Source organism: Ambystoma mexicanum, chromosome 5q, assembly GCF_040938575.1.
Source record: "Ambystoma mexicanum isolate Mex_15411 chromosome 5q, UKY_AmexF1_1, whole genome shotgun sequence".
Taxonomy (NCBI): Eukaryota; Metazoa; Chordata; class Amphibia; order Caudata; family Ambystomatidae; genus Ambystoma; species Ambystoma mexicanum.
In genome coordinates, this window is record NC_090933.1 from 13,626,426 (window position 1) to 13,698,514 (window position 72,089).

Here is a 72,089-nt window from a genome sequence, read left to right on the forward strand (position 1 = left end):
CTAAGTGTTTAATGGCGCCGCAGCCTTTTACGGCGCGGTTAAACACTTAGCGCCGGGGTCCTAATGAGGGCCATTGAAAAAGAACGGTAAGTATACAAATATGGTCCTACTAGGCTTAGTGGCATTCGGATGTGCAAGTGCAGTGAAGATAAGTGCAGGAGGTAAGGAAGGGAGGGGGAGGAGGGAATAAGGGATGGACAAGTGCTGGTGAACCCGGAAGGGAAGTGCAAGGGGTGCCAGGGAGGAGTACACTGGCTAAGTGCTGGGCGGAAGGATCCCAAGGAGTGGGATGCACAGCCACCATGCAGTGGGCCAACAGGGAGCCCACAGGGGCAGTGCTGAGATGGGAGGGTACTGATGTCGACTGTGCAGTGGGCCTGGTAACCTATGAGATTCATGAAGGTGCCAGGCCGCTAGTCTCAGTGGCAGAGAGGTGGTTAGCATGGAAGGTAAAGAGAGAAAGAGGTAGACAAAAGCATAGTTTTGAGAAGTTTCCGGAAATTAAGGAGGTCCAGCTCAAGTGTGAGAGGGGCAGGGAGGGGCCCCTGAATCATTGGCAGCATAATAGTGAAAACGGCAGCCAAGGATCACCCTCCCCTATAGAGCTGCACCTGAGACTGTGTCAGTGCAGTCTTCACTGAACCTAGCAAAATGAGGGACACAAAATATGTGAGATGACCTCCTTGTGGCAGAGCAAAGAAAGGAGGTATGTTATGGGTGAGGTGAAGTGATCCTTCCAATCCACTTGCGTCTGTGGGAGGAGAAGGTAACCTTAATCCTTGGCTGCGGTGGATGAGAGGGTTTTGGAAGCCAAGCAGTGTGAACTGGTCACTCAGCATCTGGATGTGAGTGAAATAGTGGAACATACCAATTTATAATTTAATTTAAATGTAACCAAAAGTTTTTTTTTTTTTTAAATGTGCACATGCCAAGGGAAGTATTTAAAGATACATAACGCCCAAATAGGCACACCCTTACTTAACATGTTCACGTGCCAGACAGATACATACACAAACCCCATTAGCAGTAGCCAATGTCCTAGAAAGACTCACACCCTCTTCCATGCAATGCATGTATGTCATCCTGCTACCTGACCCACTCACTGCAGCCATTTCAATGCATTTGGTGGAATGTCAATTTCACCACATTTAGTGCTGCATTATTTATGGGGGGGGGGTGATTTAAGGGCAGTGACCGAAGTGTAAAAGAAAGGTAGTGGAACTATGTTCCCCTGGCCGCCCCCTTCTACTCCCGCACCAGCCCCCCACCCACTCCCAAGCGATCCAATACTCAACCCCCCACAATCCAAACACCATACCTTCCTTTTCTCCAATGCACCCCACACTGCTGTGTCTACAGTATTATTAAGACAGACGAGAACAAAATAGTTGGTCATTGTCCCCCAAGCATACAGCTTTAAGCAGACTCACCCATCCAATCACCCATCACTCCCACCTCTTAAAGGACAAGCCTAGGGCTATAGGAACACACCCCCGCCCATTACCTGTACAAAACTGTGTCTGCACCAATCCATGATTAATTGCAGAAGGCACATATCACTGCCAACAATGGGGCCTTGTGACTGCTCGACAATGAGCGTTATGTCCCAGGCAGTCTATGCAAAGGAACAACAATAACCCAGCACGTGGAAGATAGGTCAGCATGGTGTGCCACTGGAGTGTTACCCACATAACCCAGGTTCAAATACCCAGTAGGGAAGAAGTTACTAAATACACAAATAAAGGTGCCCATCACTGTTGTCCTGGAACGGTACTCGGGCTAAGTAAAGTAAGGGAGCATCACTGATTTCCCCCAAAAAGTAAGGGAACTTAGTACCCTTTAATTCCCGCCCACTTTGACCTCTATGTAAGGGTATAATTTAGTTATTAGTTTAATGTAGTGTGAAGGTGGGGGCACAGTACGGTGGTATTGTGGGCTCTCATATAAAATGCTGCAAAAAAAGGGTGGCGAAACGGCCGTCTCAGTGAGTTGTCTCTGATCCGTCATCCAGCCCTTGGATTCCCTTGACATATTGTCCTGTAACCAAAATGTGAAAATCGAAATTAACACCTAGGGCAGTGGTGTCAGTCAATCATTGCCCTGAAATGCCAGTATGAAACCCCCTGTCTAAGCCTGCATTGCAGGTCATCTGATCGCAGCTTCCCATGTGCCCGGGTACTGCTCGCCCCTCCAATTCCCCCACTGGCCAGCCCTGCACCCTCCTCCCCTTTCATTTCCCAACGCCCAACTTCTTCACTTGAAGTTTATTTCATCTGTTGAAAGTAAGGTGATGCAGTGATCGTTTCTGCTGTAAAGTTGTCCTACTTATCTATTGAAATGAATGTTTTTGTTTTTGGTGTCCTTATCTGTAGTGTTCTCCTTTAAGAAAACATCAATAAATAATAGGTTAAAATGTACACATACTGATTGTATACTCACTGTCTCGGCAACAGATGCTGCAACATCAGATGATCACAATGGTGTGAACAGTCAAGAATCCCAGCAAAATGTTGATAAATTTTCAAGCGCCCCCTGTGGTATAGTAGCCAACACAACCTCTGCTGCCACCATCAATACCTCTGCTACAGCCAACCTCATTGCTATTTCCACTGAATCCACCACCACTCCCTCTGCAATCATCTCTGCCATAGCTCCTACTACCACCACCACTACAGTGGGAATGATCTCTGCATCAGTCAATACCACATATGCTGCTTTAGAGGTAAGGCAAGGATACTGCTGCTAACTAGTTACTAATGGAGAGTAGTACAAGCTGCCATCATGTCGTGAAACCTCCAATCAGCTTGCACACACCATACCACAGTCTTATACCACAATGAGGCAGTGTGCTGATGGAGCTGGACAACAGTTATCATGAGACTACATGGGTGATCACATAATGTTGGGGCTTACATCTAGTGATTATGCACAGGACATTCATAGTCCTCACACATCCACTAGCAATTAAGCTGCACTAGAGGGGCCCTTTGCAATACATGGTGTGGTGTAACAAGACATTGCCTGTCAGGTGGTGGCGCCATATGATGGGTAGCAACCATGCGTGGCTGGATGGAGAGGGTTAAGGAAGGCACTTAATTCCTCTTTATTACAACATGAATAACATTGCAAAGGTAATTACCACCCACAGGTGCATGACCTGTGAAGTGACAGAGGATATTGAGCTGGCATTGGTTTGGAATTCATAGACATTAGAACAGATCTCCATCACCTCTCCATCACCACATCCCACTATGCCTTTTTATTGTCATGTTCACGAGGAGAGGAAATCACTGACGGGCCCATAGGTCAGTGCTCACCCTCTAGAACTTGTAAGACAAGATAGCTGCACCATGTGAGGACAGGGGGTGCAGGATTCACTTACTCCGACACGACTCAATAACGAGGACTCAGTAGTTTGGCAAAGGGAAGTCCGTTTAATTATACATACATCAAACAGGGAAACAAATGGGAATCAGCTGTAGTGCGATCACCGGTCTCGCTCCGACTTCCACAAACTTTGGTAGAACAGCAATTCTTATAGGCAAAAATCGGCATCCCTGACGTCTAATTTCTATAAAAAATCATCATGCAGGTAGGTGCTATATCTGTATATAGAAATAAAGTATGTGGATTGGATAACTCTTATCGGGTGGGCGTCTACGCCCATCCCTCTACAAAACACGTGATTGACGTCACTACAAGTACAACATCTCATTGTTTACAGTGTCTATAGGAACCTAGATTACATGGTCCTTTGTGATTGGGCAAGTTACACCCCTAAACATAACTCTCCACTTTAATTAGGAACATGCAGAATAGACACCCAGGTGCCTAGTGCCCCAAGATTCACCCTTCCTCCTTTCCATCAATCAGTGTTTTAGGGCTATGTGTCAATTAGTTGGCTGGGTATGGCCTCGGAACTGTAGTCTCTTATCAGGAAAAGTGATGGCATACTCGGGTTCTGGATGACATCAGGCGGTGGTACTTCTTCGCGCCTGGCTGGTCATGTGTTGGTTCACCGTGAATCTGCTTCAGTTTCTAGCCTTTTGTGCATATAATTCTGTGTCAGCCTAGCCACTACCATGATTTTTCTCGACCACGAACAACGGTAGCTAAAACTCGTGTCAGCCATGTTTTTCAATATGGTGCCCAAGACCTATCTGTAAAAACAGACTCCGGTCAACTTTTCTCACCATTTCTTTTAGGAAAAGTCCTTCTTGTGTTTGTCTCTGCGCACCAAGCCAGGTTTGGTCCCTTTGTTTGTTGGCCTTTGGCGGGCTTCAGTGCTGAAGCCCTCCTCTGGCGCCTGAGTCTCTGGGGTGGACAGGATGTGAGGGAGGTGCCTGAAATTCCCTGTGCTTAGTCTCCTAGGAGACCTGAATGCACTCTGGCGTGATAGGTCGGCTGGCTGTCCAGCAAGGACAGCCACCCTGCTGTGTGTGTGACAGCGAGGCTGGAATAAATGGGGGAAAATGGTTTAAAAGCAGGTCTCTGGGACCTGGAAAGCAGAGTCGACCACTGGAATGAAAGAACCGAAGACGAGCTGAAGGAAGAGGACTGCTCCAACCCCTCTATGACCAGTGAAGCCCTGCTGCAGGCCCGAATTGCTGAAACACCATTGATAGAGAAGCTCGTCAAGGTTAACTTCTTATCTTGAGTTTGGTGGAAACAACCAACTCGTAAGCCGCCTGGACACCGTCCCTTTCTGGTCGAATTGTGTGCAGAGTGCTGTGGAAAATGGATAGCCAGTGGGAAAGATACCAGTTTGTGGTCTTTAAGGCACTCACACTTTAAACCAACATTTTGCAAAGCTTGTGGCCTCTTCCCTGGGCAGTGCAGGAACCTTCCAATGTCCTCCTTCTTGTCCCCACGACTGAAGCTCAGGAACAGCGAGATCTGCTCGAACTGCCAGGAACAACTGCCTCAGCTACAGCTCTTCTTCACTTTAAAGGTACTGTGCAAACGCGGTCCAGAAATCTTTTCAGCCACAGTGAAAGTTTGTGAAACTTTCCCAACTTCGAAGGCTTGTCCTTCCGTAAACATTCATCTAACTTTTCGTCTGACCAAATTCTTCTGAGATTTGTGGCAAAGACTTAACCGTTTACTACCAGAACTGTGCTATCCTATACAAAGACTCTGTACCATTGACTTAGGCCCAGGCCTATGAACTGAATTGCTGGTTGTGCTTAACTGAAGCCCTTTGCCCTGCCTGTGAAAGTATTTGTGCTATTGATTCTTATAACCTTGTCCTTTCCCCCTTTTCAAAGTAACAGAAGTGCCATTTTGCTCCCACTTCTGGGGAGCTGAACTTGTTCAGTAACTTATTGCTTGTGTATTTGTGGTATATTGGTATATGATATTGAGCTGCTTTTGCTAGTGTAAAGTTTTCAAACTGACTGTGTAAATAAATGTATATTCTTTTACCAAGAAACCTGGAGTATGTGTTTGTTTGAGTCACTGTATTTTTGGTCCTTTGTGTAACTTGTTCTAATGCTCACTCAACTCTTGAGATAAGTCTGGCTGCTCAGCCACTGCTACCACATAACTGTGTAGTACAGGCTTGTACTAAAGGTGAAATTGTACTGACACTTGTAGTCTTAATTGCATGTAGTGTTCCCAAAGGGTACTGCATGTGATTCTGCCTAACAGCTCCTTGTGTAGTATCGAGAGGATCCCTCTCATCCCGCACAAAACAGTTGTCAAAAAAGGCACATGCTCATCACATGAATTCAAAGGGTGCTGGCCCTTTAAAAGAAAAGTGATATGCTGAAGGTAACTGTGTGTGTCCAGGAAGCTGGACAGAGTGAATACTTGATTGATTAGTATTATGATCGCAAATAGCAGAACATATTAATATCCCTCACCGACGACCTTGCAGACCAAGCAATGTTTAGTGGTGAAGGAGAGCAGGTGGATCATCGAGTCAAGTTTTTTGCAGGCGGGTTCAGCCAAGCTCTCAGATATCGAGGTGTGCACGCCATCATATAGGCCTCCCAAAGGACAATACAAGATGGCTCTTGCAGGCTCTGTACACCACACCTATCCCAGAGTTTCCACATTCCTCCATGTGTTTTAGCTGAACAAACTGCAAGGGTAAACTGCAACCAATTGTGTGTGAATGCAAATAACAAGACTCATGTGCAGAGTAGTTATTTAAGCCCTGGGTTGAGGAAAAGGCTTTGGTGGGAGTTTGGAATACCATATACAGGGAGCAAAAGAGTAGAATAGAGACCAGAGGTAAAGATGCGGCAGGTTTTGCAGTTAGGTTGGAGGAGTGGAAGAGGTGGAAGGAGCATAAAAGGTTAAATCTGCAGAAAGAAGGAGGTGGTAAAGAAGACGCGGTTGGAGAATATATAAGTAAAAGAGCAGGGATGTGTTAATGGAGAAGCAGGAGGTTTGAAAGATAAAGAAAAGAGTGAAACAGAAAGAGCTTTTTTCAGCAGATTAATTAAGATCAGGTTTAAAAGGGGAAGCTGTGGAAAATATGCAGATAGTGGTGGAGTTGGAAACACCATGGTGGTCATTACGACCCGGGCGGTAAGGGATTACAGGTACCGGAAAGGGCACCGGTACCGGTAATCCCTTACCGCCCTATTATGAGGTCCCTTTGCGGGTCCTCCATCAACGCCTGGTTTTACCAGGCGTTAAGGACGGGACCCGCAAAGGGACTTTTATGCTAATAACGGTACCGCAATTTGCGGAACCGTTATTAGTGCGTTCCCCATTCCCATTGAGGTCTATGGGAGCTCGAATGGGAATTGGGAAGGGCCCTGGTGAATGGGGAATTACCGCCCCCGCCACCTTGGAATGGGGCGGTAATACCTCCATTCACCCGGGCGAAGTCGTTAAGGATTTGGAGACAGCCATGGTGCTAATAGCGCCATGGTTACCTCCAAACTCCTAATGAGGCCCCATGTATTGTATAGGCGCCTTACAAAGGCTGAATAAATAGAAAATACATAAAGAAGAGGGAAAGAAACCGAGAATGAGGGGGAAAAGGAGTCCCCACCCAGAGAGTGAGGATAAACAGGGGGATTGAGAAGGGAGACCAAAAGGACACAGTAAGGATACTTTGGGTTCCAGTTGTGGACAATCATGCTGGCCGGGATGCGAACCTGAGGAGAAATGAACAGGTTGGAAACCAACGGCTATATGGGGAAGACATGAGAAGGGGTAAGAGTGCAGTTGGTGAATTATTTGAAAAACATAAGAAGGAGAAGGAGACAGCAAAGAAGGAGTTAAGGAAGAAGCTTGAAAGAGCCACAACTCAAGCAGAGACAGGGAGCAAGATCCAGTTGGAGCAGCAGGGAGAGCTTCAGAAATGATGTCACACAACTTAAACTCACAAGATATAATGGACAAATAGGAGGAAGTACGAGAATGTGCCAGAACATCAACAGCTTAACCTAAAGAAAGTGAGAGAGTCAGGTATCACGATTAGGTGTAGGCCCCCATGAATGAATGAGCATCAGATCTGCAGGGAGGAAAAGAAAATTGGTTGGTGAGTGACAGGGTCAGCACCATAAGATAGTGAAGTTATCACTAGCCCAAAAGACAGCTTGTACACCCTGCAAACTAAGATCACCTGTTGGGAACACTTTGGAGCCTTTTGGCTACAAACGGTCAGAAGGTGATCTATGAAGACCTTCCTTACAACTCTGCATGTTCTCTGACCTAAATGCAGTACCACGTATTCAGGCAACAAATTAAGAGCACGCTTTATGAGAATCTACCAGAGACAATGGCGAGAAACCAGATATGACAGGATGGACTGTGAGTGAAACCAGGGCAATACCTGGACAGATATTTCTGTGTTGAACCCTTCATTAAGAGTATTGGGTTTTTGAAAACGCAGTCAACCCACAAAGGTGTATTCAGAACTTTCATGGTTTTACAAATGTAAGTGTATGAATACCTTCGAAGAGACTAGTCACAGATTCTGCAAACAACCAGAATAAAGGCTTGAACCTTTTGTTAAAGAAGTCTTTTTATTGGAACATTCCTGACGCTACTACTTGTTAAAATTTACAACTGGGGGAGCGAAAAGACTGTACAGTAGATTAAAATGGTGAAACATCGCTATGTTTTACAAAGTCTTATTTTATTTCTTTCCTTCAATGAAATAATAATGTTCTTTCCCTCCCCTTCTAGTATAATTTCCATTTCTCAAAAGACAATGGGCCTCATTCCGAGTATGGCGGTAAGGGATAGCGGCCACCGGTAACGAGACCGGTGGCGGTGATCCCTTACCGCCATACTCCGAGTTCCCTTTGCGCCCTCGCCCTTAACGCCTGCTTTGAGCAGGTGTTAAAGTCGAGGGCGCAAAGGGGCCTCCAAGCCAATAACGGTGACCGTAATGAACGGTCACCGTTATTTGCATCTTCCCCATTCCCATTGAGCCCTATGGGGGCTCATTTGGGAATGGGGAAGAACCTTGGTGAATGGGGAATTACCGCCCCGCCAACCTTGGAATGGGGCGGTAATTCCGCCATCCACCAAGGCGCTGCCGGTCCGGGTACGGCGTCAACCAAGGCGTTAATAGCGCCATTGGTTAGCGCCGTACTCGGAATGAGCCCCAATGTGGTTGAAACTTCAGTTTAGTGTCGAGTTATGTTTTACCATAGCAGGGTTGCAAATTGCCAGGAGCTATTTAGCTCCTGGTTTCAACCAAAGGGAGCCTGGTTATCTTGAAACCGATAGCTACCAGGAGCTACTTTGGACTCCTGTGGAAAGTGGTGCCATACAAACCAAGCTATGAAACTGTCTAGGATTCGGAATGTATATAAACGGAGAATACAGTATACACCTAAGGGACATTTAGAGCATAGTAGTATAAAATGGACAAAAAGTGAGATTTATTTCTGGCACACAGTTAGATTTGCTGCACACTCTGTACTAACTCCTGGTTCCCCAAAGGTAGCTTCTGCCTAACATGTTATGCCTGAAACCTTGGAGCTGCTTTTTGCTCCTAGTTAACAAATCTGTTCATAGTCTTTGTGACAGTAGATGTACAGTGACTCAACATCCAAATCACTGTCTGGGTCAGGATATTCTAGGTCAGGCTTCAGCTCCATGGCTAGATTGACAGGTTATGGATGCATGCATCATAGGATGGTGAATTTTAAAAGCTTCTCAGTTATTTCTGAAATGTTTTCTAAACTTGGTGCGGCTAGCGGAACCTGGCCTCCAGAGGCTTACATGCCCTTTTTGAAGTGGCTCAAGTCATGTTGTGTAGGGTATCAAAATGCACTCATGAATGTTTCTTTGGGTTTGGATAGGCATGAGAAGTCATTGCATGACTGGGTCATGCCTTTCAGAAACGTTGCTCCTGCGACTATTTTGATGACCCTGCTGAACTGGTGGACCCCAGCCCTTTAAGACGAGGTAGAAATGCCCTTGAGATGGATGGGGATGCAGAAGTTACTCAAACAATAATCGAAACGACTCAGGTAGTTGGCAAAAAGGTAACTGTTTTAATATCAATTATCTAAAACAGGGAGTACAAGGGACATCAACAGACGTCTTAGCGTAAGGACTCTCAATGCATCTTAAAAAAAATGATTCTTTTTTAGCAAAAAATGTACATTGATGATGTCAACCTACGTATTTACTAACGTCATTCTATGTGTCAAACTTCAAAAGCTTGGTGGCTATTGTGATAGGTTCTTAAAGAACATCTAATCATACGATCCATACTAGCCTGAGGGAGTGAAGAAAAGTGATAGGTTTCTTAACATCAGGAGGGGCAACTAAGCCCTCCCCTTAAATAGGTCACTATGAACATCACTAAATACACAACGTCCCATTGGCTAAACAAACTATAGGACCCTTAATCACGCGGCCCCCTACAATTGGTTGGCACTCTAACCTCTGTCAGTACTTTTCCACTTACGTTAGCAGCACACAGGCAGGTCTTCCAGGTGCTGGTGAGCTAGTCTTTACCATAGCTTCCCCCCCATTAGCATATTCATCTATTATCACCTCAGTTGTCTGCTGTCAATTAAGGCTTTGAACTTGTCCTTGGGAGTGTTCTTTTGCTATGGAGAATTCAGGGGAGTGAAGGCACGTTCTGCCCTCATGCGTAGGTGTTGTCTTCATGTTCGTCCAACTTCATCCTTCCACGTGACTTAAGACCACAAAATCGAGCTTTAGTGCATTTAAAATACTGTTTTCTAATGGACCTCTGACATCTTCCTTGTTTTTGCTCATGTCTTCTGAACAGGAGTTTCGTTCTTTCACAAGAATTGTATCCAATGTCTGCTCATCCCAGCCTGATAAGACCTTGGCTTCTTGGGGCTCGTCCAGCCTTGCCTTTCTGAGATCTGCTTCTGTAATTCAATTGCTTTTTTAACTGCGACACACTGAAAAAGCGGCCTTCCTTCTCTGGTCCAGCTCCTCTATAATATGTAGTGGAAACATCCATTCTTTACTCACTTCAATATATGCCACAATCTATTCACTATAAAGCGAGCCTCAAGAATACTTCATCTGCTTGTATTTCTTTGCATCTGTACACGTATGAAAAAACTTGATATCTTCATCGTTTCTGTAGCATAAGTTGATCCCAAGATGTCACTTATCTTTGATACTTTCTTGATGCCTTATAGAATATCTGCACTCTCTTGCCCCTGCATCTCTTCCATGTATGTCAGCTTGCTTCGTGTGACAGTGATGTCACCGTTCTTTACTTCCATTCATTGATCCTGCTTCTTCTGTAATTTCATTCAAACGGCCATCATACAGTCTCATATGCAGGTATGGCTTTCTCAATGGGAACCTTGCCTCCAGGACTCTCCTCGATATCAGTATTTTCACTGGTACCGCACGTGCCTCACACTCTGGTTCCCAACATATATGCAATATGGGTAAAGTGATTGAGGTGGGGGTATTTGGATCCTTCTCTACACTCCCCCCTCTGGGCGATTCATCCTTCATATCTAGACATCCTTGTCTGAAGAAATGCTTCTTTGGGATCCATATTGTTATGACTCCCTTCAGGCATCCAGCTGATTTCACATGCTCATCCTTGTTCCAAGTCATAGGCATGCACTGTCCACTTGGGCTGCAATAGATCCACTTTCCCACATACTTCCTATGGTTCTTTGGATACAGGAAGTTTGTTCCCTCAGGTGCATGGATACTGGCCTTCACAAAGTCTCTGACTTCTTGATCTGTCAAGTCTCTGGCCTTCCATCCTGATTCAACATCGATCATGATTTTCATCCCTATGGCTTTCTTTGCTGTCTTCTTGCCTTGTGTGATTATTATCTTGATCACACAAAATCCAAGCAACACCAACACGATCAGGGCTCCAAGGAACTTGAACATGTCTGCCATCCATTGTGGAACCCAAGAAAAGAGCGATCCAAAACAGATGCCATCCGCAATGTCTTCTACTTCGTCTATCATCTGGACGTGTAGTTTCGTCAGCATCTGTATGGCCTCTGTCAAGGTGCCTTTCTCATCATCATGAGAAGGTATGAACGTGCAACATGATTCTCCGATTTTTGCACAAACACCTTCATCCATAGCTGTAATCATGTCCAGAGCGTATCTATTCTGAAGAGTCATCAGATGTATGGCTCTCATCTCTTCTCTGATTGCATTGAATTCCTTTATGGTAGTGTTAATTGTCTGCAGCAATTCCCATCTGGTAATCTGCAGCCATTGGTATTTGCTCCAACCTGGATTCTCGGCAAAAGATCAACGTGAACACAGATGAAGTCTGGCATAACAATCTGTGCTCATACGGAAAGGAGTCAAAAGCTTCTATTGACTTAGCAGAGAAATAGTTCTCCCTCTTCATTCGATTAATCAGTTCCACAGATCTCCACTTCCTCGGGTGAGCATCTGCTTTCGGGAAACTGTCAAGGTTCAAATCACTTTTAGGAATCACCAACGCTGGAACACTAGTATACTCCTTACCAGTCTGTGGGTAACTTCATATACGCTCTAGATCCACAAGCCCAATAGTGATATACACGATCGCTGCTGTCCCAGTTTTCATTCCTTGTGGCTCAAAGATTCGATCACAGTTCTGATTCTCTCCAACTTTTCTTGTGCCATTGTTTCTAAAAGCGCAGCTTTGCACTCTCCAAAGGCACTATCTGCAAGGATCCTCCTCTGTCTTCGACCCAAGTTAGTAGTTTGGCAAGTTTCGACCATAAAGTCTTACGCAGCAATAGTTGACTGGTAGTGACCCATTATTATCCAGTCCCTGCAGATCACTACAACTTCTTCCCAACCATCGGGTGATAGCACTGTTCCCCAAATCTGCACCTGGCCTCTGTTTTTCCATTTACGAATGTCTTCTGCAGATTTTCCTGGACTCTCAAGTCTTTTGTTTACATCCCTTCTGATTTCAGCTTCTTTCACTCCAGGCTTTTCGTATCTGATAATGTGATTCTTAGTATGATCTCTTAGCCTTGACTTTGTATCCTGGTCATAGTCGTCTTCGTTTGGATCTGTCCATTATGTTGCCCATTTGAGATAGGCTGTTCGACCCATAAACTGGCATCTTGTATGACAGAATGCCATGTGTGATATGCAATGTGCAGTCAGGACATCTATTTCAGTAGCTATGAAGATCTTAGACTTCCCCATGCTATAAAGCAAGAGTGCACACACAAAGCATTCCTCCTTTGAAGTCCTCCTTCCCACTTTTTTCATATGTTATTCCCCAAATTGTCAGAAGCTCCCTTCTTTCTCACCTTTTTGTCATTGTTGGAGTTCTTCCGGGACGAGGCTTCTTTCTTTTTCACCGACCGCTACTTGAATAAGCTGGAACGCGAGTCCTTGGGTTCCAGCGTGGAAGCCGGCTGCCAAGCCGGTAGCATTCGAAATATCCAGGAACAATGGCAATTAATCCAGGAAGGAGGAAAGCGAGGGTAAGGAATTAAAGGGGGCGGGGGTTCCAGGAATGAAGGAAGATAGAAGGCACGAACACAGGGAGCGAACTCGAACACGTCTAATAACTTGTAGGGGTAGAGTTGAGACGCACGGAGCCGCGGGGGCGTTCTGGTTTTCTAGGAAGCTGGTGAGTGCACGCAAAGGCTAGACTGCCGCAGTTCTGTGACGGCGCCCATGTTGGATGGGTTGCAGAGTTAATGCCGCGGTGCATCAAGGACCATGAAGTCCAGAAGGGTCGAACCCGGCCATTCATGACAGCATGCCTCCTCCTGAGCCCGGACCCGCCAGGTTTGCCCGGGTGAATTCGATGAAACCTTTGCAGTAGACGAGGAACATTCATGTTAGAAACTGGTTCCCATGTACGCTCACTAGGGGGATATCCTTTCCACTCCACCAAGTATTGTAGTTAACCTCGTCTATACCTGGAATCACATATCCTGGACACCTCAAATTCGACTTGATCATTGAGGAGCACAGCACTAGGTCTAGGAATTGTCTGATTGGATTGTACAAATGGCTTCAATAAGGAGGTGTGAAAAACTGGATGAATTATTTTCCAGGAGTCTGGGAGCTGAAGTCGATATGCCACTGGGTTAATGGTTTCTTTGATGGTAAAGGGTCCGTAATACTTGGGAGCCAGTTTGTTAGGCGTTAGATGTCGAGGAAGGATCTGGGGGATAGCCAGACTTTGTCCCCTATTGCATAAGAAGGGCTCGGTCTTTGCTTAGCATCTGCATATCGTTTAACAGCTATCCTGGCCTTTTCCAAATGTTCTTTAGCATCCTTGTGAACGTTCACCAGCTTTTCAATCCAGGTATCGACTGCTGGTACCGGGGTAGAATGCGGCAAAATTGATGGCAAAACCGAAGGATGGAATCCTTGACTGCAGAAAAAAGGACTCGTCTTGATGGCCGAATGGTCTGAGTTGTTGTAAGCAAATTCAGCTACCGGAATCATTAGTGACCAATCATCCTGCACTTTGCTAGTAAAACAACAGAGGTATTGTTCTAAAGTTTGCTTAGTTCTTTCTGTGATCCTGTTGGTTTGAGGAAGATATTCTGAAGACAATGCTCGCTGAATGCCTAGTATTTGACAGAGGTGTTTCCAGAACTGGAATATGTACTGGGGACCTCTGTCAGAGATGATCTTGGATGGTAATCCATGAAGTCTGAATGTGTGTTCAATAAATATCCCGGCAAGTTCAAGTGAAGAAGGCAATTTGAACAGTGGTGTGAAATGAGCTGTGTGGGTAAACAAGTCTATTGTAACCATTATGGTTGTATATCCTTGGGATGGTGGTAATTCCACAATAAAATTTGTAGCAATTAACTCCCAAGGATGTGTTGGTAATGGAGGTTGATGCAGAAGACCAGCAGGCTTTCTATTATCGTGTTTGTTTTGATTGCACACAGCACCGGATTGGATGTAGTCCTTTATGCCAGTGGTCATTCTCGGCCACCAAAATTGTCTCTGAATGAGCTGAAGGGTAGTAGTTATGCCTCAATGTCCTGAGTGAAAGGTATCATGACAGTGGTTCATGACTTTATTTCTCAGTTCTTCCGTAGGGATGACCAGTCGTTGATCCTTGAAGAGTTAACCATCCTTGGTATTCAAGTTCCAATGATTATTCTGGATGTATTCCTTCCAGAGATCTGAGGAAAGAGTATGGGCATGGATGTCTTCCAGATTCGTAGTGAGGATGTCTGGACAGGACATCAGCCACAATGTTATTGATTTCGGGAAGGAGGTTGATCTGAAACTGGTACTGCGCAGAAAAGAAGGCCCAACAGGCCTGGCGACTGTTTCTGCACTCCAGGGATTGTAATACTTGTAGGTTCCAATGATCTGTTTGTACTTGCACTGGATATTTAGCTCCCAAGAGTAAATGACGCCAATCAGTGAATGCTTGTCGGATGGCCAAAATCTCCTTCTCCAGGACCGAGTAATGGCATTCACTTGGGGTCAAGGTACGGGATAGGTAGGCAATTGGATGTTCCATCTTGTCCTCAAATTCTTGTTTTAGGACTGCCCCAATAGCATAGTCAGAAGCATCGGTTTCCACCAGGAAGATTCAATCTATGTCGGGTTGGGCTAGGATAGGACCTTCAGTGAACTTCCTTTTTAGATGTTGGAAGGCCTTCCCTTGTTCTGTAGACCAAACAAATGGCGTATCCTTCTTTAAAAGAGCCACGATGGGTTGTACAATTGCAGAAAATGTAGGAATTAATTTTCTGTAAAAGTTTGCAAGTCCCAAGAAGGATTGTATTTGCTTCACAGTGGTAGGTGTCGGCCAGGAAAGTATGGCATCTATCTTGCCAGGGTCCACTTCAATTCCTTTAGGACTGAGTACAAATCCCAAATAGTGAACGGTTTGAGTATGGAATAAACATTTTTCAGGTTTGGCCAGGAGTTTGTTTTCTCGTAATCACTGTAGAACTGATTTAACATGCTCTTCATGAATCTGAGGGTCTTTAGAATAAATCAATATGTCATCCAGATATATGATAACAAAAAGGAACAACATATCCAAGAACACTCTGTCCATGAATCGTTGGAATACAGCAGGAGCGTTGGCAAGACCGAAGGGCATGACTAAATACTTGAAGTGGCCAAATGGAGTTCTAAAGGCTGTCTTCCAATCATCGCCCTCCTTTATTCTAATGAGATGGTAAGCACCCCTAAGGTCAAGTTTGGTGAATGTAACAGCTCCTCGAACAGCCTCCAGAATATCTGAAATGAGTGGTAATGGATATCGGTCCTTGAGGGTACATTGATTAAGACCACAGTAATCCAAACATGCTCGTAACTCTCTTGTGTTCTTCTTGGGAACAAAAAACAAGGACGCACCTGCGGGAGACTTAGAAGTCCGGATGGTTCCATTTGCCAAGTTGGTATCCAGGTATCACATAATGTCCTCTTTTCAGGCTCGACAATATAAACATTCTGCCAAATGGTATCACAGCGGAAGGGTCCGTTTCAATGGCACAATTTTCAGGTCTGTGGGGCGGAAGAGCTTGAACAATGTCTGTTGAGAACACATCAGAAAATGCCTGGTAAGCTTCCGGTACTTGGATAATGTTGGACACGCTTAAGCAGGGTGGTTCATGGTTCTGAGTATTTATTAGAGGGATCCGGGATGTGTCCGGACGTAAACAGTGGGACATACAATACTCGGAGCCAAGGAACAAGGTACCTGCTGTCCAATTGATGTAAGGATTGTGCTTCTATAACCAGGGCATGCCTAGTACCATGGGATAGTGGGCAGTCTTTATGATATCAAATCGTATTCTTTCCTGGTGGTTGTTTCTTGATAATTGTAGTTCCTTGGTTTGATGAGTAATAGGGCCTGAAGATAAAGATCTTCTGTCGATTCCCTCCACAGGTTGAATCACTTCATTAAGCTCTCTCGGAATCCCATGAGCGGTGGCCCATTCATGATCAATGAAAATCCCCATGGCACCGCAGTCTACGAGGGCCAGGATGGGAAAGGACTCATTCTCTGTATATGTCAGTACAGTTTGTAGGATTACTAAGGTGTTCTGTCCAGGAGTATTCAAGGAAGGAATGGATGCGGAGCAAGCATTTCTCTCCCGACGCTGTGCTCCGTTTAGGATCGGGAACTGGCGTTTCCCGAACGCCTGGGTGGTGCTATAGGACATTCTCTGACCAAATGTTTGTCAGAGGCACAGTACATGCAGAGACCAGTATCGATTCTGCAGAGCCTTTCTTGTGGAGAAATTGGCCACGTATTCCATAGTTGCCCTTGGGGTGGTTTTCACCTTTCTTTTTTCAGCTTTTCTCTCCTGGATACTGAAATCTATCTGCAAGGAAAGATCCATAAGATCCTGAAAGGTTGCTGGACGAGCCACTCTGGCTAGCTCATCCTTAATCTCATCGTTTAACCCTCTTCTGAAGAGAGTGAAACTGGCTTCTTGTGACCAATCTGGTTCTTTGGCTAGCTGCTTGAAGCGAATGACATATGAGAGCATGTCCTGACTCCCTTGTTTAAATTCAAGAAGTTTTTCTTGTGTGCGGTATATGAGCTCAGGTCGATCGAACATGGCCTTTAGGGCATCCAAAAATCCTTCATAGTCATCCAAAAGCTGATCTCCAGAATTAACCAAGGGAGTAGCCCAGGTTAATGCATTACCCGTTAAGTGGGATATCATGAATCCAACCTTTGCTCGTGGTGTTGAAAAATAGTAGGGTTTGAAAGTGAAGTGCAGTAAGCATGAATCAAGGAAGGAATGTAGGGACCTAGAAGATCCATCATACTTATCCACAACTCCGCCCAGCGGAAAGCTTTCCTTGACTGCGGAATCCCGGGATAGAACCAGCTGTTTTAAAGCTTCATTTTCGGCCTTAAGATTTTGAACTTCGGTAGTTAATTCTTGCATACCTCTCATGAGGTCTTGGACCGCCGCTTCCATATCAGTTTCCGTATCAGGTTCTGGGCGTCTCAATCTGTCAGAAGCTCCCTTCTTTCTCACCTTTTTGTCCTTGTTGGTGTTCTTCCGGGACAAGGCTTCTTTCTTTTTCACTGACCGCGACTTGTATAAGCTGGAACGCGAGTCCTCGGGTTCCAGCGTGGAAGCCGGCTGCCAAGCCGGTAGCATTGGAAATATCCAGAAACAATGGCGATTAATCCAGGAAGGAGGAAAGCGAAGGTAAAGAATTAAAGGGGGGGTTCCAGGAATGAAGGAAGATAGAAGGCACGAACACAGTGAGCAAACTCAAACACATCTAGTAACTCGTAGGGGTAGAGGTGAGACGCGCGGAGCCCCAGGGGCGTGCCGGTTTTCTAGGAAGCTGGCGAGTGCACGCAAAGGTTAGACTGCCGCAGTTCTGTGACGGCGGCCATGTTGGATGGGTTGCAGCGTTAATGCCACGGTGCATCAAGGACCATGAGGTCCAGAAGTGTCGAACCCGGCCATTCATGACACAAATGTGCTGTACTGTCCAGGTAATTATTTAGTTCATGATCATCCTCACTAGCATTTCTCTTAGGTCTTGTTCTTTTCTTATGAGCCTCTTTAATTATCTCATGAAACATGTCAGCATAACTCTTCTTTACTGGACCAATCATAGGAACACTTGTCAGTGGACTGGGTGTCTTTACATGTGCTACCTGTGTAGGTTCACTCCTAGTCAATCTCTTCCTTTGTCTCTCCTTTCAAGCCTGTTTATGGCGCTCAAGAACAATCTCCACAACACTTTTTTCTAAAGAAATATGTCTGGTCACATTCGTCATAGACCCAGGACATTTTACACTGGCTACTGGAATAGGGATAATTACATAGGGTCTTGGTTGCTTAGTAGTTGCCACATCTGTACCCACCTTCTGCATAGGAAAATACACAGGAATCTTTGCTCTATTTACTCAAAATAGTATGCAGTGCATAATGTAAGTGAGAGCAGTATCGCTATGAACAAAAGTGTAAATTATGCATATATAAGACCATTTACAACAATAGCTTCTTGCACATCGTGGACGTCTCTCACGATCTGCCAGAATGATATTACTATTGATGCTGCCCATTTTTACTCTTTTTAAGGAAGGAAAACATAACCTTTAATCGGGCAACATTAACCAATACACTGGAAGCTGCTGAGTCTGCTCCACAAGTTCTCTCAATCAACTTCAGCTGGCTGACTTATACGACGATGAACAAAAGTTCCCAATGAAGACCACAAACTGGCCTTTTACCAGAAGACATAAATATTCTCCTTCAGCATGAAACAAAGTACTTCAACCAGTAGAATTTCTGATCTTTTCCCTCAAAAGTCTCATTCAGTTCTCAGTGTTCTCTCAGAGTAAAGGTTCACCTGTGTGATCATGTCTCTTAGTATTTCATTAAGTGTGGCATTATTCCTCGGATCCCTGAGGAACGTTCAGACATCAGTTTGTCTCCCAACGAGATGCAGGCATTCCTCAATCAAACAGTAGAACACCAAGCTGACCAGTTGATGCACATTATCCGCTGATAGGGGCATTGGTGTTTTCCACACTGTACTCAGGAAGCTGAAAGATTTGCTCAATAATAGCTGAAAGCAATCTCCTCAAGATTGGACCATTCTTAGGATCTTGCAAGAACAGATGAACGCTAGTAGTTCTCCCCACAAGCGCAAGGTATGCGCACAGAATAAACAAGAAAACTGCAATAACAATCTGTGAAACGTTGTCATTGGGCACCACCATGGGTAACTCAGAAAAGAAATTCAGTGAGAAAGGAATCAGGGAAATGTTCCCTCTTCCAGTCTTCGAAAAGGAACTCCAAATCTGGCACCTTTACGGTCAAGACTTAAACATGTCTCAGTCCAATGTCAACAAACTCCTGTGGCTCAAGAACAAATAGCTTCCCTTAATTCCTTTTTTAGTAACTGAAAAGAGTGTCCCGAAATAAGGCATAGTTCAATATACTCTTTGTCTGTTTATTCAACAGCTTCTGCGTCCTTCTTCCTCATCATAGACCTGGTCTGCAGGTGCTGTGGTTCTTCCCTGATTCTTGCTTCCAGCAGGGGTGGGGGTGAAGGGGGTTCTCCAGCATAGACTTTCACGTCTGTGAGAAATATCCAAGCGTGTCTACTTTGGCCCTTGACTGCAGACTGTGTCACGTCTTCCACTATGAAGGGGCCGTTGAAACATGGCTTGTACCACTTACTTGTGAAATTTTTCGATAGAATCACCAGGGAAACGTTTGGGAAGACATTGTTTTTCAACTCTGGTTGTTGTAGCATCTCCTTCTGTGTTCTGAGCTGTCCCACACCCCTTACGCTTGAGCTGATCTGGAATGACAGAGATACTTGAGGTCATGCATGTTAATTAAACTATAACTCCTTTCCTAACACTTCTGCTGTTGTCTGGGCATCACTTCTAGTTCTAGACGGAGGTGTGCGAGGTGTCCTCATTTGCCTCCCTCTCACTTTTTCATGGGGGGTAAGATGGTGGTCTGAACTTGGTTGATTTCTCAACGCATAAAATGCCAGTTGTAGACAATGCAACCATCCTTTCTTCAAGGTAAGCTTCAATTTGGATATTCTCTCATTAAGCAAGTCGTTGAGTCTCTCACAGATTCCATTCACTTGCGGGTGATACCCCGATGAAAACATTGTGCTTTATGCTAAGCAACAAGCCTATTTGTTCAAAGACTTCATCGACAAAATGAGGGCCATTATCTGATCTTAATACTTCACATATTCCCCATCTAGGAAATACTAACCGTAATAAAGTTTTGCTGCACGGGTGGAGTCGGGGTGTACACATGGACCAGCCTCAATCCACCTCGAAAAGGGACATACCACTGCAATCATATATCTATATCCATTACATACTTGCAGCATGTCGAGATGCAAATTCTGAAAGGGACATTATGTCTTGGAATAACTCCTCTAATTGTGTGCAGTGTGTGCCCAGCAGTAAACTTTTGACATATGATACAATTTACTAAATAAAATGCAACGTGTTCTACTATATTTGGAACAAAACAATCCTCTGCAATGGTTGCTACAAAGCTCTCTCTAGTAACGTGCGCAGGATAGTGTAGCTGTTGCAACGCCACCCTTAATAAGGCTACAGGCATCACCGGTTTACCAGTGCTGCCTTGTCACCACAATGCTTCAGAGGGGTTTAAAGAACACCCTCTCTGCGTCCACAATGCTTTCTCATCTTGAGACGCTTCCCCTTGAATCTCTACCAACTGAGTCCTAGACAAGTTATTATAACACTCAGACACACTCATGTAACCACCATGCTTTCATTTACATCAGGCATAACAAACAACATAATAATATCTGAACATGTAACTCTTTTTGCTTCCTCATCTGTCTTTTGATTTCCACGTGAGATAAAGTCTGCCCTTTTAGTGTGTGCCGCGCATTTAACTACAGCGATGGCTACTGGGAGTTGTAGTGCTTTAATAATTCTGTCCAATAAGGCTGCGTGCTGCACTGGAGGGCTGTCCGCTCTGAGGTAGCTCCTCCTTTTCCAACCTGCTAGCCTTGCGTGCACGGTTGACGTCACATAGGCGGAGTCGCTGTACACTGTTACTTCCTGGCCTACATGTCTCTCGAGCATGATAATCGGCGCCACTAATTCTTCAGCCTGTGCCGAAAAGTGAGACAGTAGTCGTGCACTTATCAATACTTCAAGCTCTCCATTGGCCATGTGCTTCACTACAGCGGCACCTGTATATCTTTGTCCATCATCCTGATCAATTCTAGAAGAACCTTCAATAAAGAGGATATCCCCAGCTGCCAACACATTTTCCTTCACTCTTCTGAGTTCATCAAAGAATTGCTCATAGTTCGAGCAATCATGTGCATGCACGTCCTCTGCCAATGGTTCGGTTACAAACATGGCAGGATTCACTATTTTGCATCTGACTATTTTAAATGCTGGATTCGATATGACTACCTCGTAGGCAGAAACCCTTTGAGAAGTCAACGTGCCTCTAGGTTTTTCCAAAATAGCAAACAATGCATGTTCAACAAATAACGTCATGGTACACCACATTACTATGCTAGCAGCCTTCTCAATGGCGAATGCGGCAGCATTAACTGTTCGCAAGGAAAATGACCCCTCATTACGCTGGGTCTAGAATCCCACTGTAATATGCAAGGAGCTTGTGTGATGCTGGAAATGCATTTGGGGGACAGGACCTCCATATCCTTGTCCTCTATTGCTTTTTATGATGTGTTATGACTTGTTTTCCGCACAGGAGTTCACGTGGTACTCCTGGCAGTGCGGCTCTACTTGTATTTGGTTTGGTGAACAGACACTTGGGATACCCTTATACAACCCATTGGTGGGAGTACGACCCTGTACTCCTAGTGTATGTTTTTTGCACCTGTGTGTGGCCCACATAGCAGGGTACGGGCTGGTGGCAGCCCCGTGCTGAAGTGACAGGTGCCCTAAGCATCGTCCATTTTGGGATGCCCAGGCCCTGTCATTGGAATCAGTGGATTCCTGATAGGAAACAAGATGGGCCCTGTTGCCTCTTGCTTTCTATCACCTGTTACCTTACTTTTCCCAAAGTCCCTGGAAGCCCTGACTCTGTCCTTTCCCCCTGACTGGCTGTTGGGTGGAAGTCCCATATATGGTGTTGTGGGGAAGTCCAGGCCAGACTTCCGAATGACTGTATGTTGTGGGTACGCCCGTAGGGTGGGACCTGGGTAAATGGAGTGTGTGACGAATATGCATTCTGTGTTATGGGTGTCTAGTATCTGGTGGTTGACACAATTACTGAGACAGCCCTGCCCGAAACTGGTATGAATGCAGTGTGTAGTGCTGAATGGCAGAGTGCTTGTCCGAATTCACATTCTGTGTTGTGAGTGTCTGGATGGAGAAGAACGGCCTGAATGCAATGTGCGCCTGATTGGCTGCCTTACTGCCTGAATGCCCTTCTGAGTGATTGTATGCCTGAGTGTGATGTAACAGAGTGAAAGGGAGATCAACAGTATATCTGGGGGCCTCTCACTGCTAGAAATCGTTCAGAAGATGAAGTTGGAACTGATGCTTAACTTTGAAGCCCACTGGAAGAATAAGAACTGCTGCTGCTGTCCTTCGCTAATCTGAAAGCTGCTGTGGCTTCAAGGAACTGATCCAAGAGAGCATCAGGCTAGGAAACCTCTCCCCAAACTACGAGGGACCATTGTGCACCAGCTGATCTTTGCCAAAGCTCTCTGGTAGACAGACCTAGGAAAGGCTGGCGACTGGAGAAGGGGACCGCTGAGGAGAATTAAGAGAGGCACCAGTCAGCCGTCGCCGACAGTTGTTGCCGACTGGAGCCGCAGTGCTCCCTTTGACTAAGAACATTTGATCCAAGGACTCCCTTGTTCAACATCGTCAACCGATTTCATCCTGCCGGAGAAAGTCCAGGATGCCGGCGACCGAGGAGAATCCGCTGGTGGGTTTCCTGCCACCTGAAGACCCCAGAGACGCCGGACTGCTCAACGCCCTTGCTGGGCCAAAGTTCTTCAGTAACTCTTTGCGGATATGAACACTCGTCCTCGAGGTGCCCGGCACGCCTAAGCTTGCAGGACGTTTTTGACCGATCATCTACGAGCACCGTAAGAACTGAAGCTGCTGCCGCACACAATAACTGAAGCTGCTGCCGCAACAACAGGGTTCACCTTTTTTCTTCACCGAATCTCAATGACCTGTGGCTCTTGCCTGAAAGGGGGTGCACTCAAAAAGGGCCCGTCGACGACTCATCGAAGAACTTTATGTAATCAGGTACTTTGGGGTCGTAGACCTATTTAGAAGGAAATAAGGCTCTTGAGAACATTACATGGACTGGGATTGTACGATATATCTTTATTTACAGGTTGCCGGGTGGGGGATCCTCATTCAAAAATGATTTAGTAGCTACAGTACTCTTCTGCCCAACTGTTCTAACCAACTGTTTTCCTCTTAATGTCTATCGTTGGCTCACTGTATTTATTGATTTGTGTGACATTTAAACTATGTCTAGTTCATGCACTTTAAAGGAATGGAAGTAATTGTGGTACCACGTAGAAGTGTGTATATATTTGCCATTGTAGATTAACGGAGCACAAAGTGAGTTATTGTTATTGTGTATATAACCTGGAACCTTAATTATATAAAGACTGTATTTTAACTAATACGGTGTGTGGACATTCCTTTGTGGGTGCTTGGGGACTACACTGTACTTAAAAACTAGCCTGCATCACCTCCTGAGAAGCTAGGCCTTGATTGCTCGTCCATTGCTACCAACAATAGAGAATCTTGGCTGGGGTCCTCTGTGCCTCTCCTCTGCCATATAGAGAGCAGGAGTACAGACACCTCCCTCCGGTGGTTGCTTTACACTGGTGGCAGTAGAGGGATGCTTATGGTTTTAAGAATCACTGTGTAACTTTGCCACTTACAAAATATCTACCCTTTGTTAAATTGAGGTTTAGTTGTGTACAAGATAACTCCATTACAAGCAATGGAATCTATTGCAAATGGTAAATTGACTCGGATGAGCTTAGAGGCTCTCCAGAGTGCTTGTGAAGCCAGGGAATTAGACTTTGAGAATAAGTCTAGGGGCTTCATTACACGTTGTGCGGTAAAAATAGGAATTTACCGGCATGGCGTAATTAGCGTGTCCGCCCTCGCAAGAGGCCGCCAATTGCATGCCATTACGAGTTCGCGGGCACGAGCATAGCGCCATGCCGGTAATGATCCTACCGCCATGCCGCAAAAGTCCCCAAAAAGTCCCTTAACGGCATCGTCGAAAGCGCTGTTAGCACTTCCGACCTGCTGCCACATGCAAATAGCGGTCACCGCAATTAGCGGACATCGGCATTAGCGGTCACCGCTAATAGCAGTGACCGTTATTTTGCGGAACCGGAAATAGCGTCATCGCACAGGAACTTTCAGTCACCCTCACCCCTCTTGAGATCTAGTCTTGACCGCCGCCATTGCTACCCTGATTGGTCTGGCTTGTCCAGAGGTTACCTGTTCCAAGAAACTAGGCTGGCCTTCTGACCCTCTGCCCCTCCAGGACAGAAAAGTGTTTGTGAAGCAGAGTGCCTCAGACCGGGTATGACTGTATTCTGAAACTGAGTGTGGAAGAAAGGGGTCAGTATGAGTGCATGAATTCTGCTTTGATTGCCAAGTTTGGCAAGACACCTACCCAATACCTTAAAAGGTTCAGGGAATTTAAGAAACGGGAGAATGTGTCTAGGGTTGACTAGGCGAGTGCTGCGCACATGAACATGATGGGGTGGATTGATGGTTACAAAGTGAAAACGTTTAATTGTCTCACCTTTTGTTTTTTGAGCATTTTTCTGAAGCCTGTTCACCGGAGCTGCGTCATTATGTTGCTGACCAAAACATTTTAGATCCCTTTAAGCTGGCCAGGCTGGCTGACAAGTGAGTCTCCCACCGGGAGTCCCTTAAAAACTCCAGTAGGAGGGAAAAGAAGAAAGAAAAGGGTACCTCTCAGAAAGCTGAGGAGTGCCAGAAGCAATCACAGTTGAATAAACCAAAACCTTTCTCTCCTAAAACCCAGGATAAGTCCTATGTGGGTGGGAGTAAGAGTAGTGGTCCACCTGCTGCAAACCAGGCTCCCAGTGGTCCCAGTACCGTACCCCGTATTCCAAGCACTTGTTGGGACTGTGGGGCTCTGGATCACAAGAAGGGTGACCCCAAGTGTAAAGGTAAGGCACTTGGAGTCCAGGCTGTCAGCCTGACCTACTATTACACTCACCATGTCTCTGCGGAGGTGTTGGGGCACGGTTGCAGCCCTCCCTGGACTTGAATCACCTCCCTTCAGGCCTCTCCCTCAGTAGAAAAGCTGTGAGCAGTGGTACATGGTAAAACTGCTCCTGCTTGGAGATAAGAGTGTGTGAGTGTCATGACCCTCGCCCAAAACCCCCACTGGCAAACCCATTGGGCAGGTGGAGTCAGGACTCGGCCTCTAGACCCTGGCATCCTCTTCAAAAGCCTGCATGGGGCCATTCCTGGTACCTATGGCGCCAGGCTCATACACCATTAACAACAGTGTGCTTAGGAACTACTTTATTGAATTGTCAGCCAACCTGGAGGCATCCACATAGCTTGGTTCCTAAGAACCAAGCTATGCGGTCTAGTGTTTTGGGTGTGGCAGGCCTGGAACTACTTTCCCTGGTACTACTTTACCTGAGCTATATAAACCACACCCTGACTGCATAACATGCTTCGTGTTACTTTGCAGCTTGCAACGTGACGCTCATCGTGTTCAGCTATTCCCTCGAACCTCGGAGAAGCAGAACCTGCAAGGAGACAAAAGGAACATTAGCAGCAGCATCTTACCTGCAGTCTTCATCATCTTCAAATACTTGCAGCTACTGAGAACAGCTTCCTCGAATCTGCACGCCTCCCGGACAGAACGACCTGAAAGAGTAAGATAGAGGCAACATTAAAGAAAGCTGTAGAGACATTTACAAATTACGAACTGCTCAAAAGGCTTACCTGGCTGGTCGCCTCTCGGCTGGCACCACTCCGGACATTCCACTTGCGCTGAAGAACACCGCGACCTACAAGGAAGGAAAACACAGGTTTGCAAAGGCAAGACTTTGCAGCGCTGCGCATAGCGCTTTCTTACCACATCATAGCGCTCTTAATGTGCCATCATTTACCAGCGGGGCTCAACCAAGCCAGTTCACCGCGCTGAAGCTCCGCATACATACGGGAGAAAAAAAGAGACATTTTAAACAAAGAAAGGCATGCAGGATAGCAACAAAACTAAATAACAGCAATAAGACCTACCTGAACAATACCAAACGGGCCAGCGTCAGTGAAGTAACTGGACCGCACTCGCCCATGAAAGACAACGCGCCCCTACAAAGAAGGCAGGATGGAGAGCACGCCTAATTCTAGCACAAGGTGAGGAGAGGGAGCCAGAGGGACTGAAAGCATACGGGGTGGAGGGAGGATACTTACCCCAGTCGGTCAGTCTTGAACAGAGTCCTCCTGTATTTTCAGGTAGAACCTTCCATCCAGACCACATCAGGGCAAAGCTGAGAAGCATACCAGCGAGTAACCTAGCTGGGTGGCGTCCCTGTGGATACCAGTTCAGCATAACAGAACACGAAGCCTACCATAACAAATCCACCTGGGCGCCATGAAGACATCTGAAATGGACCAATTGGCCCAATTACTAGGAGAGATTCGTGCTGAGGTTCATTCTGCCCGACAAGACACTAATGCCCTCCAGATAGACCTAATAGTGACCAAAGAACGCACTGAAGAGATTAGCAGGCAATACTTGCAATCACAGGCAGGACAGACGCCTCTACCTGGAAACAATACAACGATGCAAAACCCCGCCATACCACCCACTCCGGTACAGATCACGTTACCTGGAACAGTGCCCCTGGCACCACCAGAAAGGTTCTCAGGCGACCCACAGAAGTATGCGGCATTCATCAATCAGTGCTGCCTTCATTTTCTTTGTAGGCCTGGAGCATTTCCAAACGACCAAGCTCGGGTAGCTTTTGTCTTATCATACCGGAGTGGTAGTGCAGCAGATTGGTCGGTGCCGTTGGTAACCCATGACGATCCTCTATTACATGACTTTGGGGGGTTCCAGAGAGAAATGGAAAAACTTTTTGCTCGCCATACCCAGGAACAAGCAGTAGACAATGAACTCTTGTCCCTCTGACAGGGGAATCAGGACTTGTTAATGTACATTGCTACCTTCAACAGACTGGTTGCCGAAGCTAGGTGGGCAGAAAACAAAAGAACCACGTTATTCCATCGAGGCTTACGAGGCGAATTAAAGGACCTCTTAGCCCAGGTGGTTGATCCACCCAGGGACTGAGCAGAATTCATAAATCTGGTTGTGCAGCTAGACCACTGGTTGCAGGACCCAAAGGCAAACTGGTCTAAAATGGACCCTCGGACCGTGTATGTTCGACCAAGGGAAAACATACCCCGTGTACCTGAAAATGCTGTAGAACCCATGCAGATTGGAAGGATGCGGCCTCCATTAACAAAACAAGAGCGGGACAAAAGAAGACAACAACAGCTTTGTTTGTATTGTGGGAAACCAGGACATTTCCTGAAGGACTGTCCAGTAAAACCCCCAAGAAGGACAGTCGGGCCACAGAGAAGGATGAAGCTAAGGAATCGGGAAACTACCAAGCTCGACAAACGTAGAGGTCAGTTTGTCGAGTGAGAAGAAAGAGTTGCTGACCTCGCACTTTGCAATACCAGTGATCTTAATTAACCAACAACAGTCGTCAAGAATGCATGCCGTTGAAGCATACATCGATAGCGGAGCAGTTGGAAATGATATTGATCAAGAACTGGCAGCAGAGATGGGGCTTCCTTTGTGTTCTAAGCCAACTATGGACAAGGTAACCACCGTGGATGGGACAGAAATCGCTTCCAGACCAGTAACACAGCACACAGCCAGGGTAACCTTGCTGTGTCAGGACGGACATTGGGAGTCTATTTCATTCGATCTCATCAAGGCACCTCAGTTCAGGCTAATACTAGGGATGGCATGTTTGGTTGCTCACAACCCTTTGATAGACTGGTGCGCACGAAAATTAACCTTCCCCGGTGACTGCTCCCCTGCCTGCTATTACCAAGAGGAGAAACCCGACGTCTGTATCCCCATGACTCCCGGAGCGACAGTATCAACCCTGGGAGCAACTAATACCTTGCCAAGTGAATACCATGATTTTCAGGATGTTTTCCGAAAGTACCAAGCCAATACATTGCCGCCGCACAGGCCCTATGACTTCCAGATTGACCTTGTTCCTGGTGCACAAATCCCTGGCGGCAGGATCTACGCTCTCACTGAACCAGAAAACCTTCATTTGAAATCCTATTTAGACCAGTACCTTGCAAACGGATTTATCCATCCTTCGAAGTCCCCCACAGCCAGTGCTTTGTTCTTCGTACTGAAAAAGGAAGGAGACTAGAGAACCTGTATTGACTACCGTACTGAAAAAGGAAGGAGACTAGAGAACCTGTATTGACTACCGCGCATTGAACCAGATCACTGTGAAGCAGCGCTACCCCTTCTCCACTTATCCCTGAGATGCTAGACCAAGTTAAAGATGCCCAGATTTGTACCAAATTGGACCTTCGAGGAGCATACCACCTGGTCCGAGTCAGAAATGGAGATGAATGGAAAACCGCCTTCCGTACTAAGTATGGCTTGTTTGAATATCAAGTCATGCCCTTCGGGTTATGCAACGCTCCTGCGGCATTCCAATATTTCATGAATGACGTCTAAGGGAGTTAATTGACGTGTGCGCCTTAGTGTACATATACGACATCTTAGTATACTCAGCCTCGGAACAAGATCATGTCAGGCACGTTCGTTCAGGCCTCACCAAGCTCCGTCAACATCGCTTGTTTTCAAAGCTTGAAAAATGCTTTTTTCACGTCACCGAAGTAGAATTTCTTGGTTATATCCTTACTCCAGGAGGCATAAGAATGGACGTGCACAAGGTAGATGCCATTCTGAAATGGCCTTCACCTACGTCTCTGAAAAGGGTACAAAGCATTCTGGGCTTTGCGAACTTCTACTGCCGGTTCATCTCAGACTTCTCTCAGGTTGTACACCCAATCACAGTACTATTACAAAAAAACAATAAAAATTTTGCTTGGACCGAAGAAGCAGAAGAAGCCTTTCAGGAACTTAAAGGAAGGTTTACCTCCACTCCAATCCTGCGACATCCTCATCCAGACCTCCCTTATGTCATTGAAACTGATGCGTCCAGTCTCGCAATGGGGGCTGTCCTTTCAGAGAGAGACCCGGAAACCGGCCAGCTGCATCCTGTGGCCTTCTGGTCAAAAAAGTTCTCACCTCCAGAGATTAATTATGCCATCACGGACAAGGAAGTCCTGGCTATCAAATCTGCCTTTAAAGCCTGGAGGCACTACCTTCTGGGGGCCAGACACACCATTACAGTCATCACAGACCACCAAAACCTGCAATATCTCAAAACAGCCAAGGCCCAGTCCTCGCGCCAATTACGGTGGGCCCTTTTCTTCACCGAATTTGATTATGTAATCACATTTCGACCAGGAGTCAGAAACAGAAAGGCGGATGCCTTATCTCGCATGTGCATAGATGAAATAGTATATATAACTCCAGACCCAGTACCTATTATACCTGAAGACAAACTCTTGGGTATCACGACAGCGTTAACACAAGCAGAACTAAGAAATGAAATCCAATGGACAATGAATCCTGATGCCTACCTTGCATGGCAAACTCAAGGAGAACAATATACCATCAAGGACCACCTACCCTTTTTTAAGGATCGCCTATATGTACCCAAGAAGGAATTACAACAGCATATTATTTCAAACTATCACGATTCACTGATCGAAGGGCCTCCTGGGAACGCCAAAACCCTAGCTAAGGTGAAAGAGAACTTTTGGTGGCCTACCTGGCGTAAGGACATCATTCAGTATATTCAGTCCTGTGGTGCCTGCACACAAAATAAATCACAGAAACAAGAACCATCTGGTCTCCTACAACTATTGGACATATCTCCAGTTCCATGGCACACTCTTTCCCTTGACTTCATCACTGATCTACCTCTAAGCCAAGGGTTCAACACCATCCTTGTAATTGTGGATTTATTCTCAAAGATGGCCCATTTTATTCCTCTGAAAGGCCTCCCAGACGCAGCCACTTTAGCAAAAGTGTTTCTGGAGGGTGTGGTTAAGCTACATGGCTTCACTTCGGTTCTGGTCTCTGATCGAGGCAGCCAGTTTGTTTCAAACTTCTGGAAAAAATGCTGTGCAATGGCGCAGATCAACGTTCGGCTATCTACCAGTCACCATCCCCAAACGGACGGCCAAACCGAGAGAACCAATGAGACACTTGTGCAATATTTTTGGTACATGCTGCACCACGAACAAAGGAATTGGGATGACCTACTATGGATAGCCGAATATGCATATAACAATTCTTTGCATTCAAGCACGGGACAAACGCCCTTCTATACCCTTCATGGCAGACATCCACATACCTCTGAACTAAACCTTCCAGCCAGCTTGGAAATACCAGCAGTAAAGACTCTACACACAACCATTACTCAGGCTTTCAAAAGGGCAAAGGAACACCTTATTCATGCCAAAGAAAAACAAAAGAGATTTGCCAACCAACACCGTAAAAAGGCCCCTGATAATCAAGTTTGGTTAGCCACTAAATTTGTACCCATCAAGGGAACCCGGACTTTTCACCCCAGATTCTTAGGACCCTATACCATTAAGGCAATTATCAACCCAGCAGCTCTGAAACTGGATTTACCACCTAATCTACACATCCACCCGGTATTCCATGTGTCCCTCCTGAAACCAACGCAACCCGGCAGACGGATTGGGACACCACCTAAGCCCAAACTTGTTGACGGAGAACCAGAATTCGAAGTCAAAGATATCTTGGACTCTAAATACTCTAGGACCAAGCTAAATATCTCGTCGATTGGAAAGGATTTGGACCACAAGATAGATCCTGGGAGCCCAGTGAGAATATCCACACACCACGTCTAATCAGGAAATTCCATCAGAACTTCCCAACCAAACCTGGGCCAGACAGAAGGAACACCATGGAAGGGGCCTTAGGGGGGAGTGCTGTCATGACCCTCACCCAAAAACCCCTCTGGCAAACCCATTGGCCAGGTGGAGTCAGGACTCGGGCCTCTAGAGCCTGGCATCCTCTTCAAAAGCCCTCATGGGGCCAGTCCTGGCGCCTATAGCGCCAGGCTCATACACCATGAACAACAATGTGCTTGGGAACTACTTTATTGTATTGTCAGCCAACATGGAGGCATCCACATAGCTTGGTTCCTAAGAACCAAGCTATGCGGTCTAGTGTTTTGGGTGTGGCAGGCCTGGAACTACTTTCCCTGGTACTACTTTACATGGGCTATATAAACCACACCCTGACTGCAGAACATGCTTCGTGTTACTTTGCAGCTTGCAACGTGACGCTCACCGTGTCCAGCTATTCCCTCGAACCTCAGAGAAGCAGAACCTGCAAGGAGTCACAAGGAACATCATTAGCAGCAGCATCTTACCTGCAGTCTTCATCTTTAAACACTTGCAGCTACTGAGAACAGCTTCCTCGAATCTGCACGCCTCCCGGACAGAACGACCTGAAAGAGGAAGATAGAGAAAACATTAAAGAAAGCTGTAGAGACATTTACAAATTACGAACTGCTCAAAAGGCTTACCTGGCTGGTCGCCTCTTGGCTGGCACCACTCCGGACATTCCACTCGCGCTGAAGAACACCGCGACCTACAAGGAAGGAAAACACAGGTTTGCAAAGGCAAGACTTTGCAGCGCTGCGCATGGTGCTTACTTACCACATCATAGCGCTCTTAATGCGCCATCATTTACCAGCGGGGCTCAACCAAGCCAGTTCACTGTGCTGAAGCTCTGCATACCTAAGGGAGAAAAAAAGAGACATTTTAAACAAAGAAAGGTATGCAGGATAGTAACAAAACTAAAGAACAGCAATAAGACCTACCTGAACAATACCAAACGGGCCGGCGTCAGTGAAGTAACTGGACCGCACTCGCCCATGAAAGACAACGCGCCCCTGCAAAGAAGGCAGGACTGAGAGCACGCCTAATTCTACCACAAGGTGAGGAGAGGGTGCCAGAGGGACTGAAAGGATACGGGGTGGAGGGAGGATACTTAGCCCAGTCGGTCAGTCTTGAACAAAGTCCTCCTGTATTTTCAGGCAAAACCTTCCCCACAGACCACATCAGGGCAAAGCGGAGAAGCATACCAGCGAGAAACCCAGGTGAGTGGCGTCCCTGTGGATACCAGGTGAGCATAACAGTGAGTGCGCCAATCTATGATTGTTGCTCCTCTCGAACCCTTCACCCCAAAGTACGGTTTCTGTGAGCATACGCCGGCCCATAAAGCTCACCTGTGAATTATGGAAGATAAGCTCTCCGTCCTGCTACTTCTAGCAGGGGTGCGTCAAATGGGATCTAGTTCCTTCACTGATCCCTGATAAGGATGAGTCCAGTCCAGCTGCGACTATGCTTCTCCTTAAGATTGGTAAGTCTTTCTTGAGCTCTTGTGATGCTGTTAGTTCTGTTTCATGTTGTTATATGTTGCTCCTAATTACACCCGCAATAATGTCTCTCTTCTGTTTTCTTCCCTTAGATGGTAACGCAGCCTAGATGCAGCTGTGAGACGTCAGACACAGCCGGAGGGAAGATGGAGGCTACCGCAATGTTCAGCAGCAGGTAAGCAAAGGTTTAAGGTAAAGCATGAGTTATGGAAAAGCGCAACCTTAAACTGACTGTTTTTTCAATGTCTAACCTTGTCTTCTGTTTCTCCTTGCAGGCGCTGCTGTCGAAAATGGAGCGTGTCGTGCTGCTGTGCCAAAATGTAGATTTCGGCGTTCCGGAAAGTGTAAAGATGAATACTTGGCTCGCTGAAGAGGTGTACCGGTAAGAATAGCTTCCCCCAGTTGGTAAGTATGCTGGCAGAAAGCAGGATGTCCAGGAAGCAGGATCTTCAAAGGTAAGTTTGACCTCAGGCGACGGTGAGCGTTACGCTGCTTGCAAGTGCAGAATAACGCGAAGCACTGGCCTTAAGGATGAGTAGTTTTTATAGCTGAGCTTCTGAAGCCACGCCGACCAGGTTCAGCCTGCCTGCCACACCCAAAGGCAATCCATTAGCAGCCACACCCAAGAATACACTTGGGGCTGCTTAATGAATAGAATGTTCAGGTTAATGCATTCTGCTAATGGATGGAATGTTCAAGGTCAATGCATCTGCTTAATGGATGGAATGTTCACGGTTAATGCATCTGGAGTGCTATGTCCACAATAAAGGCTTTTGGTGTCAAATGGATGTTCTTGTTTACCTTTGTTCATGAGCCTGGCGCCAAAGGCGCCAGGACAGTGTCCACCCAGGTCTCCTGTGCATGCTACCCCTGCATGCCTGTGCCCCTGACTTCATGACCATGACAGCACTCCCCCTCAAGGCCCCTCTCAAGGGTGGTTCTCCTCCCGGTCTTCGTTTGGTGGGATTATTGCGATGGAACTGTCTGATTAAACGTGGAGCATTGACATGTTCACTGGGTTCCCAAGTTCAGTCTTGAGGTCCGTAACCTTTCCAGTCAATTAGGTAATACAATTTTGATCGAACCACCTTGGAATCCAGGATGGATTTGACTTCATATTCTGGTTCTCCATCTATTACTTCGGGTTCTGGCGGAGAACTAAGCCGTGTATTGGGTTTCATTGGTTTGAGGAAGGAGACACAGAATACGGGTGAATTTTCATGTGAGATGGTAACTCCAATTTCATGGCAACAGGATTTATTATGGACTTTATTGTATAGGGGCCCAGGTATCTTGGGCGGAAAGCTCTTGGCCCCTTCAGGGGAATATTTTGGATGCTAACCACACCTTTTTGCCAATCTGGTAGGCGGGAGCTTCCTTCCGATGTCGATCAGCAAACAGTTTTTGTCTTTCTTTAGCCTTGATCAGATGTTCTGTCGCCTCCTTAAAAACTTGAGTGATGGTTTTATGCAAGTTTTTTATTGCTGGCATTTCCGGGGTATCGGGTGGATCAAATACTGATGTCCTCGGATGTGTTCCATGCACAGTGTAGAATGGAGTTTGCCCTGTGCTTGTGTGTGAACGGAGTTGTTGTATGCATACCGAGCTATCCACAGTATATTTTTCCAAGAGTCCTCGGATTGTTGCAACATACACCTGAGATATTGCTCTAAAGTTTGGTTGGTTCGTTCAGTTTGCCCATCAGTTTGAGGGTGATGGCTTGTTGACAACCGGAGATCGATCCTGGCAATCGTACAACACTCTCTCCAAAAGGCAGAAACAAATTGAGTTCCGCGATCAGACATTAATATGATGGAAATCCATGCAATCATACAATTTGCTCTAGGTACACAGAAGCGAGAGTTGACGCAGTTGGGAGTCCCTTCAGAGGGATGAAATGGGCCATTTTGTAGAATAAGTCCACAACGACTAATATGGTGTTGTATCCTTTGCAGGGTGGAAGATCAGGGTATGACAAGGTGCTGGCGGTACTGTTAGGGGATGTAGTAAGCCAGTGGGGTTCTGTTTCTGAGACTTGTGTTGTGCACAGACTCCGCAGGTTTCAATAAATTGAGCTATGTCCTTTCACCAGGTTGGCCACCAGAAGTTTTGTTTTACCTTAGCCTGAGTTTTGGCTATTTCTGGGTGTCCTTCCACTAATGAATCGTGGTAATTTGTGATGATTTGCTTTTGCAGTTCTTGATCTTGGACATATAATCGTCCTTGGAAATACGGTAGATTGTCTTTGATGGTGTATTGGTCACCTTTTAACAGCCATTCCTGTTGTGTTGAATGATCCATCAGTGATTGCAAACTGGTTCTTTGGTCATCCACACGCGTGGTGGCAGCTATTCTGGCTTGAGGTCTATGGGCCTCATTACATGGTAGGCGGTAACCATGGCGCTATTAGCGCCATGGTTGCCGCCGGTATTTTACAGTGTCGGCCTTGGTGGATGGCGGAATTACCGCCCTACTCCAAGGTGAGCGGGGGCGGTAATTCCCCATTCACCAAGGCACTTCCCCATTCCTATTTTTGCCCCCAGAGGGCTCAATGGGAATGGTGAAGGCGCTAATTACGGTACCGCAAATTGCGGTACCGTAATTAGCTCCAAGTTCCCTTTGCGGGGCCCTACTTTAACAGCTTGTAAAACCAGCCGTTAAGGTCGGGTCCCGCAAAGGGACCTCGTAGTAAGGCGGTAAGGGCTAATGGTCACCGGTAGCATTACCAGTGACCGTTAACCCTTACCGCCTTCCGTGTAATGAGGCCCTATAAATGATAATAAAATCGTATTCCGCAAAGAAGAGCCCAATGCAGTTGGCGGGAGGATTGTGCTTTGGCAGTTTTCAAGTATTGAAAGTTACAATGGTCCGTGATGACAGTGACTGTATGTCTCACCCCTAGAAGGAAATGTCTCTAGGCCTTGAATGCTGCCTTAGTCGCCAGTAATTCCTGATCTGTGATTGCATAGTTCAACTTGGGAGCTGATAATTTGCGGGACCAGAATGTGACTGGGTGTAGTTGTCCTGTATCGGGGGCTCGTTTTGACAATGCTGCTCTCATGGCGATTTTTTTAAGCATCTGTCTCAACTATGTAAGGTAGATCTGGTCATGGATGTCGAAGGACTGGTGCTGTAGTGAATGCTAGTTTCAACTTCTGGAAGGCTTCTTCAGCTTCTGTCGACCAATGGAACTTTTGATTTTTCTTTAACAAGGAGGTAATTGGATGTACGATTTGTGAAAAACCACCTATAAACCGACAGTAAAAGTTGGCAAGCCTGAGCACGCTTTGCACTCCTTTCGTGGATGTTGGTGGGGCCATTGTAGGATTGCATCCACCTTTCGTGTATCCATATGTACGCCTTGTGGTGTGAGCATTAAACCGAGAAACTCGTCCTCGGTTACATGGAAATACATTTTTCCAACTTGGCATACAATTGGTGTTGTCGAAGCTTCTCTAAGATCGCCCGGACATGTCCTACATGTTCTTCCATGGAGTTTGAGTAGATAAGAATGTTGTCAATGTAAACAAGAGCGCAAACGTCCTTTAGTTCACGAAGTACATCATTCATAAAGAATTGGAATGCCGCGGGGGCATTGCATAGTCCGATGGGCATGACCTGCTATTCAAAGAGGCCGTACTTTGTGCGGCAGGCCGTTTTCCACTCATCTCCCTCTTTTACTCTTACAAGATGGTATGCTCCTCTTAAATCCAGTTTAGTGTAGATTTGGTCATGTTTCACTTGGTCCATCAGCTCTTGTATAAGCGGTAAAGCATATCGATTTTTTACTGTGATCTGATTGATGGCTCTATAGTCGATGCAGGTTCTTAAGTCCCCCTCCTTTTTAGGCATGAAGAATAAGGGCGAGGAGGCAGGTGACTTGGACGGGCGAATGAAACCGTTTGCCAGGTACTTATCCAGGTAAGTTCTAAAATGCTGATTTTCCTGTTCTGTCATCGCATACATTCGGCTGCAAGGGATCTGGGCTCCGGGTACAAGATCTATTTGACAATCGTAGGTTCTGTGCGGGGGCAGAATGTTGGCTTGCTCTTTTTTGAAGACAGCCTGGTAATCTTGGTATTCAAGCGGTAAGGAGCTGGTGAGGCCCAACACGATTCCTTTCTTCGGTTTCAGATTGGTGTCATCTTTTTTGTAAAATGTGTCGGCACAATCATGAGGAAATGTCAGAACTCATTTTTGCCAGTCGGTCTTAGGGTTGTGGGTCCAGGGCATTCCCAATATCATCTGGAACTGAGGAGCAACGATGAGATCGAAAGTAATTTCCTCTTGATGCCCGTCCTGACATAAAAGCCTGACCTTCTTGGTGTATTATGTCACCGAGAAGGTGACATAATGGTTCTCAGCTATCATCCGGGCCGGATGATAGCTGAGAACCATCCACAGCAGTGATGTTTTCTGATTTCTGCTTCTGTCGAGAGGAAGAACTATTCAGAGAGCCAAATCTTGGTCAATGTAGTTACCCACAGCTCCATAATCAATATATGCCTCCAAGGCATGTATTTTTTTATGGTTGCTTGTGATTCACCAAAAGCACTGGAAGGACTAGATGTGAGGTCTGTACAGATTCCTTTTTCATGCTCGACAAGCGGACCCCTACACTTGCCGGGCATTGGCGTTTCCCGAGTTCTATTGTTCTTCCTCAGTTTTGTCTGTTGCCCCAAACAATTTCTTAGGTGATTTTACGGGGCAGTCACAGAGGAAGTGACCTGCTTCTCCACAGTATAAGGAAAGCTGTTGTTGTCTTCTTCTTTCCCTTTCTGCTTTGGTAAGGGGACTTCGAAATCCAGCAATTTGCATTGGCTCAGACTGTTCATGTGGTTTAGTGTGATTCTCACAAGGTCATACGTAAACTGACTGTCCCTCTGATCTAGCTCGATCCATTTTCTGATTCTGCAACCTATGGTCAAATTGCACCGTCAGGTCTATGTAGTCCGCACACCTCTCAGGGGGATTCACCACTTGCGCCAGCACATCCTTAAGTTCTCCTCATAACCCTCGGTAAAAGAGTGTAGTCCTCTTCTCTTCTGGCCAGTTGGTCTGGGCTATGAGACGATTCAAGGTTGCAATATAGGTTAATAGATCTTGATTCCCTTGTGTGAGGGACAACAACTCATTGTCCACAGCTTGTCCTTGTGTATGGCGGGCAAACGATTTCTCCATCTCATGTTGGAAATTTCCAAAATTCCACAGTAAAGGGTCATCTTGATTTACCAGAGGTATAGACCAGTCAGCCGCACTATCTCCTAAATACGAGAGTACAATCGCCACTTTGAAAGGAAGATGACATTGCTTCATAAATACAGCGAACTTGTTTGGGTCGCTGATGAAGCGTGCAGGAGGGGCTAGAGGCACTGCTCCTGGAAGAACCACCTGAACCGGTGAAGATTGTTGCGGTGTGGAAGAATGAGAAGATTGGTTCATTCCAGGCAGTGGAATCTGTCCTGCTTGTGCTTATAGCATTTGTCTTGCCAATTCTTCAGTTCTTTCTCGAGTTACAATAAGATCCCTCCGTAATGCATTGGTTTCCTGCCTTGAAGCATGTACTTCAGCCCGTAATTCCCCTAATAAGAGGGCTAACTGATCTGTTTCTGAATTTCCATAACGCCCAGGCAGAGAGTATTAGAGGCTTCGCGTTCTGTTACGCTCACCTGGTCTCTGCAGAGGTGTTGGGGCACGGTTGCAGCCCTCCCTGGACTTGAATCACCTCCCTTCAGGCCTCTCCCTCAGTAGAAAAGCTATGAGCAGTAGTACATGGTGAGACTGCTCCTGCGTGGAGATAATAGTGTATGAGTGGGCCAATCTATGATTGTTGTTCCTCTCGAACCCTTCACCCCGAAGTACGGTTTCTGTGAGCATACGCCAGCCCATAAAGCTCACTTGTGAATTATGGAAGATAAGCTCTCCGTCCTGCTACTTCTGGCAGGGGTGCGTCAAATGGGATCTAGTTCCTTCACTGATCCCTGATAAGGATGAGTCCAGTCCAGCTGCGACTATGCTTCTCCTTAATATTGGTAAGTCTTTCTTGAGCTCTTGTGATGCTGTTAGTTCTGTTTAATGTTGTTATATGTTGCTCCTAATTATGCCCGCAATAAATGTCTCTGTTCTGTTTTCTTCCCTTAGATGGAAACGCGGACTAGATGCAGCTGTGAGACATCAGACGCGGCCGGAGGGAAGATGGAGGCTACCACAATGTTCGACAGCAGGTAAGCGTAGGTTTAATTTAAAGCGCGATGTATGGTGAAGCGCATCCTTAAACTGACTTCAATGTCTAACCTTGTCTTCTGTTTCTCCTTGCAGGGGCTGCTGTCGACAATGGACCGTGTCGTGCTGCGGTGCCAAGATGAAGATTTTGGCGTTCCGGAAAGTGTTAAGATGAATACTTGGCTCGCTGAAGAAATGTACGAGTAAGAACAGCTTCCCTCACTTGGTAAGTATGCTGGCAGGAAGCAGGATGTCCAGGAAGCAGGATCTTCAAAGGTAAGTCTGACCTCAGGCGACAGTGAGCGTTACATTGCTTGCAAGTGTAGAATAACGCAAAGCACTGGCCTTAAGGATGAGCAGCTTATATAGCTGAGCTTCTGAAGCCACGCCCACCAGGTTCAGTCTGCCTGCCACACTCGAAGGCAATCCATTAGCGGCCACACCCAAGAATACACTTGGGGCTGCTTAATTAATAGAATGTTCAGGTTAATGCATTATGCTAATGGATGCAATGTTCAAGGTTAACGCATCTGCTTAATGGATGGAATGTTCAAGGTTAATGAATCTGCTTAATGGATGGAATGTTCAAGGTTAATGCATCTGCTTAATTGATGGAATGTTCAAGGTTAATGCATCTGGAGTGCTATGTCCATAATAAAGGCTTTTGGTGTCAAATGGGTGCGCTTGTTTACCTTTGTTCATGAGCCTGCTGCCAAAGGCGCCAGGACAGTGTCCACCGAGGCCACTGTTCTCCCCTCCTCTACAGAAATAAAAATGTGTTGCTCCTGTAGAGATTTCTCTAGCGTCCCTTGGGGCCTGGGACCAGTACGCAGAAGTACTGGCGACAAGCCCACAGAACACCCGTAGGTTTTTGAGACGTGTCCTCCTGAATGGCCAGCCTTCTACTGGTTTGAGAGACACTGGGGCAAGCATGAGAGAGGTGGACAGGACCCTGCTCAAGCCAGAAGACTATGTATGTGCTCCTCTGAGAACCACCAGGTTAGCTGGTGGGCCTCCCAAATTATCGCCTGTAGCCTTAGTCAACATTACGATTGGAGACAAGACGGCAAAGCTTCCTGTCATGGTTCAGGACAACGTGCCTGCTAAAACTTTGTTAGGAAATGATTTTGTGGAAATAGGGATGATCTTGGATGGTCTACCCATGGCTGCTGCGGCGGTCTCAAGTCACACCGGGTCCGGTTGCGGTACGATTCCCTTGCCGACAGGGAAACCCAAGGCACAACGAAGTAGGAAGAGCAGGAAGGCTGCCTCTGCGAAAGGGACCCCTTCTCTTCCTGCTGCTCCTGCAGCACCCATTGGGATTCATGTTCCAGATAGCCTGGATCCAGTGGTAAACCCAAACTCAACTCCTGAGGGAGACGAGGAAGCCTGACCTTGTACCCTCAAGAGGTTGGTGGTACACCAGGTTACAGTCCCCTTCCTGCTGCAGTTGGCGCATGAGATGCCCTTAGCTGGTCATCTTGGTACCAAGAAGACTAAGCAGAGGCTCTCTGCCCCTTTCTACTGGCCCCGGTTGGGAGTAGAAGTGGAGTCCCACTGCGGGACCTGCCCAACTTGTCAGTTGTCTGGCAAGACTGGGGGCAGTGTCATTGCCCCACTGTAGCCATTGCCAGTGGTTAGCACACCATTTGAGAGGGTGGGCATCGACATTGTCGGTCCCCTTCACCCTCCCACTTCAGGTGGACATCGGTTCATCCTGGTCTTGGTTGATCATGCCACTAGGTACCCTGAGGCCATACCCCTTCGGACTGTTACTGTCCAGGTGGTTGCCAGGGCTGTCCTGGGCACATTTTCACCCATGTCGGATTCCCTAAGAAGGTTGTCTCTGTCATGAGCGCTACTCCTGAGGAGCCAAGACTGGCCCAGCGTCCCCGGAAGCAGGCTCATTATCCACACCCTCGGTTCCAGCAGACCCCCACAGGGGCCCTTTGGACCATGTCCTGGCGCCTCTGGCACCAGGCTCATAAGGAACCACAGTCCCGGCGCCATGGGCGCCAGGCTCATATTCTTAAAGTGTGCAGTAGTGATTGGGTGGACTTACCTGTGGCAGACCATGCTGCATACTCACCTAGAACAATCCAAGCTGGGTGAAGTCCCAGCCACTGGCTGGGAGGGACCAATCCTCTGTTACAGGAACTCTTTTCTTACCTGGGTGGGGCTGATGCTAATCCTCTGACACTGGAACTCTTTTCTTACCTGGGTGAGGCTGGAGGAAGAATACGCCGCAAAGCACTTCTCCACTATTTAAACCACGCCCGATAGAATTCACGTGCTTCGCGTTATTCTGCAACAGCAGCAGGACGCTCACCGAGTCGGCTCCTGCATTCCAGGTCCAGACACACCCTCAGCTTCTCGAGCAGCAACCTGTGGATGAAGAAAAGGCACAGGAACATCTACTCACCAGAATTCAGCCACAAGAGTCCAGTCTCCGACAACCTGCAAATAAAGACATAAGGTTAGAAAACGGGCAACACGCTCGCAGCTGCGCTCGTTTACCTTATCCATCCGTGATCACACCGGAGTTCACCGCGGCCTTCGCTTCGGCAGCATCCCAGCACCTGGAAGACAAAAGACATTGTTAGTGGTGTCCGAGCCGAAGGGTTGGCAACTCAGTTATACTTAAGCACTTCTTCACGCGCAGCAGCGGCAGCATCGCCCTCAGCATTTCGGCATCTGAAAGAAAGGAAAAGACATTATTAGAGGTGCCCATTTTGAAGTGGCCACAATTCATTAATACTTACGCGCTTCTTCACGCGCAGCAGCGGCAGCATCGCCCTCAGCATTTCGGCACCTGAAAGGAAGGAAAAGACATTATCAGAGGCGCCCATTTGGAAACGGCCACAATTCAGTTATACTTACGTGCCACCGCACGTGCAACAGCGGCGGCATCACCCACAGCATCTCGGCACCTGAAAGACATAAAAGGACATTATAAAAGGGTGATCCTTCCGAAGCGGCCTCAGATCTTCTATACTCACAAGCCTCTTCTTGCACAGCAGTGGTGGTGTCGCCAACAGATCCTCGGCACCTGAAGGACTATTACAAGCCACAAAAGGACACTGAGCCTAAACACTGAAATCATCCAGTGAAGTAACTGGATTCCACGCGCCCCTGCACCAGAAGCAGGATGGAGAGCTCAGCTTTACTAAACCAAAGGTGAGAGTTCGTGGAGACCAGTCGAGAACCAAGAAGTGGGAAAAGCAGAAGATTGGTGGGAGAACTTATCCAACCAGCTTGTAATTACCCCTTTTTCTCCCACCTGCAGAAAACTCACCTTACAAGCCAGACAGTCAATATTCGGAGGTCCTGCCCAGAGCGTCTTCCAAGTTCTACGCCTCATCATAGTCATAGAAGCAACTGTAGCAGTCCAGTTTGGGTCAGCGCCTCCGTGGGAATCAGGTGAGCGTTACAGAACGCGAAGCCTACCCATAATCTCCTACCCAGGCGCTATGGAAACTTCCGACACAGACCAATTGGCCCAGTTGTTGGGGGAATTAAGAGCTGAAGTCCATGCTGCTCGCCAGGAAACGAACGCCCTTAAGAGGGAATTGATAATGTCAAAAGAACGAACTGACGATCTCGCCAGACAGTTATTACAGAGTCAAGCGGGGCAAACTCCTCTACCTAACTCAGGGGGGAATTATACCCCAGTTACTTCAACCAATCCCGTTCAAATCAACCTTCTGTAACGCTCACCTGATTCCCGCAGAGGCGCCGGTCTTGACTGGGTGAATGCCGTATCTTCAAAGGTGATATGTAACACACGGTTGGCTCTTTGGGCTGGACCTCTGTGCACTGTATGTCTGACTCGAAGAGTAAGATGTCTGCAGATAGAAAATATGGGATTAATGAACTGGGGTTATTGGGTGCCTCTCTACTCTTCCCTTTCTCTTCTCCTGTAGGACCCCAAAGGTTAACACCCTCACCTTAGGTAAGTGAACGCCGGGCTCTCCATCTGCCTCGGGGCAGGGTGCCGTAACCAGTTTCTTCACCGGATAAGGGTGCAGGCCTCTTGACCCCAGAGGACTGCTGTCCGTCGTTAACTGCACGAACGGTAAGTTCTGGGCACTTCAAATGTCTTAAAAGTCTTTTGTAATGATATCTCTTGTTTTGCAGGGTTCCGGCGATGGCGGATGGCGGGCTGATGAGAGTTGAGGATCGAACCCGCGTGAGGAATAGAAGCGCCTGGAAGCACGTAAGTAAGCGCTTGTAGCCTGCTTCACGATGCGCACTAACTGTCCCTTTTATCTTGCAGGTACAAGTTCGGAGCTTTAGAGAAGCTGAAGGGTGCTGGAATACCCACTGGATTCGGCGTGGGAAGGAGTAATGGCACGTGAGTAATAAAGTTGCCCAATGTCTTTAAACGCACCTTCTTTTGTCTTTCAGATGCGGGATGCAGCGCCGAAGGCCTCCGGAGCGTGCGAAGAGCTGGTAAGCTTTTGTCTTTCAGATGCCGGAATGCAGTGCGAAGACCTCCGGAGCATGCGAAGAGTAGGTAAGCCTTTGTCTTTCAGATGCCGGAATGCAGCGCGAGGCGTTGGTGACAGCCGATGGACCAGGTAAGAGATGCGCTGCCACTGAAGACCGTAGTGCTAACCTGTTCTTTCTTCGTCTTTACAGGTGCTGCTGAAGACTGGATTCCAGGATGGTAAGCCTTTGTTCCCTTAGGCCCAGGATCAGAAGCAGAAGACACGATGAGCGTTCTGCTGCAGAGAATGCAGAATAACGCAAAGCAAGATTCATCCATCGGGTGTGGTTTAAATAGCCTCCTGTAGTGCTTAGGTGTCTCCTTCCACAGCCACGCCTAGGTAAGAAAAGAGTTCCTGCTTTCCAGAAGAGTTCCAGTGTTCTGAACCTAGGGAGTGGCTCCTGCCCCACCCAACAGGAAAAGTAGTCCCAAACAGAAGAGGATCAGAGGTTCAACTGGCAGGTAAGTAAGCAGCATGGTCTGCTGCAGGTAAGTCCAGCCAAGCATTATGAGCCCGGCGCTTCCAGCGCTGGGACTGGGCATCTTTATGAGCCTGGGGCCACTGGCGCCAGGACAGGGTCCAAAAGGTCCCAATTGGGACTGGCTGGCACTCGGAACCGGGGTTATGGGTCTGCTTCCAAGGGAGTCGGGCAAGTCCTGATCTTTTGGAAGCAGAGATCATGACAGCACCCCCCCTCAAGGCCCCTCCCAAACTGGGCTTCTCCAGGGGTTTGGGCTTGTTAGGAAATGTTCGATGAAATCTTTTGATTAGACGAGGCGCGTGGACATATTCTGCAGGTTCCCAGGATCTTTCTTGGGGACCGTAGCCTTTCCAGTCAATTAGGTAAAATAGTTTAGATTTGGAGATCTTGGAATCCAGGATGCTTTTGACTTCAAACTCGAGTTCTCCATTAACTAGAATAGGTTTTGGAGATGTAGTTAGTCGGGTTTGAGGTTGCACGGGTTTTAATAGAGAGACGTGGAAGACCGGATGTATCTTCATGTGAGGGAGCAAGTCCAACTTGACCGCTACTGGATTTACTATGGTAGTGATGGAATAGGGACCAAGGTATCTTGGGTTGAATGTGCGTGGTCCTTTTAGAGGTAGATATTTGGTGGATAACCAGACTTGATCTCCTACTTGATATTGGGGGGCTTCCTTCTGATGTTGGTCTGCTCCTTTCTTGTATTGTTCTTTAGCCCTTTGAAGGTGAGAAACGGCTTCCTTAAAGGCTTGGGTGATTGTAGAATGCAGGTGGTCTACTGCTGGTGTTCCAAGATCTTGGAGTGGATCCAACTCCGAGGTTCGAGGGTGACTACAGCATAAAAGAAAAAACGGGGTCTTCCCAGTTCCCGAGTGGACAGAGTTATTGTAGGCATATTCGGCTATCCAAAGGATATCTTTCCAAGTTTTTTCAGTTTGTTGTAGCATGCAGCGCAAATACTGTTCCAGAGTTTGATTGGTCCTCTCAGTTTGTCCGTCGGTTTGAGGGTGGTGGCTGGTCGAAAGTCTCACATCAATTTGAGCCGACCGACAGCAACTTCGCCAAAAATGAGAAATAAATTGACTACCTCGATCCGAAATTAGAACTGAAGGAAAACCGTGCAGTCGGACGATGTTTTCGAGAAATTCTAGGGCCAGAGTTGCTGCTGTTGGTAAGCCTTTGAGTGGAATGAAATGCGCCATCTTGGAGAATAGGTCCACGATTACTAGGATCGTATTGTATCCGGAGCATGGAGGTAGATCGGTGATGAAGTCCATAGAAAGTGTATGCCAAGGGCGAGGCGGGATGTGAATAGGGCGTAAGAGGCCGGCTGGTTTTTCCTTTTGACTCTTGTTTTGGGCGCATACTCCACAGGACATTATAAAGTCTCTGATATCTTTTTTCCAAGACGGCCACCAGAAGTAGCGCTTGATCTTTTCCGAGGTCTTGGTCATACCGGGATGTCCTTCCATTAAAGAATCGTGATAACAAGAGATTACCTTTTTCTATAAATCTGTGCTGGGCAGGTATAACCGTTCTTGGAAATATAATAGGTTGTCCTTCACCGTAAAGTCCTTTCCCTGCAGATGCCAATTCTGTATGTCTGCTGGAGTTACCAGTAGCCTGGCTTTATCCTTCCTCTATGGATTGTGTGGCGATTACACCTAGAATTCTTTGTTCGGGAATGATAGGTACAGGTTTAGGATTGATCAAATGTTCGTCCACTCCCATCCGAGAAAGGGCATCAGCTTTACCGTTTTTTGTACAGGTCGATAGGTAATTATGAAGTCAAACTCGGCAAAGAATAGTGCCCAACGGAGTTGCCTAGAGGATTGAGCTTTTGCGGTTTTCAAATATTGCAGGTTTCGGTGATCTGTAATCACAGTAACGGTGTGTCGGGCCCCCAGAAGATAATGCCGCCAAGCCTTAAAGGCGGACTTGATAGCTAGAAGTTCCTTATCAGTAATAGTGTAATTGATTTCAGGAGGCGAGAATTTGCGGGACCAAAATGCCACGGGATGCAACTGATTGGTTACTGGGTCCTTTTGTGATAGAACTGCCCCCATGGCAAGGCTCGAAGCATCAGTTTCAACGATGTAGGGGAGTTCTGGGCGAGGATGTTTTAAGATCGGTGCAGAGATAAATCTAGTCTTCAAATTCTGGAAAGCTTGTTCCGCCTCGGTAGACCATTCAAAACGTTTGTTTTTCTTTAACAAGGCGGTGATGGGCTGGACTATTCGAGAGAATTCGGGGATAGACCTGCGGTAAAAGTTAGCGAAGCCTAACATGCTTTGAACACCTTTTACGGAGGATGGCGATGGCCATTTGAGAATTGCATCGACCTTCTTTGAATCCATACGCATTCCGCTAGGTGATAATATGAATCCCAAGAATTCAACTTCAGTCAGGTTGAAAACCCATTTTTACAACTTAGCGAAAAGTTTGTGTTGACGCAATCTCTCGAGGACCATTTTCACGTGTTTCCGATGTTCAGTTTCCGATGAAGAATAAACGAGGATGTCGTCAATGTAAACAACAACACACACATCTATGAGCTCTCTGAGGACATCGTTCATAAAATATTGAAAGGCGGCCGTGGCATTGCAAAGTCCGAAGGGCATGACCTGATATTCAAATAGCCCATACTTGGTGCGGAAGGCCGTCTTCCATTTATCGCCCTCTTTTACTCGTACCAAGTGGTAGGCTCCTCTAAGATCCAGCTTTGTTTGTATGCATGCTTTTCTGACTTGGTCCAGGAGTTCAGGGATCAAAGGTAACGGATATCTATTCTTAAGGGTGATCTGGTTCAGGGCGCGATAATCTATACAAGTTCTAAGGTCCCCTTCTTTTTTTGGAACGAAGAACAAAGCTGAGGAAGCAGGGGACTTGGAAGGACGAATAAACCCATTCGCTAGGTATTGATCCAGGTATTGTCGGAGGTGAAGATTCTCAGGCTCGGTGAGGGGATAAATTCTACTACAAGGAGGAGTAGATCCAGGTATCAGGTCTATCTGGCAGTCATAAGACCTATGAGGAGGTAGAGAGTTAGCCTGATCCTTCCGGAAAACATCTTGGAATTCTAGGTATTCAGGAGGTAACTGAGGAGCCTCCGAGGAAATTGCTGCCAGTGCAACACCAGGTCGAGGGCGACAAGTAGAGACACATTCTGGAAACTGAACCGTTCTTGCTCGACAATCGATCTGAGGATTGTGCTTTTCTAACCAAGGAATTCCTAGAATAATCTGGAACTGGGGGGCCTTGATCACATCGAACACGATCTTCTCATGGTGTCCATCTTGACTTACTAGCGTGACTTCTTGGGTGGTATGCGTTACTGGTCCGGAGGCTATCTCCGTACCATCCACCGTAGTAATGACGTCCTTTACAGCCTTTGGACAAAGAGTCAGATTCATCCTCAAAACCATTTCATGATCCACATAATTGCCGATGGCACCGCTGTCGACGTAAGCTTCAATCGCATGTAATCGATCCGGATGTTCAGGGCTAATGAGGACCATAGGTATCACGAAATGCGAGGTCACGGAACTGGTTTTAACGCTCGGCAAGAGGACCTCTATTCTTGTCGGGCAAGGTCGTTTCCCTGCTCAGAGTTTATGACCCTGGTAACTGCAGCTCCTACTGCCTTCTTGGCTGGTTTCACCGGACAGTCTCGAAGAAAGTGCCCAGAGTTTCCGCAATAGAGGCATAATTGCAGCTGTTTTCTCCTTTCCCGCTCCTTTTGTGTTAGTGGTCCTTTCAGGCCCCCTATTTGCATGGGTTCCCCGGAGTCTACTCCTTTGGTAGGAGTTGGTGGTTTGGAAAATACTCGAGCATCAAACTTTGAACGATCAGCCTTCCTGTTCTGCAGTCTGTGGTCAATTTGAACGACTAAGTCAATATAGTCCGAACAGTCTTGCCGGGGATTCACTACTTGGGCTAACACATCTTTGAGCTCTCCACGTAGACCTCTATAAAACAGCATAATCCTTTTGTCATCAGGCCATCGAGTTTCCACTATCAGTCTGTTGAAAGACGCAATATAAGCCAAAAGGTCTTGATTACCCTGTCGCAATGAAAGGAGCTCATTGTCCAAGGCCTGCCCCTGTGAATGTCTTGCAAACAGTTTTTCCATACTGAGCTGAAAAGCTTGAAAATCATGGAGAACCGGATCATCTTGATTAACTAGAGGGATCGACCAGTCTGCCGCATTGCCACTAAGGTACGAAAGCACGAAAGCTACCTTAGCTTGATCAGTTGGAAAGGCTGCTGGCCGGCATAAGAAGTGCAACCGGCACTGATTAATAAATACTGCAAACCTCTTTGGGTCACCAGAAAATCGTTCGGGCGGAGCCAGAGGTACATTCCCAGGTAGGTTGATCTGCACTGGGTTCGTAGAGGATGTTGAAGGAAGATTTCCCCCTGATGCGGGTAACGGAGTTTGTCCGGCTTGTGACTGTAGCAATTGTCTAGCGAGATCGTCTGTTCGCTCCTTGGAAATAATCAGTTCCCTTCTTAGAGCATTCGTTTCCTGACGGGCTGCATGCACTTCTGCTCTTAGTTCCCCAAGTAACTGGGCTAGCTGGTCGGTATCCGAGGTTTCCATAGCGCCTGGGTGGGAGTTTTGCGATAGGCTTTGCGTTCTGTAACGCTCACCTGATTCCCGCAGAGGCGCCGGTCTTGACTGGGTGAATGCCGTATCTTCAAAGGTGATGTGTAACACACGGTTGGCTCTTTGGGCTGGACCTCTGTGCACTGTATATCTGACTCGAAGAGTAAGATGTTTGCAGATAGAAAATATGGGATTAATGAACTGGGGTTATTGGGTGCCTCTCTCCTCTTCCCTTTCTCTTCTCCTGTAGAACCCCAAAGGTTAACACCCTCACCTTAGGTAAGTGAACGCCGGGCTCTCCATCTGCCTCGGGGCAGGGTGCCGTAACCAGTTTCTTCACTGGATAAGGGTGCATGCCTCTTGACCTCAGAGGACTGCTGTCCGTCGTTAACTGCACGAACGGTAAGTTCTGGGCACTTCAAATGTCTTAAAAGTCTTTTGTAATGATATCTCTTGTTTTGCAGGGTTCCGGCGATGGCGGATGGCGGGCTGATGAGAGTTGAGGATCGAACCCGCGTGAGGAATAGAAGCGCCTGGAAGCACGTAAGTAAGCGCTTGTAGCCTGCTTCACGATGCGCACTAACTGTCCCTTTTATCTTGCAGGTACAAGTTCGGAGCTTTAGAGAAGCTGAAGGGTGCTGGAATACCCACTGGATTCGGCGTGGGAAGGAGTAATGGCACGTGAGTAATAAAGTTGCCCAATGTCTTTAAACGCACCTTCTTTTGTCTTTCAGATGCGGGATGCAGCGCCGAAGGCCTCCGGAGCGTGCGAAGAGCTGGTAAGCTTTTGTCTTTCAGATGCCGGAATGCAGTGCGAAGACCTCCGGAGCATGCGAAGAGTAGGTAAGCCTTTGTCTTTCAGATGCTGGAATGCAGCGCGAGGTGTTGGTGACAGCCGATGGACCAGGTAAGAGATGCGCTGCCACTGAAGACCGTAGTGCTAACCTGTTCTTTCTTTGTCTTTACAGGTGCTGCTGAAGACTGGATTCCAGGATGGTAAGCCTTTGTTCCCTTAGGCCCAGGATCAGAAGCAGAAGACACGATGAGCGTTCTGCTGCAGAGAATGCAGAATAACGCAAAGCAAGATTCATCCATCGGGTGTGGTTTAAATAGCCTCCTGTAGTGCTTAGGTGTCTCCTTCCACAGCCACGCCTAGGTAAGAAAAGAGTTCCTGCTTTCCAGAAGAGTTCCAGTGTTCTGAACCTAGGGAGTGGCTCCTGCCCCACCCAACAGGAAAAGTAGTCCCAAACAGAAGAGGATCAGGGGTTCAACCGGCAGGTAAGTAAGCAGCATGGTCTGCTGCAGGTAAGTCCACCCAAGCATTATGAGCCCGGCGCTTCCAGCGCTGGGACTGGGCATCTTTATGAGCCTGGTGCCACTGGCGCCAGGACAGGGTCCAAAAGGTCCCAATTGGGACTGGCTGGCACTCGGAACCGGGGTTATGGGTCTGCTTCCAAGGGAGTCGGGCAAGTCCTGATCTTTTGGAAGCAGAGATCATGACACCTACCTGGAAATGTGCCATTGGCACCACCTGAACGCTTTTCTGCTGACCCTAAAAGATTGGCAGTGTTTATAAATCAATGCTGACTGCACTTTCTTTGTAGACCCGCAGCCTTTCCAACTGACCAGACCAAGGTAGCCTTTGTACTTTCGTATCTTAGCGGCAGCGCCGCTGATTGGTCGATCCCTCTGGTTACACAGGATGACCCAATTCTTCGGAACTTCTCAGCCTTCCAGGCGAGTATGGAGAGACTTTTTGCAAGACATTCCCAAGGGCAGGCTCTGGACAACGAACTCCTCTCCCTGTGACAGGGCAACCAGGACCTCTTAGCCTACATTGCATCTTTTAATAGGTTAATCGTGGAAACTAGATGGCCCGAGGATAAAAGGATCACGCTATTTCACAGAGGTCTGCGTGGTGAACTTAAAGACGTCCTTGCCCAGGTCATGAATCCTCCTCAGGACTGTTCGGAATATATTGATTTGGTGGTCCAATTGGATCATAAGCTCCAAAACAGAAAGGCGGACCGATCCAGGTTTGAAACCCGAGTATTCACGAAAAAACAAAGTAACGCCAAAGGGGTCGACACCGTTGAACCTATGCAGATTGGGGCCATAAAGGGTCCCTTAACCCAGAAAGAGCGTGACAGAAGACGACAAATGCAATTGTGCCTCTATTGTGGAAACTCTGGACATTTTCTTCGAGATTGCCCAGTAAAACCACCTAAGAAGACAGTAGGAGCTTCTGACAAGAACTCTGAAAAGCCTGAGCCGGGAAACGACCTCGCCCGACAAGTGTAGAGGTCCGCTTGCCGAGCTTAAAAACCAGTTCTTTGACCTCGCACTTCATAATGCCTATGGTCCTCGTAAACCCAAAGCAACCAGAACGTTTGCATGCTATTAAGGCATACATTGATAGTGGAGCAATAGGAAATTACGTGGACCGCGAATTGGCTTCCAGGATGAACCTACCTCTTTGTCCAAAGGCGGTTAAAGACGTCATTACCACGGTGGATGGGACCGAAATCGTCTCCGGACCGGTAACCAATACCACTGCTGAAGTGACGTTACTAGGCCAAGACGGGCATCGGGAGGTAATTGTGTTCGACGTGATCAAGGCTCCTCAATTCCAAGTAATCCTAGGAATCCCTTGGTTGGAGAAACACAACCCTCAGATTGATTGGCGAGCAAAGACGATAATGTTCCCTGAGTGTGCACCAACCTGCTATCCACGACCCAGCATTGGCCTAGCGTCAGCAACGACTGACGGTCCACAATTACCTCAAGAGTATCGAGAGTTCCAAGATGTTTTTCAAAAGGAACAGGCTAACACCTTGCCACCTCACAGATCATACGATTGTCAGATAGATCTGCTACCCGGTGCAACTCCCCCTTGCAGTAGGATTTACGCCCTCACCGAGCCTGAGAACCTTCATCTGCGACAGTATTTAGACCAGTATCTGGCCAATGGCTTTATCCGTCTGTCAAAGTCTCCTGCATCCTCGGCTCTGTTCTTCGTACCAAAAAAAGAAGGTGACCTCAGAACCTGTATTGATTACCGTGCTCTGAATCAGATAACAGTAAAAAACAGATATCCCTTACCTCTGATCCCGGAACTCCTCGACCAGGTGAAAAACGCCTGTATTTATTCCAATATTTCATGAATGACGTCCTCAGAGAGCTCATTGATGTCTGTGTTGTCGTCTACATAAACGACATTCTTGTGTACTCATCTTCGGAAGCTGATCATCGAAATCATGTTAGGGCGGTCCTTGAAAAACTTCGCCAACATAAACTCTTTGCCAAGCTCGAGAAATGTGCCTTTCATGTCACTGAGGTCGAATTTCTGGGATTTATTCTGACACCCAAAGGAGTCCACATGGCCTCGAGAAAAGTTGACGCAATCCTCAAATGGCCATCTCCTACTTCCGTGAAAGGCGTTCAAAGCATGCTAGGCTTTGCCAATTTTTACCGCAGATTTATTCCAGAGTTTTCACGAGTGGTACAACCCATCACATCCCTCTTAAGAAAAAATAAGCGCTTTGAATGGTCTGCAGAAGCTGAACAAGCCTTCCAAGAGCTAAAGGCCAAGTTCACCTCGGCGCCAATACTGAAACACCCACGCTCGGATCTCCCTTACATCGTTGAAACCGACGCCTCCAGCTTAGCAATGGGAGCAGTTCTATCACAAAGGGATCCAGAGACTAACCAACTGCATCCTGTGGCGTTTTGGTCTCGAAAGTTCTCGGCGCCTGAGATTAATTACACCATCACGGACAAAGAGCTTTTAGATATTAAATCCGCCTTTAAGGCCTGGCGGCATTATCTCCTCAGGGCCAAACACGCCGTTACGGTGATCACCGATCATCGAAATCTACAGTATCTGAAAACCGCCAAAGCTCAATCCTCCAGACAGCTTCGCTGGGCTCTATTCTTTGCTGAATTTGACTTTGTGATCACTTACCGCCCGGACAACAAGAACGACAAAGCGGATGTTCTTTCCCGAATTGGAATGGGAGATAACGTTGTCAATCCCGAACCCGTACCAATAATTCCTGAACAAAGGATCTTGGGTCTGATTTCTTCGCAATCCATCGAGGATATTGAGGCAAAAACTAAACAACTTGTGACCCCATCAGACTTACAGAGCTGGTTACAAAGAGGAAAGAACTTCACCGTAAACAATGACTTGCCTTATTTCCAAGGACGATTATTCCTACCACACGCCGATTTACAAAAACAGGTAATCTCCTGTTATCATGATTCATTAATGGAGGGTCACCCTGGCATCGCCAAAACCACAGAAAAAGTGAAGAGACACTTCTGGTAGCCTTCATGGAGAAAAGACATAAAAGAATTTGTGATGTCCTGTGGTGTGTGCGCTCAAAACAAGGGTCAAAAGAAAAGGCCGGCTGGTCTTCTGCAACCATTAGACATTCCACCGTGTCCCTGGCATACCCTTTCCATGGACTTCATCACAGACTTACCCTCTTGTTCCGGGTACAACACTATTCTCGTTATTGTGGATTTGTTTTCTAAAATGTCCCACTTCATTCCGCTAAAAGGCTTACCTTCAGCTTCAGTACTAGCCAGAGAATTCCTTGAAAACATTGTCCGGTTACACGGCTTCCCGTCGGTACTAATCTCTGATAGAGGAAGCCAGTTTATTTCTCACTTTTGGCGTAGTTGTTGTCGGTCATCTCAAATCGATGTAAGACTTTCAACCAGCCATCACCCGAGACCGACGGGCAAATCGAGAGAACAAACCAGACTCTTGAACAATATTTACGATGCATGCTACAACAGTCTGAAAGCAACTGGAAGGACATCCTTTGGATAGCTGAATATGCATACAACAATTCAGTTCATTCGGGAACCGGGAAGAGTCCCTTCTACATCTTGTATGGAATTCATCCTCGAACCTCCAACCTCGACCCACCTCAAGATCTTGGAACACCCGCCGTAGATCAGTTGCACTCTGTTATTACCCAAGCTTTCAAGGAAGCGACTGCACATCTACAACAAGCTAAAGAAAGGTACAAAAAAGGAGCAGACCAACACCGAAGCGATGCCCCTCAATACCAGGTTGGGGATCAAGTCTGGTTGTCCACCAAACATTTATCGCTAAAAGGACCTCGCACCTTCAACCCCAAATACCTGGGACCATATTCAATTACGGTCATAATTAATCCAGTGGCCGTTAAATTAGATTTGCCAACCCATATGAGAATACATCCTGTGTTTCACGTATCTCTTTTGAAACCCATGCAACCTGGAACCAGACTGACCAGACCTCCAGAACCCATTCAGGTGAATGGAGAGCCCGAATTTGAAGTTAAAAACATTTTGGACTCCAAGATCATCAAATCAAAACTATTCTACTTAATCGACTGGAAAGGCTACGGACCCCAGGAAAGATCCTGGGAACCCTATGACTAGGTCCATGCTCCTCGTCTAGTCAGGAAATTCCACCGAACCTTTCCCGATAAACCAAAACCCCCGTGGAGGACAAGTTTGGGAGGGGCCTTGAGGGGGGGTGCTGTCATGAGCGCTACTCCCGAGGAGCCAAGACTGGCCCAGCGTCCCCGGAAGCAGGCTCATCATCCACACCCCCGGTTCCAGCAGACCCCTACAGGGGCCCTTTGGACCATGTCCTGGCGCCTCTGGCACCAGGCTCATAAGGAACCACAGTCCCGGCGCCATGGGCGCCGGGCTCATATTCTTAAAGTGTGCAGTAGTGATTGGGTGGACTTACCTGTGGCAGACCATGCTGCATACTCACCTAGAACAATCCAAGCTGGGTGAAGTCCCAGCCACTGGCTGGGAGGGACCAATCCTCTGTTACAGGAACTCTTTTCTTACCTGGGTGGGGCTGATGCTAATCCTCTGACACTGGAACTCTTTTCTTACCTGGGTGAGGCTGGAAGAAGAATACGCGCCAAAGCACTTCTCCACTATTTAAACCACGCCCGATAGAATTCACGTGCTTCACGTTATTCTGCAACAGCAGCAGGACGCTAACCGAGTCGGCTCCTGTATTCCAGGTCCAGACACACCCTCAGCTTCTCGAGCAGCAACCTGTGGATGAAGAAAAGGCACAGGAACATCTACTCACCAGAATTCAGCCACAAGAGTCCAGTCTCCAACAACCTGCAAATAAAGACATAAGGTTAGAAAACGGGCAACACGCTCACAGCTGCGCTCGCTTACCTTATCCATCCGTGATCACACCGGAGTTCACCGCGGCCTTCGCTTCGGCAGCATCCCGGCACCTTGTAACGCTCACCTGATTCTCGCAGAGGCGCCGGTATTGACTGGGCGACTACCGTATCTTCAAAGGTGATGTGTAGCACCCGGTTGGCTCTTTGGGCTGGACCTCTGTGCACTGTATGCCTGACTTCAAGAGTAAGATGTCTGCAGACAGAAAATATGGGATTAATGAACTGGGGTTATTGGGGTGTCCCTATCTCTTCCCTTTTTTGCTCTCCTGTAGACCCCCAAAGGTTAACGCTCTCACCTTAGGTAAGTGAATGCCGAGCTCTCCATCTGCCTCGGGGCAGGGTGCTGTAACCAGTTTCTTCACTGGATCGGTAGCGCAGGCCTCTTGACTTCAGAGGACTGCTGTCCGTCGTTTACTGCACGAACGGTAAGTTTCGAGTAATTCTATTGTCTTTAAAGTCTTTAGCAATGATGTCTCTTGTTTTTCAGGTTCCGGCGATGGCGGATGACGGGCTGAAGTGAGTTGAAGATGGAGTCCGTATGATGAATAGAAGCGCTTGGAAGCACGTAAGTAAGCGCTTGTTGCCTGCTTCACAATGCGCTCTAACTGTCTTTTATTTTGCAGGTACGAGTTCGGAGCGGCTGCAGGGTGCCGGAATACCCACTGGGGTTGATGTGGAAAGGAGTAATGGCACGTGAGTATCAAAGTTCCCCAATGTCTTTAAACGCACCTTGTTTTGTCTTTCAGATGCAGGATGCAGCGCCGAAGGCCTCCGGAGCGTGCGAAGAGTCGGTAAGCTTTTGTCTTTCAGATGCCGGAATGCAGTGTGAAGACCTCCGGAGCGCACGAAGAGTAGGTAAGCCTTTGTCTTTCAGATGCCGGAATGCTAACCTGTTCTTTCTTGTCTTTATAGGTGTTGCTGAAGACTGGATTCAGGATGGTAAGCCTTTTTCCTTAGGCCCAGGATCCGATGCAGAAGACACAATGAGCGTTCTGCTGCAGAGGATGCAGAATAACGCAAAGCAAGATTCATCCACCGGGTGTGGTTTAAATAGCCTCCTGTAGTGCTTAGGTGTCTCCTTCCACAGCCACGCCTAGGTAAGAAAAGAGTTCCTGCTTTCCAGAAGAGTTCCAGTGTTCTGAATCTAGGGAGTGGCTCCTGCCCCACCCAACAGGAAAAGTAGTTCCAAACAGAAGAGGATCAGAGGCTCAGCTGGCAGGCAAGTAAGCAGCATGGTCTGCTGCAGGTAAGTCCACCCAAGCATCATGAGCCCGGCGCTTCCAGCGCTGGGACTGGGCACATTTATGAGCCTGGTGCCACTGGCGCAAGGACTGGGTCCAAAAGGTCCCAATTGGGACTGGTTGGCCCTCGGAACCTGGGTTATGGATCTGCTTGCAAGGGAGTTGGGAAAACCCTGACCTTTTGGAAGCAGAGATCATGACACACCTGGAAGACAAAAGACATTGTTAGTGGTGTCCGAGCCGAAGGGTTCGCAACTCAGTTATACTTACGCGCTTCTTCACGCGCAGCAGCGGCAGCATCGCCCTCAGCATTTCGGCATCTGAAAGAAAGGAAAAGACATTATTAGAGGTGCCCATTTTGAAGTGGCCACAATTCAGTAATACTTACGCGCTTCTTCACGCGCAGCAGCGGCAGCATCGCCCTCAGCATTTCGGCACCTGAAAGGAAGGAAAAGACATTATCAGAGGCGCCCATTTGGAAACGGCCACAATTCAGTTATACTTACGTGCCACCGCACGTGCAACAGCGGCGGCATCACCCACAGCATCTCGGCACCTGAAAGACAGAAAATGACATTATAAAAGGGTGCTCCTTCAGAAGCGGCCTCAGATCTTCTATACTCACGAGCCTCTTCTTGCACAGCAGTGGTGATGTCGCCAACAGCTCCTCGGCACCTAAAGGACTATTACAAGTCACAAAAGGACACTGAGCATAAAACACTGAAATCATCCAGTGACGTAACTGGATTCCACGCGCCCCTGCACCAGAAGCAGGATGGAGAGCTCGGCTTTACTAAACCAAAGGTGAGAGTTCGTGGAGACCAGTCGAGAACCAAGAAGTGGGAAAAGCAGAAGATTGGTGGGAGAACTTATCCAACCAGCTTGTAATTACCCCTTTTTCTTCCACCTGCAGAAAACTCACCTTACAAGCCAGACAGTCAATATTCGGAGGTCCTGCCCAGAGCCTCTTCCGAGTTCTACGCCTCATCATAGTCATAGAAGCAACTGTAGCAGTCCAGTTTGGGTCAGCGTCTCCATGGGAATCAGGTGAGCGTTACAGTCTCTGACAGAGGATCCAACTTCATGTCGAGTTACATGAAAACCATGTGGAAAGAGTGTGGGGTAACCTACAAGTTCTCCACCTCTTACTATCCTCAGATCAATGGTCTTGTTGAGAGATTTAATCAAACTCTCAAGGGCATGCTAGGTGCTTTTGAAGAGCCCCTAAGGAGGAAATGGGATGTCCTCCTGCCATACCTGCTGTTCCCCTACAGAGAGGTACCTTAAGAGGGTGTTGGTTTCAGCCCCTTTAAGTTACTCTTTGGCCATCAAGTGAGGGGACCCTTGCCTTGATCAGAGAAGGTTTGGAGTCCACCTCTTCAGGTCCTGCCAAGCAAGTGGGGGACTATGTGTTAGGCCTCAGACGGAGGATGACACACATGATGGGTCAGGCGACAGCGAATCTCAAGGCCAGCCAGGACAAATACTGGTATGACCTTAAAGCCTTGCAAGTGGATTGGACTCCAGGACAGGATATCCTTGTAATGGAGCATACCAAGCCCAGAGCTTTGGCAGATAAGTGGACTAGACCCTTCAGGATAATCTCCAAGATGGGCGAAGTCAACTATCTTGTTGACATGGGAGTCCCTGGGGTGGCCCCTCATGTATTCCATGTTAACAGGCTCAAGCCTTTCCATAGGTGAGCCGAAGACTCATGTCTCTTGCTGGCTTCAGAGCAAGAAGAGGATGTGAGTGAGCCCTTTCCTGATTTGCTGCATAGCAACCCTCAGGATGGCTCAGTGGGGGGAGTGCATCGCTGTCCAGGTCTGACGATAGAGCAGCAGAAGGCCTGCAGGACTTTGTTCCGGCAGTATGCCTCGCTGTTCTCACTGACACCAGGCCTTACACCGTGGTGTAGGCACAAAATTGACACTGGTGACAGTGTGCCTGTCAAAAGCAGGTGCTACTGTATGTCAGATACAGTTAAGAACCACATCCAGGCTGACGTCACCAAGATGTTGGATCTTGGTGTTATTGAACCCTCAACCAGTCCCTGGTACAGTCCACTGGTCTTTGTCCCAAGGCAAATTCCCAGGCAGGTTCCAAGTATTGGAGGTTCTGTGTGGACTACAGAGGAGTCAATACTGTCACCAAAACGAATGCGCACCCATTGCCCGGGGCTGATGAGCTCATGGACACAAATGGTGCTGCCAAATTTGTGAGCACCTTTGACCTTACATCAGGCTATTGGCAAATAGCTCTGACGGGCCATGCCAAGGAAAATACTGCATTCTCAACATCTGAGGGGCTCTAGAAGTTTAGAGTGATGCCTTCTGGGTTGAAAAATACACCTGCCACTTTCCAACGTTTAGTCAATCATGCACTCAGTGGCCTGGAGTCCCTTTGTGTGGCCTACTTAGACGACATTGCGTCTACAGTTCCACTTGGGAGGAGCATTTGACTCACTTGGATAAAGTGTTGCAGGCCTTGAAAAGGTCTAACCTCACTATCAAGGCCACCAAGTGCCAAATAGCACAGAGGAAAGTCATGTATCTTGGTCATGAGGTAGGTGGGGTCAAATCCAACCTCTCCCCAGTAAAGTACAGGATGTACATGACTAGGAGATTCCCACTACTCACTTCATGGCGGACTATGGGACCATAGCTGAACCTCTGACAGCTCTGACCTTGCACAAATAACCAAGGAAGGTTAATTGGACAGAAAACTGTCAGAGGGCCTTTGTTGTCTTGAAAGAAAGTCTGTGTAGGGCACCAGTGTTGTGTGCACCTGTTTACAGCAAGCCCTTTATTGTCCAGACGGATGACTGCAACACCAGAATTGGAGCTGTCTTGTCCCAGTTAGATGACAAATGGAGGGAACATCTGATCATATTCATCAGTAGACAACTCAAGGGTAGAGTACTTAGGTTGACTACTGTTGAAAAGGAATGTTTCAGTATAGTTTGGAGCCTTAGGCGTTTTAGGCCCTACCTTACCAGGTCTACCTTCAAGGTCCAAACAGACCATACGCCCCTGAAGTGCCTTATGCAGATGAAGGGTGAAAACCTGAAACTTCTCAGGTGGTTCATTAGCCTGCAAGAGCTAGACCTCACCATAGCATAGAGCACAGACCAGGGAAGAGTCATGATAATGCAGGCAGCCTTTCCAGAAGGTATGTTGACTATCTGGATGAGGGTCTCTATCTCGTGGGAGATTAGATGCCCTAACCTCAGTCTGGAGGGGCCACTGTGATGCTGGATATGCATTGGAGGAACAGGGCCTCCATATCCTTGTCATTTATTGCTTTTTATCATGTGTTCTGACTTGATTTCCGTGCAGGAAGTTACATGGGACTCCTGGCGGTGCGGCTTTTCCTGTATTTGGTCTGGCGAACAGACACTTGGGATACCCTTATGGCACCCATGGGTGGGAGTACGACCATGTACTCCTAGTGTATGTTTTTGGGCACCTGTGTGTGGCCCACAGAGCAGGGTATGGGCTGGTGTCAGTCCCGTGCTGAAGTGACAGGTGCCCTGAGCGTCCTCCATTTCGGGATGCCCAGGCCCTGGTATTGGAATCAGTGGATTCCTGATGGGAAACAAGTTGGTCCCTGGGGCCTCCTGCTTTCTATTACCTGTTACATTACTTTTACCCAAAGTCCCAGGAAGCCCTGACTCGGTCCCTTCCCCCTGACTGGCTGTTAGGTGGAATTTCCATATATGGTGGTGTGGGGAAGTCAAGGCCATACTGGCTGGAGCCTTCCCAATGACTGTATGTTGTGGGTACGCGCGTGGGGTGGGACCTGGGTGAATGGAGTGTGTGACGAATACGCATTCTGTGTTATGGGTGTCTAGTATCTGGTGACTGAGACTGCCCTGCCTGAAACTGGTATGAATGCAGTGTGTATTGCTGAATGGCAGAGTGCTTGTCCGAATCCACATCCTGTGTTGTGAGTGTCTGGATGGAGAATAATGACCTGAATGCACTGTGCCCCTGACTGGCTGCCTGACTGCCTGAATGCCCTTCTGAGTGATTGGTTACCTGAGTGTGACCCAGCAGAGTGAATGGGAGATTAACAGTATATCCAGGGGCCTCTCATTGCTAATAATCATTCAGAAGATGAAGTTGGAACTGATGCTTAACTTTGAAGCCCACTGGAAGAATAAGAACTGCTGCCCTTCGCTAATCTGAAAGCTGCTGTGCCTTCAAGGAACTGATCCAAGAGAGGAACTGGCTAGGAAACCTCTCTTCAAGCTACGAGGGACCATCGTGCACCAGCTGATCTTTGCCAAAGCTCCCTGGTAGACAGACCTATGAAAGGCTGCCGACAGTAGATGGGGACCGCCGAGGAGAAAGAAGAGAAGCACCGGACAGCGGTCCACCGTCGACGACCGGAGCCGCAGTGCTCCCTTTGCCTAAGAACATTTGATCCAAGGACTCCCCTGTTCATCACCGTCGACCGATTTTGTCGTGCCGGAGAAAGTCCAAGCAGCCGACGACCGAGGAGAATATGCTGGTGGGTTTCCCGCCACCCGAAGCTCGCAGAGACGCCAGCCGACACAACGCTCTTGCTGGGCCAAAGTTCTTCAGAACCTTTTTGCGGATACAAACATTCATCGTCGAGGCTCCCTGCATGCCTCAGCTTGCAGGATATTTTGACTGATCATCTACAAGCACCGCAAGAACTGAAGCTGCTGCCTCACGCAAGAACTGAAGCTGCTGCCGCAACGACAGTGTTCACCCTTTTTCTTCACCGAATCTCGACGACTCATGGCTCCTGTCTGAAAGGGAGTGCACTAAAGAAGGGCCCGTCGACTACTCATCGAAGAACTCTGCGTAACCAAGTACTTTGGGATTGTAGACCTATTTAGAAGGAAATAAGGCTCTTGAGAACATTACATGGACTGGTCTTGTACGATATATCTTAATTTACAGGTTGCCCAGGTGGGGGGATCCTCATACAGAACTTGATTTAGTAGTTGAACTACTATTCTGCCTAACTGTTCTAACCAACTGTTTTCCTCCTAAAGTCTATTGTTGGTTCACTGGATTTATTGATTTGTGTGACATTTAAACTACGTCTAGTTGATTCACTATAAAGGAATCAAAGTAATTGTTGTACCATGTAGAACGGTATATATATTTGCCATTGTAGAATAACGAAGCACAAAGTGAGTTATTGTTATTGTGTATATAACCTTGAACCTTAATTTATAAAGACTGTATTTTTACTAATACAGCATGTGGACATTACTTTGTGGTTGCTTGGGGACTACACTGTACCTAAGAACCAGCCCACAACACCTCCTGAGAAGCTAGGCCTTGATTGCTCGTCCATTGATACCAACAATAGAGAATCTTGGCTGGGGTCCTCTGTGCCTCTCCTCTGTCATATAGAGAATAGGAGTACAGACACCCCCTTCCGATTGTTGCTTTACAGCTTGTACCCCAACATGGTTCTCTGCGTCAGTGCAGCTGTCATAACAGTGCCATTCATGTGCGAGAACAAAAATAATTCCTCAGCATAATTTGGAATCCCTAAAACCGGAGCTGTGCAAATTCCCTGTTTGAACTCATCAAACCCTTCTTCCATCTCCTCAGTCCAGACAATGTTTTCCCCATTTACCTGTGCTTTCTTTAGGGCTTGCAACAAGGGCCTTATGTATGAACTGTAATCAAAGATCCATGCTCTTACATAGTTACACAGTCCCAAAAATCTCTGCATATGCTTTATCGTGAGTGGCTTTACTGTTTTCAAAATAGCCTTAGCCCTCTTAGGAGTAACTTCCTTTCCCTAATACAAAATGTCTCCTTGTCTACTTTATATCCTGTGTCTGCAAGAATAATCATCAGTTGAACGGAATCACATCTGCACTCTTCCTCTGAGGAGCTACAGACCAATATGTCATCCATGTGCTGCAACACAACACTTTCAAAATAAATATTGCTTAAGTCCATCTGCAGGACTCTATTGAAAATCGACGAAGACTCACAGTGCCCCTGGGGCAGGTGAGGACTTTTCAGATGAGTTTGTCTGAACGTAAATAATGTCAGATTGTGCAAGTCTTTATGCAATGGGATTGAGAAAAATGCATTTTTCAAGACAAGCACAGGGATATTACATAAGATTTTTGCACTATTAGGAACTAAAGGGAACTTGAACTCTAAGATCTGGTTAATCGGGCGTAAATCTTGAATTAAACGCCACAACCCCCCTTTCCCTTACTTCACAGGATAAACTGTGGTATTATAGGATGACTTGGACATCACTATGATGCCCTGTTACATTATAGCAGATATCCTCTTAAAAATACCTTAAAAATACCTTCATCTGCCACTCGAGACATAGGATACTGTTATGCTCAAGGTAAAATTGCTCCTGGTTTAAATGTAATCTTCACTTCTCCAACCCCCTTCAATAGGCCTACATCATAGGGGCCTGTTGTCCATAATGAAACTGGCACTTTCGCCATGTCTTCATCGAAATACTCGGGGCGTTTGTGTGCTTACAACATTTTCTGAGAAACCTCACATTTAATTGCTTTTACCAAATAAGTAATGCTCAACTCAAATACTACTTCGTCATCAGTGACATCAGTGACGTTAGTCAATATGTAAACTTCCCCAATGGCAATCACTGTGCACCATCATCTGCCATCATAATCATTTCCATCAAGCAAAGCCATTTCTCCCCATACTATGGCTGCTTTTAATTCTAAAGGGAAAACACACCCTTCCTTTGCATCCATAGGTATCTTTGGTCTAAATAAACATTCATCAGGTATTCTCATAGTTCTGCCCACTAAACATGGCAGCCATGTTAACAGAATACGTACCCCATAGTGAAAATCTTCTGGATCTAACAGTACTCCTTGTATGGCCATTTGTCCTACAAACACCATAATAAATGCACTCACGTTCAAATAATGCATTCCTGGTGTTGAACACACTATGCCTTTATCAGTGAACGAAATTGTCATGTTCAATTTGGTCATTAAATCTCAATCACATATATTGACAGGTGTCTGACTTGAATATAACAATGGCACAGATATGTCACACTTTCCTATAGAGACTGGCAATTGTTCAGTAAAAGGAACTCTACTTGTAGCTCCTGTGAAACCTTGAGTATTCATGGCCTTTCCAGACATCGAAAATGACCCCTCTCGTATACATGAGCATATTGCACCTGTGTCTACTAAAAAAGAAAAAAATGTGCCTCCTATATTGACGCCAACCCTTGGTTCCGCTTGAGGATTGGGCGTCACTGTTAGTATCGAACACATCAAGTCTCCCAGTGAACTATCCTATTGTGGATACATTCTCATCCCCGTACCTGTGAAAGGATATCCTCCTTCGACAGTGACACCCGCTATTATAGGAGTCAACTGTCCCGTGCTTGTGCTTTGCTGTATGTGCATAGGTGACTACTGTGACTGCCCTTGTGGTGAATTCATTGTTGCCTGCTGTGTTGGAAAAGTCTTGTTGCATTCTCAGCGCTTGTGTTTGCTGCACTGTCTGATTGTGAGCAAACCCATCTCCATTCTGCTGCGAATATGCAGGCAGGTTTGCTGTCCCCCCTCTTGAGAATTGCCCATTCTATGTGAATCCTTTACTTCTACATGTGCAAGCAAAGTGCCCTGACATACCACATGTCCAACACATAGGAAGAGGTCTCCTAACCTGCCCCTCCTGCAGGCCTTCACTACTGTTCTGCATGTTTTTAAACCTACTTTGATTGTTCTGGAAGTTTCCCTGATTATTCTGGAAGCCTCTACCTCGTAAGCCTGCCCTTCCCGGTGGTGCAAATCCATTATTATCTTGATCAAACTGCCTTTGATTATTCATCTGCAGCATATTTGCTGCGAACCAGATTTGTCTCCACTAATCAACATCGCCCCTTCAATGACGTACTTTGATAGTTTTTTCTGCATTTACTTTGCCTCTTCACCTTTCCTAGCATTGTCTCTCTTTCAATTCTTCTCTTGCAACAGCCTGCAATAATGCGTGATGGTCAGCTGAATCTCTGACCATGGCTTTGCTTCCTTGCCACTAATTTCTTGAGCTGCTTTTGTACTGCTTCTGTCAGCCCTTGACACAATATATGATAAAATAAAGGTATGGCTTTCCCACAAGCATCGCGTGTCACAAAGCCTACTGCTCTTGTAAATTCTGAATATAAACAAGAGGATCATCCCCTTCCTGCATCTTCTTTGCCATCATAGCTCCCATGTCGGACGTGTCCGGATACAGTACTCTAAGTGCTTTCCAGACCGCCACCCTACAGTTATTGAACGGTGCCCCATCATGAACAGTGTTTACTGTGGTAACACTAGAATACCCTGCTCTTGACTATACGTCATCAGCCCTTTCCCCAAGGATGGCGATCAGGAGACCTTTAATGTTCCCTATAGCTAATGTGTTTCCTCCTGTCATTTACCCTAACTCATGTATCCATTTCCCAGCACCAGAAGTTAAACTCAGGAGTTTACACCTTAAAGTATCCTTAGCCATCTGTGGTGAAAGGTATATACTATGGCATAGCACCTCCCTTTTCTAACAAAGGAAACTGTGAAACCCCAAATTCACACTCGTCTCCTATCGTCTGTCTGTCCATAGCAGTAACAATGGTTCGACTGCGTCTTCTACCTGGCAGTGAACTTAACCTGCTCACATAAGGTGGCAAGTGCCCCCTCTCACCATGGGATCACCCTCTAGGTGGATCTAGCCAAGTCAATGATTCTGACGACCGAGATTTGGGTAAGTCTAGATCCAACCATCTTACTTCCTTATCCATTGAAAAACACCCTTCAGGGCTACATGCATTGCCCTCCTCGTCCCCATGGAAGGTTCTCTGTCCTTGTCTGACATATCCTGCCCCCAACTCGTGTGACTTCTCTCCTCTGCATCTCTATTCAGAGTCAGTCTATCTAAAGACTGCTCCTTTCCCTCAAAACTGCAAGAGGCTCCTTCTTTGTCATACAACTGCGTACTCTCGAGTCGATCATTTTTACCCTTCCCCTGGAGCACTTTCTTAGTCCTCATATCATGATAGACTTTATCAATAGCATCCCCAATACTTCTAGAGTCAAACTCATCCTCTAATTTTGCTCTAGAGGGACCTGCTATTGGCTCATGTGCTGGGAAGAACTCTTCTATGTCTTCCTATTACACTACTGGATTAGGATCTATTAATTCCTCTTCCACATGTGCAAAATCATGTGCTCTCTGCATCCTCTTTCATTCTAGTTCATCATCAAACTCTCTTTGTTTCCTTGCTTCTTCTCTTACTCTGGCTTCCTCTTTTCCTTTGATATCTCTCCTCTCATTTGCCCTTCGTACCTCTTCATCTTTTTGTCTTTGTATTCTTTTATCCCTTCATTTCTGTTCCTCCTCTTCCACTCTCTTTCTCACTAGCTTTTCTAGTCTTTCTCGTTCTTCGATTGCCCTTTGTCTATTGTCATGCTTTTTCAGTTGCTCATCTTGATACAATTGTTCTCGTCTTTGTCTATCCATTCAATCTCTCCTCTCTCTCTATTCTTTTTGTCTTGTTCATCCCAATCTTCCCTTTGCCTTATGTCCTCGATGCTCTTACCATCGAGTTTGAGCAATATCTAACCACCCATCCATTCGTTCTGTATAAGTGCTAACTCATCAGTCTTATCTTTTTCTCCTTTCCATCTCTTTATTTCCCATTCTACATCTAAGGAAGTACTTGGTCGATCACCTCTCTCCTTGTCGCGTCTCTCCTTGTCCCTCTGGACCATTGAGATTACATCTTTCTCAGAAATGTTCTCTGGGCCCTTGTCGCTGCTTTGCGCAGGCAACTTATATGCCGGGTTACTGTACCCTGTTGCTTCCTTAAGCTCTCTTAATGGGTACAACCCATCATCTTTCTTACTATTGCTGTCTGCTTCAGGTGTGGCGGTGGGAGCAGAAGGCTCCTCACCCCCACTTGGCAAATATTCACTATCTAGTTTTCAGGAGGTGGCTTTCTCTTTCCTCCTGGTACATTTTCCAGAGCTATAAACTCGCTAATCGTTTATCTAACTTTTTCCCTGTATATTCTGCATGCAAATATGTTGTCATATGCTGCAAAACTGCCTTCAATAGTGATCCACCTTGTGACCATGGCATCAACATTTTATCAGCCGTTCCCTTCACCCATTCTGCACTGTACTGCTTAAGTTTGGGTGTATGTTTTGGCAACTGTTTGCAGAGGTGTAGAAGTGGAGTAATATCCTCCATTCTGACTTGTCATACTTGACTGTCAATATTCAAGCTTACACTTTGCAGATTTCAAAAATACATTTCAGAAAAACAAAACAATATGAGCATGAACCATATTGTTGCAGGCTCCAAACCCTCTATATCACGTTTCTTACTTTAATCTACTTTTACACCATCAATTCAATTTCCACTAAATAAATAATGAATTCTCAAATCTCATGTTTTCTTTTCACGTCTATCAATCCCTCTATTGTTTTTTCCCCATATTCAGTCATACAAAATGAACAGACAAACGGACGTACTTGACCGTCTCTTTAAGACTTATCCTACCCCTAAAAAATACACCGTATTCTACATCACCCGTAAATAGGGCTCTAGAAAATATTCCTTCTGTTACGTCTTTACGACTCAGGAAACTGGGCGTACTCTTTATTGTGGCACCTTCCCTCACGATACGTCTTAATTGCTTGGCCTCTCCTCAAGCCAATTACTCAATAACTGAATTGCTTTGCCTTTCCTCAAGTCAATTACTTAATATTCAACACTTATCGTTCTCACATTACTTTACCCCAACCTCTCTCCGTTACTCGTTATTCCCTTATCACTTTCTTCACTCACTGCCCATTCACTATTTTGCCACCTCACTCAGTTTTTACTCACCGTTCGCTTTTTTTCGACTACCCAGCTCTCGGGATTGTCAGGCTCTTTAACAGCCACTCCAACTTTCCGTTCGTTCAGCTTTCTGTAGATGCTGGGAGAAGATCCTGCCTCAAAACAAGGGACCCGTCTCACCTAGCATGCAATTCTGATAATTTGGAACTATTTACGCTATCTACAGGGAGCTTCACATTCTTTCAGCCAAATGGCAGAGGTTGTGTGATATTTCTGGGACCCTAAAGCCTACTTTCTTGATGGATTTTTAACCATCCTCTCAGCTACCACATGAACTGGTGGACCCTAGCCCTTTAAGATGATGTAGCAATACCTTTGAGATGGATGGGGATGCAGAAGTTACACAAACATTAATAATCAAAATAACTCAGGTAGTTGGCCAAAAGGTAACTGTTTTAATATCAATTATCTAAAACAGGCAGTACAACAGAAAAGTGATAGGTTTCTTAACATCAGCTGGGGCAACTAAGCCCTCCCCTTAAATAGTTGCCTATGAATGTCAGTAAATACAAGATTTCCCATTGGCTACACAAACTATAGGACCCTTAATCACGCAGCCCCGTACAATTGGTTGGCACTCTAACCTCCGTCAGTACTTTTCCACCTATGTTAGAGGCATGCAGGCTGGTCTTCAAGGTGCTGGTGAGCTAGTCTTAACCAAAGCTTCCCGCCCATTAGCATATTCATCTATCATCACCTCAGTGGTCTTCTGTCAATTAAAGCTTTGAACTTGTCCATGGGAGTGTTTTTTTTTTTTGCTCTGGAGAATTCAGGGGAGTGAAGGCACGCTCTGCCCTCATGCGTAGGTGTGGTTGTCATGTTCGTCCAACTTCATCCTTCCACATGACTGAAGACCACAAAATCGAGCTTTAGTGCATTTAAAATACTATTTTCTAATAGACCTCTGACATCTTCCTTGTTTTGTTCCATGTATTCTGAACAGGATTTTCGTTCTTTCACACGATTTGTATTTAATGTCTGCTCACCCTAGCCTGATAAATCCTTGGCTTCTTGGGGGCTCGTCCAACCTTGCCTTTCTGAGATCTGCTTCTGTAATTCAATTGCTTTTTTAACTGTGACATACTGGAAAAGAGGCCTTCCTTCTCTGGTCCAGCTTTGCTATAATACGTAGTGAAAACATCCATTCTTTAATCACTTCAATATATATATATATATATATATATATATATATATATATATATATATATATATATATATATATATATATATATATATATATATATATTACATGGACGCAGTAGCGTCCATGTAGTTATGGTTAAGTTGGTGTTTCCATAGGAAGAACATTTTTTGGGTGGCTTATAACTTCGCTCCCTCTGGACGAATCCTCACCAAATTTTGCAAAAAAAGTATATGGCCCACTCTGGGGGCAAAGTTATAGGGGGGGTCCCAAAACTTGTGTTTTTTCCCAAAGACATAATGGGAAAAAACTTTGCGCACGCCTACAGCCCAAACCGCTGGACGGATTTACAGCAAATTTGGGGCAGGAGCGGGGGCTTGGTCCCGAAAGCGTGCTTTTGCAAATTCGGTGTACATCCGTCCAGTATTTTTTTTTAATATGACCAAAATGTAAGGCAAAAAAATGTGTGATATCTCCGTTCGCTTCGCGGACGGACTTCCCTGTTCGCTCTGCGGACAGTGCCCTGATTGGCCGAGCGGCTTGCGCGATGTCCGCAGACATCCAACTTGTTCGCTGATTGGACGGCGTGGGGCGTGGAGCGCATCAGATTTTTGGTGGCGCCTGCCATCTTGCATTCGCGGACGACCGCGGACAGCAAGGTGAAACTTGATTTAAAAATTGTATTTAGTGGAGTGTGTTGGTGTGTAAGAGTGTTTGGGGACGGTGGGGGAGTATGAGATAGGTGCAATGTTGTATTTTTTAATGTGCTAGACGCTTTTGTTGTGTTCGATTTGTCTGCGGACAACGCAGCTGTTCTGAAATGTTCATAAATAAACAGAATGGATTCGGTGTCAAGTTGAAAGTGTTCTAAGAAGACGCGTGGGGTCCTGTAATGTTCGCAGGGGGTGTCCTGAAGACGTTGTCTGTATTGTTCGTTGTCAAGCTGAAAGTGTTCTAAGAACACTCGCAGTGTCCTGAAATGTTCGTACATAAAGAAAATGGGGGTGTCCTGATGACGCTGTCCGTATCGTCCTCTGGCAAGTTGAATGTGTTCTAGGAACTTCCTGTGTCCGCGGACATTAAAAAGGTTGAAATGCTTGAATCTATGGGTGTGATATGCTGCGGTGGTTGTGGCCAGGGTATAGAATGTTGGGTGCATGGCCATTTGGCCATGCACCCAAGACTCTATGCCCTGGTCACAACCACTGCAGCATATCACACTCATATGCCATGCACCCAAGAGTCTATGCCCTGGCCACAAGCACTGCAGCATATCACACTCATAGTGGCTTATAACTTTGAGTCAAAAACAAATTTTATTAGGAACAATGTTATAAGCCAGTATGGGTGTGATATGCTGCGATGGTTGTATTTATCATGTTATACTTACTATTTGGTTTAGTAACGGGAGTCCATGTTTTTCTTGTTCATTTCTGTGATAAAAGAAAATAGCATGTTAGTATTAGTATTTTATAAAGACTTATTACATTGTACAATCCCAATTTTTTCTTTTTTTTGACCCTCATATTTAGTAGATGACAAACCAGAGTACTGTGCAATTTGTTCAGTTTCTGTGTTTGTTGCTAAAATCATTGGGTCTGCGGGAGAAAAAAAAACCATGTTGGATTAAAAAAAAAACTTTTTCTGTTATGCTACGGTTTATTTGTTTGTTTTTTTTCAGTGTTTACTTGTTGTTTCTGGCTAATGCTTTATACATTGGATTGTTCCAGTTTTTGGGAGCAGTAAGATATTAGGTATTTGTTTGGATATTTCTAAATTTTGGGACAGTTAGATACCAATTGGCGTATTCTAACTGTCTATTTTTTGCTCTTATTTGGATATTTCTAAATTTTGGGACAGTTAGATACCAATTGGCGTATTCTAACTGTCTATTTTCTGCTCTATTTGAGTGGTATTAATTTATCCAATTAGTTGTTGTAGCATCTTTGGCCAGTTGGATAGCTTTTGGAATATTGTGACAGTTTATATTTTTTTTACTACAAGTGTACTTAAGGTTTAAATACAGTTTAGTTATCAAATTTTGGTTTTAAGAACATTAAATAAGCGTTTGTAAGATTTGCTGGTAATCTCTGCTTTAGAGTAACGGTACTATCATTACATTCAAACCATCACATTTCTTTTTTATATATGCAGTGTAGTGCCCTGAGTTGGTTGTGGCTCCTGCGTGGTAGATTATACCTATTGTTGTGAAGGTTTTCCTACCAAGTGATATTTGACCATGTGTGAATCCAGTCAGTTTGCAGTTCTTTTTGGTACCATCTGCATTGTAACGTAGAAGCATTAGTATTACGTATTTACTATGTGTTTGTATTACTAACGTGAAGCGATTATCTGAATTGCAGGTTGAACATAATTTACTGTGGTTTGCATTTTGTACAAGTTGCTGAAATGGAACGGATTCACAATTAGGTATTGATATATACACAAAGCGCTCATTGGGGATTTGTTCTTGTGTCACATTGTTGCAGAGAGTGCATGTATGTTTCCACATGTATGAAATCTGGAAGATTTCATTTATAGGTATGTTTTTGTTTTCCAGTACTAATAGTAAGTACATTAGACATTCTTGTGGATCTTCCTGTGAGTTTATAGTGAATTTCACCATTCCAGCACAGTAGTCCAATTGTTGTGTTATCCCATAAACACTATACGTGTTGTCAGGATTGTTTGCTGCATTTCTGTGAAGTACTAACATTTGCAAACACAATGGGTCTGTACTGTGTAAGTAAATATTCTCAACAATTGGTGGTAATTGAAATAGAATATTCATTGCTACATTTGCGTAGCAACTTACACCAACTATATTTGAGAGTTTAAATGGACCAGGTAGTTCTGTATCTGACTGCTTTTTTTGGAGTTTGTCTACCTTCTTTGAAGAAATACCTGGTTTACTTTCCCTAATTGATTCTTTTTTACTTGTGGCACTTGATGAAGTATTACTTTCTTTTACTCTCTTTGAAGGATTTGCAGTGACATCCTGTTGCTTTTCTGTTTGATTTATTTTTCTTTTATAATGTTTTACTTTTTGTGGAACAGAATATGTGTTTAGATGGGGAGTGTATAGTGAACGAAGTCTATTGTATTCTAAAATGCAAGGAATATCAGCGTTTATTTTACTTGCATCAAAGTTGATTAGAAATAGACCGTCAAGTGTACGTAAGCGTGATAGTGCTACGCAGATCATGCCTTCTTTAAAGACTGTTACCAATGTTTATCATTGCTTTGTCTAGGGTAAGACCTTGTGATTTATGAATGGTGACTGCGTATGCAAGAGTTAGAGAAAATTGTTCTCTGCGTACATACATGTCTTTGAAGAGAAGGAATCGAGCTGTTGAGCATCCTATTCTTTTTACTTCTGAAAGTTTGTCAAAGAGAATATTGACAAACTGAATTTTGTTGTCACGTGGGTATGTTCGAAAGCCAACAACTGTACCCAGTGCTCCATTAACTAGTCCTTGGTCCATGTCAAGGTTACGTTTCAGCATTACTCTGCAATTTAAGGATAATTTTAATATCTTTTCCAAGCCTGCTGTGTTTGAGATTGATTTTTCTAAACTATTTAGTCTTGTTGTGGCTTGGTCACACATGGATAGTGTCATTCCATGTACATCTAGTTTGTCTGTGGCGCTAATTTCCATTATTGGTTGCATTTCTTTACTTAACATTATTTCATTGAATTTGAAACAGCTTGCAAGAGTTGGCATTAAGGCCATACAATTGCGATTTTTGTGGGCTAATTGTTCCATAACATCTGTAGCACATGCATTATCACCATAAAGTGCATGAATGTGCCGGGTTTTCAATATTGCTTCTGCTGCTTTAGAAAGTATACCAACTCTGACACTTTTTAAGATGTTGGCATAAGTGAGATCGGCAGATTGGCGCATGTTTTCTGTTAATTCACTGTATTGGAAATGTTGCCAAAGGTTGACATTTCCAATGCTGCCAACTGTTTTACGGCAGAGTTTGTGTCCTGATGTTTTAAAAATAGGCTCACCTTTTACTGGTGTCAATTAAAGAAGATCTCCGAAAACAATAATGTGTTTTCCTGCAAAGAGCTCTTCATAGTTTGTTTTGAGTACTTCTTGTAATCTGAGGTGAATCAAAGCCAACATTAGGTTGGACACCATGCTCACTTCATCTATAAGTAGCATTTTCATTTGTTTCAATACTCTGCGTAGTTTCATTGCAGCTTCTGCAGAAAGTTTGTAATAATCTAATTTGTTTTGGTGTTCTACTGGCAGGAGTAGTAATCGGTGTAAAGTGACACCACCTATGTTGTAGGCAGCTAAACCTGTG